Below are 72,089 nucleotides of genomic sequence, written 5' to 3' on the forward strand. Positions count from 1 at the left end.
TATATATTTGGGGAATTTGAGGATTTGCCACATATTTCTTTGCACTTTGAGGATTTGCCCTCATTTTCGACTTCATTAATGGTTTGCCGAAATCTTGATGATTTGCCCCTGACAAGATGGACCCATAGAGAAATGTCGAAAATGCCCCTGCAATCCCCAACCTAATCCCGTCTCTCACCTCTCCCAGGCCCGACGAAATCACGGCGACGACCTGCACCGCTGCACGGGCCGGAGCCCCGATCTCGGCGTTATGTGGAAGCTCTCGACTGTTGTGGTGGTCTCCTTCGCGGGGTAGCCCTGCTGCCTCGGCGGCTCGGCGTGTTGTGGGAGCTCATGGGCGGTGCCACGGGTGTCGACGTTGGCGCTCACGGTGACCACGGCCGGCAAGGCAGTGCTGCTTGGCTACCTCGGTATGTTGTGGAAGCTCGCGGCAGCGCGATGGTTGCCTGACCGCGACAGAAGGAGCACGGCATGGCAGCTTGGGTCCTTGGCCGTTCACCATGCAAGGGGAGGGGTGCAGCACAGCGAGCCGCCGGGGCCGCTGACGAACAGAGATGCGCTGGAACGGAGCTAGTCCATGTGAATCGGTCCAGTTCAACCAATTTTGGTTACATTGATTGAAAGGCATTTCTGTATAATAAGTTCAGTTAAAACATCCATAAGATAGTGCAAACCGGCCAGAAGGGGCAAATCATCAAGATCTCAGCAAACGTGTGACAAATCATCGATGATAACGTAAACAGGGGCAAATCCTCAAAATGCAAAGAAAGGTGCGGCAAATCCTCAAATTCCCCTATATATTTCCATCAGATTGACTAGCAGTGGATAAACCATAACTAACTACAGAAGAAGAGCCTAAATGAGTACGTGTTTTCTTACTATGCATCCTAGTAGTTAGCTGCGAAGCAAGACGAGCTTCTTCATCTCCGGCCACCGCGCCGCCACGTTCTCTCTTGACCACCTGCGCCGCACGCGAATCAGTCCGAGTTTCCACGGCGCGAGAGGACGGGAGGAACCCAAGTGAACCTGGTTTCGACGAGGGCGGTGAGGAGGCGCTTGATCCCGTCGATCTTGTCGGCGCCGAGTCAAGGAGCGCCTGCGGTCGTCGTCGTCGTCGAGGTGCGCGTCCGCCCCGCCACCCAGTGCGTGCCCGTGCGCATCCGCCGCACCACCCGATACCCCCACGCGCCGCTCGCCTGTAGCCGGAACACGCCCAGACCCTCTCCGGCCGCGCGCGCCCTCGCGGATCTCGGCGGCCGCCTCGTGCCGCTTTGGACCGTTGGAGAAGAGGATATGAGAGAGCACGGCACCGTGCGAAGACGTACCCTCGGTTTTCCGCCTTCTGGTGGTCTGCGCTACCTACAATCTGGGCCGGCATTCGAGAGGGCCTGCTGGGCCGCACCGATTAGTTACAGTGCACAGTGCGCCTTACAAGGAGAAGGCCTGCTGGACCGCACCGGTAGTGAATTTGTCTAAAAGAAAGCAGATAGTGAATGATTGATTACAGCATGAGATCCTCAAAAAAAAGATTGATTACAGCACGAAATGTTTAAAACGTAGCCGTGCTATTTCTTGCACATACATTTCAGGAAAAAGGGTGATTTTTTTTCCAAAAAGTCGAACAATGTTTTTAAAACCACGAATTAGGAAAAAAAGTTCATCAAAATTTTTAAAAAGTTTATCAATTTTGAAAAACAATTCATCGAATTTGAAAAAATTCACTAACCTAAAAAAATTTCATCGATTTTAAAAAAATTCCTCAAATTTTATTAAAATAATATAATTTAAAACTTTCATTAATTTAGAAAAAAGGTTCAGGAAATTTGAAAAAATAACTGTGCATTAAAGAAAACAAAAAAGAATGAACAAAAAGGATAAAGAAAATACAAAACGAACTAAAGAACTAAATAAAAGAAAGAAGCCAAGTACGTTTGCACGAGCGGGGCGATGGCCTGATGGTTATAGTGTAGCCAGTGGCGGAGCCAGGATTTCTGACATGGGTATGCATAGTTAAAAATTTCTTAGTGCCAAGCAACACTAAGAGATAAATGTTTACAATCATGAAAACTAAATTTTAATTATTATAATTTTTGCAACAAGGTCTTCAATATTTTGTTTTATATTGCAAGAATATAGCCAGAAACAAAATTTAACGCTACCAAACCCCTTCTCAAAGGGGCAAATGATAGCGCCAATATGTGTAGATCAATCGATGAACTTAGGGATAAATATAGTCCCCTGTATTGAATTGGCAATTTGAAAAATTCAAAATTACAAAACTCACAGTGCATAAAGCCGATTAGCCGAGGGATGATATGCACGCAGCTGTTAACGGTTGATCGCTGCCTATCAAACGACTGACGCCGCTGCCGAGGGCGAGGTCCTATTAGCGATGCAAACTACCCAGACCTAGGCTGCTTTTTTTCTTTTTGAGGATTCCCAAACCTAGGCCCAACACCCCAAGTCAAGGCCCAGTGTAGCCAGCGAGCCCAGGTAAGGAAGCGAGGCGCTGGAGCGCTTCTTTGCCAAATTTTCATGCGTGGTAGGTGTAAAATGAGGCCATGCTTGATATATATGCATATACGGGTATATGTACTGAAAAAAATTAGCAGAAAATGTTGGGTATGCGTTGCATACCCTTGCATTAGGCTAGCTCCGCCCCTAGCCCTCGCAACAAAGGGGTCGCGGGTTCGAACCTCTGGTTAGGTGGACGGTGGTATCTCCAACTCACTAGGGTTCAAGTCCTGTTGCTCGCATTTATCTAGATTTATTTCAAGATTTTCGGCAATGCGCATTTAGTGAGAGGAGACGTTCATGCAGCCACTGTTGGAGAAGGAGCGGGGGGCTCGCACATCGGCGCGTCTACGTAGCTCCCCACACTGGAGGTGAGTGCAGTGACGACGGGCGCGGTGAGTGTGGGAGGGTATGCCAGCCAGCTGCTACTACGGGTGAGATGCATCTTTCTTTTTAGTCCCACATCTTTAGGCGGATTTCGGCTAATTTATAAGCATTTTTCTCGGGGCAGCCATTAGCGAGTAGCAGTAGAGTGCGTAGAGAATGAGTGTATGATATAGTATAGGGTATAGGATGTGGTTAGGGTTCAGGGGCGAGGGCAAGGCAGAGAGGGGAGCTATGCACAGGGGCGGAGGTTGTTTCGAAGAGACGATTCTTCACCAAAGAGACATAAAATTGATCCCACCAAAAAGCTCTGTTAAAATTGATTTTCAACTTAGACAGTTGTTTGAAGAGACTTAATCAATTTTATATTTCTAGCCTTCACCAAATCATGTTTCACGAAAAAAATAGTGTCATCTCCATACTGAAGAATGAAAACCCCATCATCCATAAGATGAGGAATAAGCCCACCCACCTGACCATCCTCTTTGGCCCGACGAATTAGGACTGACAGCATGTCAGCGATGGAGACATTGGCTTTTTGAGGTGAGAACGTCACATAGCAGCGCAGTTTGTGCTCCTTAGGCCCAAAACTTGCATAAATACACTTTAAAAACTACAGAGAAACGATGAGCAATAGCTCGAAGCCCACATAAATGGCCCAGCTGAAGGGACGGCCCATTTCTAGGTCCGTCGCTGGTGATGATCAATCCTATTTGACTAGCATGGTGGCAATATTTTCTAAGCAATCAGCCAATCTCCCAATCAATGAAGAGGGAGTCTCTACCTGAATTCATTCTTTCAGATGAAGATACATTTGGATCACAAACGCCGGCAGATACGACGCATGAGGGTAACATAAGTAGTATTATGTATTTGGGACTCGCAAACATGCTTATGTAGCAGACAATTAAAGAAGAGAGATGATTATAGTAACATAGGTAGATACCGTAACATAATAAATGTGATGCTACTATGTGTCATGCATGGCAATAAATGAAACCACCTATAATGCTAATCTATGATACTATGCACTATAATGCTAATCTATGATACTATGCACTATGTGCCATGCATGTTATTAGTCTAAATTACTCCTCACTATGACCAGCCTTAGCCACTCGTGCTAATTGGACAGGTATGCATCCCATATAAGCGACATGCTGCATTGATTGGCACGGTAAGAAGAAAGCGACCTTCCTCACGACGCGAGCAGCAGCTGATCACATCGACGACGACGAACCAAGCTAAGAGCGTAGCCGCCGCCCGCGGTCGCCAGAGAAGAAATCAAAGAAACATTCAAGGCCGAGAGGGACCGAAGGATTAACTGGAAGGAAAGCTGCAGCTGCAAGCCTCGCCGGAGCCGCCGGAATCTACCTACGTACGGTCGTGCGCTCTGCAAAATATGGACCTTGCCTTGGCTACATAACTTACGCTACTTGGTCCTTGCACTAAAACAATTACGTACTCTAGCTGGCCAGTGGCAGCTTGTAGCTTTGGTTCTCACGTACGGCTGCTACAATGACAGCGCGTTTTTTTATCCTTCTCGAGGTGTCAGATGAGTCGGATGCATCGCGTGTTGTATATTCGTATATGAAGATATATACAACTCTTCTATTGGTTTGTACTACCTCTGTAAACTAAACACTCTTATATTAGTTTACGGAGGAAGTATTTTCTTGTCGTAACGAATTGGACGTCAGCTGTTCTGTTCACCCAACGTCCAGTGGCATGTTATGAACCAAACATGGTGAAGTGTACGTCGGACTTGGCAATGCTTCCTTCTTCTCCCACTACCGTGGCGGCTAGGGAGAAGCTTCATTCCTTCCATGCTCCGCCGGCGAGCCCACAGACTCATCTTATCTCTGTCCGCCCCTCTTGAGGTCGGCGACAGTGAGGGAAGTCCCGGTGCCTCGGCCCTGCTAGTAATTTAGATTAGGTTTTCTTAGTCTGTAGGTGCGGTATTATGGCCAATAGCGGTGCTTCATCTTTGAGCCGGTCTTTCGAATTTCAATCCTCCTCGAGTTTTGTTGGGGTAGAGATGATGGAGCTCTGGCTAAATTCCTGCCGTCTTCTTGGGGTGCTGAGTTTAGGTTTCTGATTGTGTGTGCAAGATGAAGGGATTTGGTGTCACACTCTTCACATCAGTTGGCGACCGCTGCAACTCTTGAGCATTGATCTTTGGGGGCATGCATATTAAGACTTTCTGGATGTCATCGATAAGGTTTGGCCGGTTCTGATAAAGGAGCGGCAACTTCGACGCGCGTCGGTGGCTCATTTTGGCAATGGTAGTGGTGGTTCACTGGTCCATAGATCTCGGTCTGATTCTTATTATGTTTAGGGAGCTTTGTAATTCTGGTGAACCTTTATAATAAATTGGGTCCTTCTCGCAAAAATAGCATCTTAAGTCAGTGTCTTTCACTGCTTGACATTCCTTTGCGATAGAGGAATTTGGTGGCAGTTAGAATGATGGTTGTTATCTTGTATCTTTGGAAAATATGCACAAAAAAAAGGAAATGAGTTGAAGGTTCTTTGTCAGCGATCCAGAAGACGCACAGTGGTTTCAGCCCAAGTGTTCAACATAGCTCATGTGTCTCTTTCCCTGTTACCTCTCATGTGTTTTACATGTGCCGTGTTTTCTACAAGCCACTATGGTATCGTACCGAAATCAGGGGAGAGCCCTTTTAATGAACAAAACAAATAACCCCTGCAAAAAAAAGAACAAAACAAATAAATACTATGTTTCACTTTAACATGTTTTGCAAGAGAAAAGAAAGCTACTCACCCAGGGACGATTAATATGGATCGGAGGGAGTACAACATGCTTTGGTTCCATGGTATATCGTTCAATTTCAAATTTACCTTTCGTTCTTCATAACACGGCTTGATAAGCCTCAGGGTTGCCTGTATTTTTTTTACAAGGAGAATGACCCATCATCTATTCATCGATTGGTGCATATAACCATACACTATTAATTTTTTAAAAGTTGGCAGGAAAATTCATGCATCGATGTTGTGCATTGTCTTAAAAACAAGAAAAATCCAAGCCATGAAACACAACTAATTTAAGTGATCAACCTTCGGGCGAGGAGTGGAGTCGCTGAATCCGACTCCCTTCCTTTTGGTGGGGAAGATGGTGAACACAACGGTGGATAGAAAGGCCATGCCGAGTGGCAGGTTCTTGAGCAGCTCCTGGGCGTTCCTGCTGGCGTCTGGGAAGAAGCAGTTCTGCAGCCCCACGTCACTGAACGCCACCGTGAGGAAAAGCACAGCCGCGAAGGAGTGCACGAAGTCCAGCGGTCGGAGATGGAGACTCCGGAGCTGGTCCCTGCTCCACTCACGGCTCTCGTCCTCCCTGGAGAAGTCGAACACGTTGAAGCCACGCGGCGTGGCTACGCCGTAGTAGAGCTTTCCGTCATGGCCGACGATGCTGTCGGTAAAGGAGAAGAAGAGGCACATGACGGTGAGGATGGCGACCAGCGCCACGGTGAGCCACTGGTTGGAGGTCTCGCACTTGCCGTGGTTGGTGAAGGACGGGCTTAGCGCCTGGTACGCCAGGACCGTGCCAGTCGGCAGGAGCTGCGCAAGGTTTGTCACGCTTGACATGACCCTGTCCATGGTAGGGGTTGGCATTGGCGGTGGTACCGTGTCAGGGGCTGTTATCTCACCGTCGTCGTCAACGTCCTTGGTGGCGGCCGGTGGAGGTATCTGGATCGCCGTGGACGAGGGAGAAGAAGAAGTTGCCATTGTAGGTACAAACCTCCATATGGGCGTGCGCGTGCGTGTTCTAGGTTCCAGCTAGAAATAGTCCAAGCTGATCTACACCTTGTTGTTTTATAGGAAAATTAATCCATTGATGATTCCAAAGTCCAACGCTGGCGCACATGAGCATTGCTTAGTCTAACACTAATTACATGATTTTTTTTTCGGGCAAAACAGAGAGCTTTATTCAACAAAAGTGTTCCGGGGCAATCAGCCAAGAGGCTGGTTACCAAAAAACTAGGGGTCTCCTCAAGCCAACATTCGGTCACATTCAATGTGCATGCACGTTTTGCACATAGATGTGCCGGTAAGTTTGCTGACCTGTTTACATGTTGAATCTCAAAAATAGAAAAATCACAACTAAGCTCTCCTATTTCATCTAGGATAGGAGCCACAATCGAACGTGAATTGTGGCGTCTATGCCAGAGTTGCACTAACTCCTGGCAGTCAGTTTCCATTATCACATGTGATATGCCTCAAAGTTTTGCAAAGAGCGTTCCTTCTCGCACTGATAAGGCTTCCATTATCAGAGGATCAGATATGTCACCGAATGGCTTGCACCAAGCTCCTAGTAGCGCGGATGCGGACCGGGCTATGCCACCCGCTCCTCCTCGACCCTCTGCCACATTGGGTGCTCCATCACAAGATATCTTGGTCATACCTGATTCAGACGGCCTCCATCCATGACCTGGTAACGCAGTCGCTTCATTGCGGGGTAGCTCCAGCAACGCTAGGGCCTCCCGGGTAGATCTAACAGCGGCTGTTGGGTCTCTCCCCTCTTCCCCATGTTTGATCCGGTTGCGGGAATGCCAGATCGTCCACATGATGGTGATGATCTTTGCGCGATCTTCATCCCTGATCCGGTCACCACATAGTATATCTCTGGCCCATGAGCGTGGGTGTAGTCGAGGGAGTCTGAGATCAAACCAAGCACTAGCTTCGCTCTAGAAACGTCGTGCGTGGGAGCATTGTATTAGCGCATGCATAAGATCCTCCTCTCTTGCCATGCACACTTTACAAGTGTCTAGAACTGAGATGTGGCGGTACTTGAGGGTACATTCATCAGGTAGAATCCCCCGCAATACCCTCCACCAAAACACCCGTACCTTTGGGATCACTTTGAGTTTCCACAGTGCTGTCCACATCTGTTTATCATCCGTTGAAGCACCGGTAGCCGTCCCTTCTTCTAGAGCTAAATGCTCGTTTTGAGTCACTACAGCACGGTACGCCGATTTAACAATGTAGTTGCCTGATCGTTCAAAGGCCCAAGCATAAAAATCCTGTCCTCCCCCCCTCCTGATTGGTATATTGAGAATAGCATCAGCATCTGGGGTGATAAAAGTTGTCCTTATGAGATCCTGCCTCCATGACCAGTTTTCTATGTCAATGAGATCCGAAACTGTCTGAAGATTAGTGTTGGGAGGTCTAAACAAAGGTTTCATGGAGATAGTTCCGGGGATCCACTTGTCCGTCCACGCATCAATGGAGCTCCCGTCTCCCACTCTCATGACAAGTCCCGCTTGTATAGCTTTCCTGCCAGCAATGATAGCTCGCCAAGTAGCAGACGCTGATTTGGGAACAGTAGCATGCAAGAAATCTGTGTCAGGAAAATAGCAGCCTTTCATTACCCTTGCGCACAAAGAATTAGGCTTCGTCATAAACCGCCACCCATGCTTCCCGAGTAACGCAATGTTAAACTGATGGGGATCACGAAACCCCATACCACCTTGGCACTTTGGTGTAGCCAAATTCTTCCAGGACACCCAATGTAAAGCATTTTTGTCAATGGAGCTGCTCCAAAAGAATTTGGCCATTGGTGACGTCAAATTCTTGCACACCTTCTTTGTTAATAAGAATGTGCTCATAGAGTACGTTGGAATGGCCTGTACAACTGATTTCAACAATGTCTCCCTACCTGCATATGCGAGTAGTTTTTCAGATCATCCCTGCATCTTCCCGCGAGCTCTCTCCCCGATGTGATCGAAAGTTCTGCTTGTGATGCGGCCAATCGCAGTGGGTACACTAGTAGAAAAAGGGCCTTTAGTCCCGGTTCTGAAACCGGGACTAAAATGTCGGTACTAATGCCTCTCCCTTTAGTCCCGGTTCAATCCAGAACCGGGACTAAAGGGCGCGGCCACGTGGAGCTCCACCTTTAGTCCCGGTTGGTAACACCAACCGGGACTAAAGGAAATTTTATGATTTTTTTTGATTTTTTTTTAATTTTTTAATTTTCAAATTTCTGAATTATTTTAACCTCTAGTCTGTAATCACCACCCCTCATCACTTCTCAATTTATCCTCTAATCACCCCTCATCATTCCAAATCATCTAACTTCCCGAACGGTCACCCATCCTCCCACTCCCCCAGCCTGAGCACGCTTAACTTCCGGGTTCTATTCTCCCTCGTTCCAAGTCTGCACTTGTTGTTTTCCTGACAATACTAAGATGTCAATCCTATTAGCCTTCAGGAATTTTGCTTGAGCATGAAGTGACACATTTCATAGTTTTATTTTGAAACTATTGTTTTAAAAAACAATAATTATTTAGTAACACTAATATTTCTTGAATAATTAGTTTGACCATTGTTTGACCACAGTTTGACCACAGTTTGACCAGATTTGACCAAAATTGAAATAACTGAAATAATTATTTAGTAACACTAATATTCTAGAATAATTAGTTTGACCATTGTTTGACCACAGTTTGCCCACTCTTTGAATTTTTTTCGATTTTTTCACTCTAGATCTTAAAAGCCCCGTAACTTTTTTCTATTAGGTTTTTGAGGATTTTGAAAATGTTTAACGGGGGGTTCCCCCGTTAAATTTGGATGTAACTTTTCGAGTAGATGATTTTTCATATAAAAAACTTTTTCATCCGAGTTAGTATGCAAAAGTTATGCCCATTTTTACAAATTTCAGAGAGATTTTGCAAATAAAGTCAAAATTCACATTTGCAAATTTTCCCAACAACTAGACCACATATCACATGGGAAACTTATTTTCTTTTATTTTTTTGACATTTCCATCATTTTCTTTTTTTTTTAAAACTGAAAAGGCGACCCACACCGGGGGGTATAGTTTGAAAATGGGACCTTTAGTACCGGTTTGTGGCACGAACCGGGACTAAAGGTCTCATCCCCATTAGTCCCGGTTCGTGCCTCAAACCGGGACTAAAGGTCTAATCTTTAGTCCCGGTTTGTGGCACGAACCGGGACCGATGGTTGTGGGCCAGGAGCGAGGCCCATTGGTCCCGGTTCATCCCACCAACCGGGACAAAAAGGTCTAGATGAACCGAGACCAATGACCCACGTGGCCCGGCCGGCCCCCTGGGCTCACGAACCGGGACCAATGCCCCCATTGGTCCCGGTTCTGGACTGAACCGGGACTAATGGGGTTACCCGGCCTGGACCAAAGCCCCCTTTTCTACTAGTGGTAGCCCCAGGTACCGCTCGCTAAAAGCCTCCACATTGATGTTGAGGACCGCTTTAAGCTGCTGCTTGAGCTGGGCCGGTGGGTTAGAGCTGAAGTATACTACACTCTTGGCACGATTGACACACTGACCCGAAGAATCACCATAAACCCTCAGAATATCATTCAGTCTTGCTGCACTTTGGGTGTTTGCACTAATAAAGATCAAACTGTCGTCTGCGAAAAGCAAGTGTGTTACCCAAGGCGATCTGTAGCTTACTCTAATACCTCTATCAATATATCCATGATTATAGTACTTCAACAGAGAGGAGAAGCCCTCCGCACACAGCAGGAAAAGAAAGGGTGAGGCTGGGTCACCCTGTCTCGGCCCACGCGAGGGTGAAAAGAATGGCAATAGCTCACTATTAACTCGGACTGAGAAGCGCACCGACGAAACACACTTCATGATGAGCCTGACAAAATCAATGTTGAAGCCCAACTTAGTGAGAATTGCCTCAAGAAAATGCCACTCTACACGGTCGTATGCTTTCATCATATCGAGTTTGATAGCACAAGCATAGTTTTTCCCCTTCTTCCGCCTTCGCATAGTGTGCACACTTTCGTATGCCACCAAGACATTGTCCGTTATGAGCCGGCCAGGGACAAACGCGCTCTGCTCTTCACTGATAATCTCCTCCATGAATACCCTCAAACGGTTTGTCACACATTTTGAAGCAATCTTATATAGAACCGAACAAAGAGAGATAGGCCTGTAATGTGATATAGACTGAGGATGCCGTACCTTGGGGATCAAAGTAATCGCCGTGTCATTCAAACCCACAGGTAGTTCCCCTCCATTTAAGAAGTCCAAAATTGCCTCGGTTACAGCCTCACCAAGCAAGCTCCAGTGACGCTGATAGAACCCCGCAGTAAAACCATCTACCCCCGGTGCTTTGGAGGGAGCCATTTGGAACAAAGTTGTCCTGACTTCCCCCGCTGTATAGGGTTTCGTTAACTCTACATTCATGTCCTCCGTAACCTTGACTGGAACATGGTCGAGCAGTTCTGTAGAGTCCCTAAAACCTTGAGACTCATACAAGTTATTATAGAACAACTGAACCTCAGTCTTGTCTTCCTCTTCATTTGCACAAAACGAGCCATCTGATCTACATAAACCCCGAATTCTGTTGATACGTTTCCTTTGTGCCGCCTGAGCTTGAAAATACTTAGTATTACGGTCACCTTCTCTCAGCCAGGGAACACGGGATCGCTGCCGTAACCAGATCTCTTCCTGATGCAGGGCCTCGCGCAGCTGTCTTACCACTGTTTTCTCCTCCTCTGTAGGCCCTCGGCCTACTGAACGACATCGAAGGCTATCGAGTCTCTTCTGTAGCTGTCTGACATGGCGAGTTAAACAGCCAAACTCGCTGGTCCCCCAAGGTTCAAGCGTTTCTTTCAGATGATGCAGTGAATCTGCTATACCTTGCAGGCCCGGTCCTCTATTTGCCTCCTGCCACGCATTGGTGACAATACGATCATAGTCCACATGCGATGACCAAACATTTTCATATCTGAACTGTCTCTTTGCACGTGACATGTTATTGATCTTGTCCCTTATCTCCGCTACAACAAAGCAATGATCAGATTCGACAGAAGGAACATGCCTGATTCTGATGTATTGAAAATGTTGCCAGAATTCCTCATTGGCAAAGACCCTGTCTAGTCTTGCCTTAACATTCGCGTCACCCGCTTGATGATTGTCCTAGGTGTACGCAGTGCCTGACCACCCCAAATCTTGGAGAGCCACTTCATCAGTGACTTCTCTGAATGCTCTCATCTGTCTCTTTGGCCTAGCAGCCTGACTAAAATGTTCATTAGAGAAGAGAGTTTCATTAAAATCACCCAAACATATCCATGCAGCATGCGGTATGTTATACAGAGTGCGTAGGAAACGCCAACTATGATGCCTATCTTCAGCTCGGGGCGCCCCATAGAAACCAGTAAACCTCCATTGAAAGGAGTCTTGCTCTTTAAATTTAACAGAAACATCAATGTGACTAGCACTATAATTTTTGAGATCCACAAGAACATTATGCGACCGAAACAACCCAATGCCACCACTTAGACCAACACTATCCACTGCAAAGCACCCGCCGAAGCCTAGATGTCTCTGCAAGTCCTCAACTCTCTTCCCTTTGATTTTTGTTTCCATGACGAAGAGAAGAGTGGGTCCTTCTAGCTTCACAATATTGCGAAGCTCTCAAACCGCCTCGGGGTTCCCAAGCCCCCGGCAGTTCCAAGAGAGCCAACTCATTGGGATGGGCAGGACCGATCAACGGTCTCTGCCGAGTTGTCAGGCGTGGGCCTCTTTTTCTTTGGTTCGCGAACCAGGTCCTCTTCGTCTTCTCCTCCTGCAGTGCTCGTGCTCGGATCAAGTTCTCCAGGGTTTTGTGTCGCCGTCAGAAGCAACTGCTTTGGTTTGTAGACCGCTGTAGGTCCCTCCTTCCTCTTGTAGCGGGTGTTCTCTTTGTTATTAAGGGGCGAGACCACCTCTTCCCCCCTCCCCGTCTTGCTTCGATTTAGTTCTAGAATTCCTTGTCTTTTGCTTGCTTCCATGACCAGACTTCTGTCCCCTGGAGGAGTTGTCGCTGCTGGCTGGATATCTGGTCTCATCAGGAGCTCGCAATGACGGCCCAAACGACAGCTCTCCCTTGTCATCTCGTGAGCCAGGGTTAGAGCAGTAAAGATCCGAGTGGCCCAGCCTTCCACAAGAGAAACAGAAGTATGGAATCTGCTCATATTGTATGTCATAGGGATCCACCTTCTTCCTCCTTGCCGAATCTATGAGCACCCATCTCCTGAGCGGTTTATTGACATCCACCGAAACCCCTGCTCGGAGATAGCCTCCATTGTGGTCGAACTTAGCAATCTGCACCTCCTTATCAATCATCCGTGCTATTGGGAGGCTCCATGCTTCATCTCTCAGGTTGTAGGGTAAATTCAAAACCCTAGCCCAAACTTGTAGTCAATCAAACATGACCTCATCAGGGCGCATGCACTCTTCGAACTCGGCCAGGATGACCGCGTTCTTGTTGATGTGCCAGGGCGATCCCGCCCACACTCTGTCACGATCACGCTGGGCCTCAAATTCAGCAACAGAAGTGTTCGCCCCAGTTGATCGGAATTGCAGTCCTCTAGGGTTTCCCCAAGCCGGTCGCAAAGCGGTGCCAATGGTATGAATATGATACAGGTTTCGGTAGAGGACCTTCCCTGCTAGCAACCACTTCGCCAGAGCACCGTCCTGCCGGTCATCTATCACGAGAGGAGTCGCCTCCTCTTTGGATATATCCAGCTTCCCCAGAGCTTCCTCTAGTTTCTCCCTCGCCGATCTAGGGTTGGTCGAACCAGAGTCCCCTTGCGCCGCCTCCGCCGCCGGTGGTGTAGCCATCACCCCGGCCAAGTCCTCGGGGCGGCCCGCCGATGATCTCCGCGGCCGCCGATCGGTTTCCACTCCAAACCCTAGCGCCACCAGAGAGCCCTAGGTTACTTTCATCACCTTACATGATTTGCTGCGTGCTGGAAGGGCTCTACATCCATTCGTGTACATAGACTTCAACTCTCTACCTCGTTTTGTTTAACCTACTTAGTGCAAGTTATAAATCACATTTTTCTATTTTTTGAAAAGGTGATTTTTTAGATATCAAAAAGAAAGTTGAGACCCGGGCCTTGATATTATTGTGATGCACGCATCTTCTTTTATGTGTTGTGCTACGCATCGACTGGCGGATCTTTTAAAAAGATCCGCCCACTCGACGGTCGTTAGATCTGGGGTTGTCCAACGACCCAGCTCTGTCCTCACTACTGCAACAAAGACGGCGTTGTAGAAGTCTTTGTAACAAAGCTCGTGTTGCAAAAACATTTGTAACAGAGGATTTTTTTTTCTAGCTTCATCTTTTTGCAACAGAGATGATGTTGCGGAAAGAACTTCTGCAACATGGACGATGTTGCAGATTTTTTTTTTGTAATGAAAGGATGTCGCAGCGCACCGTCGTTGTTGCCATCGCCGTTGTTGCAGAAACTCGTCGTGTGTGCGTCCGCATGGCCTGACGGGCATGGGCGGCTTCCGCTATGCGAGGTCGGCCCGATGGTGTCGCAGAAACTTCCGAGACGGGGACCTCCGGTCTGGATCACGCCGCGGCAGAGGTAGCATGGCTCTTACCGTCAACACCTAGGTGGCTTCCATGGCGACCTCTCAGGCCCAGCCGCCCCGCCATGGTCGAGAGGCCACCGCCGGCGGAGGTTGTGTCGTCCTCATTGCCCTCCCTCACGCGGTTCCTTCCTGGTGGGTCTGCAACAGATCGCTTGTTGCGGTCTGCCTTTTGAAACTGGTGCCCAGTTGCAAGAATATAGTATGTGGCTAGTGTTTCAGTGAAGATAAGGATGAGGGAGAGATGCGGTGCATGAGCCCATGATGACGCGTGGAAGACGTAGGACGTGGCGAATGTCAGACAAAAGATCAGTCGGTTGAGCACCAGTTTTTCCCTTCTTTTATTGAAGTTGATGCAAGCCAACTTAGACAAGTGAAAAATAGAGCGCTAATAGCACACTGTAGTGTTTTGAGAAATGCCATCTAAATAATCGGTGTACAACATCTCGGTAATAGCATGTTATAACATGATATAGTATGCTAATAGCATAGTTTTAAACTTCTTGGTACTTTTCTATGTTTGGCATGAGTGGTAAGCTATCTAAAAACCATATATCGTATTACCCTCAAATGTGTAATAAAGTTGCGACGCATGGTGCAGATACGGGCCCCAAGCCCCATGGTCAGACTGTTCACCTATTTTGGTAGAGCTCTTTTATGGTACCCTGCGTCAACTATTGGCCGTCCAATCATGAAATCTAATGGTGGCGATCGTTCAGTACTGCTCCAATTTGCCAAAAGAATGGCAAGCGGTATAGCTTGCGCTCCTTCGCTCAGGTCCTCCAGTATCAAATCCTGATGGCATTTTGGGAAGTAACAGCCCGCCCGTCTCGACCTACGGCCGGGGACTCGACCTCCGCGGCGATGCCGGCTGGGCCGGCAAGGTGCAGCACCTTCGAACCGACGTCTATGCCTTCCGGACTAGCGCACGCTGCTCGCCCGCGATGGCGACTGGCTGCTGGCTGCGGGCTGCCCCGACCTGCCCTCTCGGATCGCGCTGACTGCGGAGGCGGGAGCGGACGAGTAGCAACTGCTGTGCTGCGGCGTGTGCACGGCAGCTGTTGACGCGGGTGTGGACTGTGGAGGCGAACGGGCACGCGTGGCTGGGTGTGTGCATGCGGGACAAGCTCCAGGGGCTCATCAATGGCGGACAGAGGGCACCGGCTTCAGCAAGACGATGCTACGATAGATGAAAACGACGGGAAAGAGGCGCGGAGGAGCGGCAGGTCAGCACAGGCTCGATGGACGCGACGTGATGGCCAGGGACGCAGTGAAGACGGCGAGGGAGCGCGTTGGTGCCGGTGGTGATCCTCGGGTGCGTCGAATAAGACGAGCTCAAGGCGGAGGTCGTGGTCGAGAACGACGGCTCGGGGGGTGCCTCCGTCCAAATACCGGAGCAGGAGGTTGAAGGAGACCGTGGAGGAGTCGTGGGACATGGCGGCGGGGCTTCCCGTCTTGGTTCTCTGTCACCATTATCTGCCGATCCACGACGTCGCTAAAGTTCATTCAGAAATCTATCTCTATTGCTATCCTACCCTCACAAAATATACCGCTCCCTTCCCTGTTAGCAGTATAGGGTACCGTAAAAACTCTCATTTTGGTAAGTGCTTTCCAGTGATATCGCTTTGCACATGATTTAATGGATTGATGGCATCATGGCAATACGCATAGCATGAGAGAAGCTGCTAGAGATTGGCAGTATGTTATATACACAAAGTTTGTGCAAGCGAGCACACATGCACCTGGATGAACAGTAAAATCAAAAAATAATTGTGATAAACACTGATGTGGGTTTCACTTGTGTGTAAAATTTCGTGATCAAATAACGTTCGTGCAGGTCTTGGAAAAAAAACAACACCAATGTCTTCAAATGGAAGCATTTGGAAACATCAAATTTGTTCTGCTGCCCAGGCCTCCATGAATGTCATTTCATCACGAAAATTTACATACATGTTTAACACTCATCAATGTTTGTTGGCAAAAGGTTCAGAATTTTTTTAATTTTTTTAAGTATTTTTTTGATATTACTGTTCACATCATGTGCATGTGAGCTCGTTCACAGAGAGAGAATCTAGCACTTCTATTCAAGGTCGCCGGAGCAGAAAATCGATGAAAGCTTCACTCAATGCATGCATGGACCGACGACGAAGTAAACGGAATGGAACGTGCGCGCATGCGTGCATGGACAACTCTGCAACGTATATACAGACATGGAAGAAATAACACACTAACATATTACAATCAACTTGGAGAAAAGTATTCGCAACGAACCAAGTAGCTAGCTAGCAGCTTCCTTCTCACGGCTGCTAGAGTAACCATCGTTTTTTATCCTTCTCGGAGTCAGAGGAATCTCGGCCCATTACTTCTAGCGATGCCGCAACAGAGGTGACGCGGACACAAACACATTACTTGATGATGAGCATGCTCCGGTTGCACTTCAATGTTGTGGCAATATTGTCGCAACATATCCGCTAATCCGGTATTCCATGCGAGGAATAAGCTGATGCATGCATGGAGGTAGGTTATCATTTTACAAGCTGTGTGGCACAAAGTTTATTGGAAATTTGGTACGTACCCAAAGGTGATATGTTGTGACCGAGGGAGGATGTTAAGATTTAGTTAGTTAAGATGTTGCGAAGTTCGTATAACCAGTACGTCTATAAATCAGAATTTTCTTGGATCTCATTCTTGATTCACACGTTGTAACTGCTTTTTTCTTTGTTGTAAATGCTCTGGCGAGGCTGTTGCAGCCCTTGGTAGCATACTAGAGGGTCTTCTGACCATCCGCGGACCTAAATCAACCAGACGCTTCTGATCTTGCTATGGGAATAGTGGCCCTAGCAACGTCGTCCTAGTCCTTAGTCCATTCTGCGGAGAATGATGATCCACGGCCCATGGGCGAATTGACAAGGGCATCTAACGGCTAGGGATGCCCAAAACAACAAATCCAACGGCAGAAATTGCTAGTGCCCTAAGATGGATGGATTAATGTCCAATTTTAATGTCTCTAAATGTATATATGCGGCCTCCCCACTCCGCTTCTTACACCGCAAGTTTTAGGTTTGTCCACATATTTTTTTAGTGAAGTGGCTCCTATCCGATTGATTTAGGTGTTTATCCAATAAATTCAAGTGTTTATCGTAAACTTCTAGACTAATTTGTTTCATACAAGTATTGTAGTCATTGTAAAATGAATGGAGAATTGAGATAAGAAAGAAGCGTAACGTATGTCTCGCCAAATAGGAGAGACCTTTTGATAAAAAAACAGGATTTAGTTAATGATTTTTTGTACAAAATAAAAACATCGAGCTTGAAGCAAACAAAATGAATGGAGAGCTCTAATAAGCCTGGGAGGCTGGGACGCAGGGCACCTACATAACTGTACACTTGCTTTGGACAGAAAATATTTCCTTGTTTGCCAAAGAACCATGGCACACACACTGAACATATATAATTAAAAAACTTCATGATTTTCTCCAACATGATACAATCAAGCAACTTCTACGCCAGCGAGGAGCGGTGTCGTCAAATCCGATTGAGCATGACTTTCCTGAAGGATTGAATTTTTCTTCAATCAATTTCTGGCAAGTGGCAACTTCAAGTTATGGGAACATACTTAACTAATTTACGGGATGGACGACCTTCTGGGGAGGAGCGGTGTCGCTGAATCCAATGCCCTTCCTTTTGGTGGGGAAGATGATGAACACAAAACTGGAGAGAAACGCCATGCCCATGGGCAGATTCTTGAGCAGTTCCTCGGTGTTCCTGTCGGCGTCCTGAAAGAAACAATTCTGCAGCCCCACGTCGCTGAAAGCTACCGTGAGGAAAACCACCGCCGCGAAGAAGGCGTGCACGAAGTCCAGCGGCCGGAGGCGGAGCCTGCGGAACTGGTCGAGATCGTTCCACTCCTGCCTCTCCTCCTCGCTGGAGAAGTTGAAAACGTTGAAGCCGTGCAGTGTGGCGAAGCCATAGTATAGCTTTCCATCGCGGCGACCAACAACGCTGTCGGTGAAGGAGAAGAAGAGGCACAACATGGCGAGGACGACAACCAGCACCCCTGTGAGCCACTGGTTGGAGGTCTCGCACTTGCCATGGTTGGTGAAGGACGGCGACAACGCCTGGTACGCCAACACCGTGCCAGTCGGCAGGAGCTGAGCTAGGTTCGCGACGCTCGACATGACCGTGGCAGGTGGTGTAGGCCCTGTGCTAGGCATTGGCGCTGCCGTGGTTGCGGTTGTTATCTCCTCGGTTGTCAATGGGTGTATCTGGATCGTCGTGGATGACGGAGAAGAAGAAGAGGCCATTGTAGGCGTACTGTGCGTGATCTGTGTCCTAGCTCAGAAAGGTGCAATGCTCCAAACAGAACTACAAGTTGCTATTTATATAGGCCCATATTGCTGAATGATTCCAAAGTCCAAACTAGGTTTGCCGTGTTGATTAGTCTCGCTCGATATTGCTGCATGCTGAAGGGCTCCACATGCACGCATGAACGTGGACTTCAACTCAGTAGCTAGTTTTGATTACAGTTAGTGTAAGTTGTAATAACTTATAGCCAACTAGTATGACATGACTAGTTTGCCGCCAGCATGGTAATTTATCCGGTGATATATGCTACGTAAGTCTCCTTCCACGAAGGTGAGGAAGGAGAGCTATATATAAGTTTGTGCAGGAGTACGTCATTTTGTACTCACGCTATGTACTAAGAGCAACTCTAGCATAGTTGTTATATTTTCCGTCTCCATAACGTGTACTAAGAACAACTCTAGCATAGTTTCTATGTTGTCCACCTCCATAACACGTATCGAGCATGCTCTATGTGCATATGGAGGATGTTGAGGTAATGCGCAAATTCAGAGTTTTCATATTGGTTATCTCCTATCATGGACCCACTCGTCAATGGGACATCTTTTTTCCTCGACCCCTCTTCCATCCCCACAGCACATGAGGTGGGTACCATGTGAAGAATACTTGCACTAATGAGAAATCAAAGTGCCAAAAAATTGGGGTTTGATCCTCGTGGGTTGTGGGTACAACCACACTCCTAACCATCTAATCACATCTTGGTGGTTGATTCTTACATATGTACTACAAATGGAGGGACACAAAACATATTCAAGTTTTGTTGTTTTACACAATCGAGTATGCTACATGTATTTGCACATACAATTATTTTTGTGTAGCTGCCCCAAATTTAAGTGTTTATCCCATTTAATTTAAGTAGTTATCTTAAAATATTAATTGTACTAATTAATAAATTTTATTCATGTATGTTTTATCATTGTAAAATGAAGTGGGTATGGAAGAAGTGTAAGGTATGTGTTGCAACATGGGAGAGATCTCTTAAGGCAAAATGGATTGATCTTTTTTTAATAAAATTATAACATCAATCGATCTTAAAGCAGACAAAGAGAATGGAGAGTTATGGTTATGGTAATCCTAGGAAACTAGGATGCTTACATACTTGTGGAATTGACTTCTTAGCAGAAAATCTCTTTGTTTATATGATAACAGGGCATACAATATGTATACTTGCAAAACTTCATGTGTTTCTCTGGTGATATACAGCCATGCAAATTTTATTACACATTTCATTATTTCCATTCAATTCATTTTTTCAAACTTGGATACTCCCATTTTTCACTACTTTGACATAATGGAACTATATTGTCATGGTATGCCAAACAAGATGCAAGAAGAAAAGAGTGAATGCACACACTGTCAGGAAACCGATCGTCTACACACGCACACACGCACGTGTGCGCACACACACACTACAGGCGAAATACTGATAGCAGTATAACTACTAAACCCACCAGAACAAAAAAGAAACAATAACAACATCCACCCCATCATATTTACATGCTAGAAGAAAATTTATGAAACACTTAATCAACATGCGTGTCAACTATCTATGCTTTCACTAGTCCTTTGTTCTTCAAATTCAGGGAATCAAACTTTATTCATGGGATGGACAACCTTCTGGGGAGGAGTAGTGTCGTTGAATCCGATGCCCTTCCTTTTAGTGGGGAAGATGATAAACACAAAGCTGGATAGAAACGCCATTCCCAGCGGCAAGTTCTTGAGCAACTCTTGGGTGTTCCCGCCGGCGTCCGGGAAGAAGCAGGTCTGCAGTCCGACGTCGCTAAACGCCACCGTGAGGAAAACCACGGCCGTAAAGAAGGCATGCACAAAGTCCAGTGGCCCGAGGCGTAGCCTCTGAAACTTGTAAATATCGTTCCACTCCTGCCTCTCCTCCTCGTTGGAGAAGTTGAACACTTTGAAGCCGCGTGGTGTGGCGAAGCCGTAATATTGCTTTCCGTCGCGGTGACTGACTATGCTGTCTGTGAAGGAGAAGAAGAGGCACGCGGAGGCGAGGGCGGCAACCAGCACCATGGTGAGCCACCGGTTGGAGGTCTCGCACTTGCCGTGGTTGGTGAAGGACGGGGACAATGCCTGGTATGTGAGCATCGTGCCCGTCGGCAGGAGCTGCGCAAGGTTCGCGACACTCGACATGACCTTGTTCATGGTAGGAGTTGGCACTGCCGTGCCTGTAACTACTATCTCACTATCATCGTTCTTGATTGGTGGAGTTATCTGGATCGCCGTGGACGATGGAGAAGAAGAAGAAGATGCCATGGTATTTATGTACTATGCTCGATTTAATTTGGGTATAGGCAAATTAATCAAAGTCCTGACTAGTTATACATGCATGCATGTACCTGGACTTCAACTCTCTAGCTAGCTCTAGTTGAAAGTTAGTGCAAGCTGTAATTGAATTAGTATGACATGAATAATTAATTAAACCAGCATGTTAGTGCAAGCTGATAATTAATTAAACAAGCTGTAATTGAATTAGTATGACATGAAAGTTATGGATGTCTTCTTCCAGGAAGGTGAGGAAAGAAAACTAGCTAATCATCAGCTTGTGCATAAGTATTTAATTTTTAACTCGCGTCAATTTTCTCTGATCTCCCCAGCCTGCTTGATTCCCCGTGGACATTTCTGAAAACGATGAAGCAGAACCTTCATGCAAGCATGCCAATAGTTACTCTCGTGCTTGCACCAAAAAGACGCGGAGCCTCTTGGGGAAGAGAGTGATTTTTCTACCATGTAAAATGTGTGTTGATCAACCGTTGAATATGTAGGAGCTTCATGCATTCAGATTTTGTTTGTATATGGCGAAGCATTAACATACACCTTGTTCGTATATGGCGCCCCATCAAGATTTTCTTTAAATTAATTTGTCATACATGTTCTTTTTTCTATTTTTCGGTTAATCTATGCATCATAGAAATATTCGGCGTGCCTGATATTGCCTATATCAGTATATCTGTTCCAATTTACCAACTTCCATATTATTATGCTTGTTTTATTATTATTTCATACGCATACTATATGTTGTGCCAATCAATAATATAGCCCTAGTCAGATAACACACTGGCCAAACACTACCGAAACAGGGCTCTAAGCCGACAGCCAAATGTATGCCGACGGCCACCGTCGGCCTAACCGGGCTCTTTTTTTTTTCTTTTTCCCATATAGTATTATTATTATTATTATTATTATTATTATTAAGCATACAGTATGTGTTAATAAGCATACATATAGATTGTGTTAATAAGCATACATATAGTATGTGTTAATAAGCATATAGTATGTGTTAATAAGCATACATATAGTTTTTTTCTTTTTCTTCACTGTTTTCTTTATTATTATTATTTAACTAACTTACATACAGTATGTGTTAATAAGCATACATACATTATTTTTCGGTTCTGTACAGAGCGGTGTGACCCCCCCTCACGAACGGTGCCGCCGCCAGCCGGCAACTGGAATGGGGAACAACCGCATCGGGTCTATACGAAGGGGACTTTGCTCCAAGTGTTCATATATATCGGATGACCTACCACAATCAGATGGTGTTATGCCATGTCCGAAGAGGCGGCACGCATCTCCGGGGTGTGGCCCGTCACGGACGGCGCCGCCGCCGGCACCTGGAGGGGGGGAACGGACGCGTCGGGTCTACATGGAGTGGATGTATCTGTGGGTTTGGCCCGGATGTTGCTCCCGGGTGTCCTTATGGGCGGACCTGACACAACCGGGTGGAGAGGTCCACTGGTCAAATCCCGTCCGTGCAAAGTCAAAGGGCTAGATCCCGTGGTCAAACGCTACAGGGTTAGCCGGGACGGGGGCCCTGGGGGTAGCAATGCCACCGGAGCGTCGTACCGGGCCCTCATACATGCGGGGTGGTGTTGTGGCATGTCCGAAGAGGTGGGGTGGTGCGTGGCCCCCCTCACGGACGGCGCCGCCGCCGGCACCTGGAGGGGGGAAACTACCGCATCGGGTCTACACGGAGTGGATTTAGCTGTGGGTTTGGCCCAGATGTTGCTCCCCGGTGTCCCTCTGGGCCGACCCGACACAACCGGGTGGAGAGGTCCACTAGTCAAAGCCCATCCGTGCAAAGTCAAAGGGCTAGATCCCGTGGTCAACCGCTCCAGGGTTAGGCGGGACGGGGGCCCTGGGGGGAGCAATGCCACCGGAGCGTCGTACCGGGCCCTCATACATGCGGGGTGGTGTTGTGGCATGTCCGAAGAGGCCGCACGCATCTCCGGTGCGTGGCCCCCCTCACGGACGGCGCCGCCGCCGGCACCTGGAGGGGGGAAACTACCGCATCGGGTCTACACGGAGTGGATTTAGCTGTGGGTTTGGCCCAGATGTTGCTCCCCGGTGTCCCTCTGGGCCGACCCGACACAACCGGGTGGAGAGGTCCACTGGTCAAAGCCCATCCGTGCAAAGTCAAAGGGCTAGATCCCGTGGTCAACCGCTCCAGGGTTAGGCGGGACGGGGGCCCTCGGGGTAGCAATGCCACCGGAGCGTCGTACCGGGCCCTCATACATGCGGGGTGGTGTTGTGGCATGTCCGAAGAGGCCGCACGCGTCTCCGGTGCGTGGCCCCCCTCATGGACGGCGCCGCCGCCGGCACCTTGAGGGGGGAAACTACCGCATCGGGTCTACACGGAGTGGATTTAGCTCTGGGTTTGGCCCAGATGTTGCTCCCCGGTGTCCCTCTGGACCGACCTGACACAACCGGGTGGAGAGGTCCACTGGTCAAAGCCCATCCGTGCAAAGTCAAAGGGCTAGATCCCGTGGTCAACCGCTCCAGGGTTAGGCGGGACGGGGGCCCTGAGGGGTAGCAATGCCACCGGAGCGTCGTACCGGGCCCTCATACATGCGGGCTGGTGTTGTGGCATGTCCGAAGAGGCCGCACGCGTCTCCGGTGCATGGCCCCCCTCATGGACGGCGCCGCCGCCGGCACCTAGAGGGGGGAAACTACCGCATCGGGTCTACACGGAGTGGATTTAGCTGTGGGTTTGGCCCAGATGTTGCTCCCCGGTGTCCCTCTGGACCGACCCGACACAACCGGGTGGAGAGGTCCACTGGTCAAAGCCCATCCGTGCAAAGTCAAAGGGCTAGATCCCGTGGTCAACCGCTCCAGGGTTAGGCGGGACGGGGGCCCTGGGGGTAGCAATGCCACCGGAGCGCCGTACCGGGCCCTCATACATGCGGGGTGGTGTTGTGGCATGTCCGAAGAGGCCGCACGCATCTCCGGTGCGTGGCCCCCCTCACGGACGGCGCCGCCGCCGGCACCTGGAGGGGGGAAACTACCGCATCGGGTCTACACGGAGTGGATTTAGCTGTGGGTTTGGCCCAGATGTTGCTCCCCGGTGTCGCTCTGGGCCGACCCGACACAACCGGGTGGAGAGGTCCACTGGTCAAAGCCCATCCGTGCAAAGTCAAAGGGCTAGATCCCGTGGTCAACCGCTCCAGGGTTAGGCGGGACGGGGGCCCTGAGGGGTAGCAATGCCACCGGAGCGTCGTACCGGGCCCTCATACATGCGGGGTGGTGTTGTGGCATGTCCGAAGAGGCCGCACGCGTCTCCGGTGCGTGGCCCCCCTCACGGACGGCGCCGCCGCCGGCACCTGGAGGGGGGAAACTACCGCATCGGGTCTACACGGAGTGGATTTAGCTGTGGGTTTGGCCCAGATGTTGCTCCCCGGTGTCCCTCTGGGCCGACCCGACACAACCGGGTGGAGAGGTCCACTGGTCAAAGCCCATCCGTGCAAAGTCAAAGGGCTAGATCCCGTGGTCAATCGCTCCAGGGTTAGGCGGGACGGGGGCCCTGGGGGGAGCAATGCCACCGGAGCGTCGTACCGGGCCCTCATACATGCGGGGTGGTGTTGTGGCATGTCCGAAGAGGCCGCACGCATCTCCGGTGCGTGGCCCCCCTCACGGACGGCGCCGCCGCCGGCACCTGGAGGGGGGAAACTACCGCATCGGGTCTACACGGAGTGGATTTAGCTGTGGGTTTGGCCCAGATGTTGCTCCCCGGTGTCCCTCTGGGCCGACCCGACACAACCGGGTGGAGAGGTCCACTGGTCAAAGCCCATCCGTGCAAAGTCAAAGGGCTAGATCCCGTGGTCAACCGCTCCAGGGTTAGGCGGGACGGGGGCCCTGAGGTGTAGCAATGCCACCGGAGCGTCGTACCGGGCCCTCATACATGCGGGGTGGTGTTGTGGCATCTCCGAAGAGGCCGCACGCGTCTCCGGTGCGTGGCCCCCCTCATGGACGGCGTCGCCGCCGGCACCTGGAGGGGGGAAACTACCGCATCGGGTCTACACGGAGTGGATTTAGCTGTGGGTTTGGCCCAGATGTTGCTCCCCGGCGTCCCTCTGGGCCGACCCGACACAACCGGGTGGAGAGGTCCACTGGTCAAAGCCCATCCGTGCAAAGTCAAAGGGCTAGATCCCGTGGTCAACCGCTCGAGGGTTAGGCGGGACGGAGGCCGTGAGGGGTAGCAATGCCACCGGAGCGTCGTACCGGGCCCTCATACATGCGGGGTGGTGTTGTGGCATGTCTGAAGAGGCCGCACGCGTCTCCGGTGCGTGGCCCCCCTCACGGACGGCGCCGCCGCCGGCACCTGGAGGGGGGAAACTACCGCATCGGGTCTACACGGAGTGGATTTAGCTGTGGGTTTGGCCCAGATGTTGCTCCCCGGTGTCCCTCTGGGCCGACCCGACACAACCGGGTGGAGAGGTCCACTGGTCAAAGCCCATCCGTGCAAAGTCAAAGGGCTAGATCCCGTGGTCAACCGCTCCAGGGTTAGGCGGGACGGGGGCCCTGGGGGTAGCAATGCCACCGGAGCATCGTACCGGGCCCTCATACATGCGGGGTGGTGTTGTGGCATGTCCGAAGAGGCCGCACGCGTCTCCGGTGCGTGGCCCCCCTCACGGACGGCGCCGCCGCCGGCACCTGGAGGGGGGAAACTACGGCATCGGGTCTACACGGAGTGGATTTAGCTGTGGTTTGGCCCAGATGTTGCTCCCCGGTGTCCCTCTGGGCCGACCCGACACAACCGGGTGGAGAGGTCCACTTGTCAAAGCCCATCCGTGCAAAGTCAAAGGGCTAGATCCCGTGGTCAACCGCTCCAGGGTTAGGCGGGACGGGGGCCCTGGGGGGTAGCAATGCCACCGGAGCGTCGTACCGGGCCCTCATACATGCGGGGTGGTGTTGTGGCCTGTCCGAAGAGGCCGCACGCGTCTCCGGTGCGTGCCCCCCTCACGGACGGCGCCGCCGCCGGCACCTGGAGGGGGGAAACTACCGCATCGGGTCTACACGAAGTGGATTTAGCTGTGGGTTTGGCCCAGATGTTGCTCCCCGGTGTCCCTCTGGGCTGACCCGACACAACCGGGTGGAGAGGTCCACTGGTCAAAGCCCATCCGTGCAAAGTCAAAGGGCTAGATCCCGTGGTCAATCGCTCCAGGGTTAGGCGGGACGGGGGCCCTGGGGGGAGCAATGCCACCGGAGCGTCGTACCGGGCCCTCCTACATGCGGGGTGGTGTTGTGGCATGTCCGAAGAGGCCGCACGCGTCTCCGGTGCGTGGCCCCCCTCACGGACGGCGCCGCCGCCGGCACCTGGAGGGGAGAAACTACCGCATCGGGTCTACACGGAGTGGATTTAGCTGTGGGTTTGGCCCAGATGTTGCTCCCCGGTGTCCCTCTGGGCCGACCCGACACAACCGGGTGGAGAGGTCCACTGGTCAAAGCCCATCCGTGCAAAGTCAAAGGGCTAGATCACGTGGTCAACCGCTCCAGGGTTAGGCGGGACGGGGGCCCTGGGGTAGCAATGCCACCGGTGCGTCGTACCGGGCCCTCATACATGCGGGGTGGTGTTGTGGCATGTGCGAAGAGGCCGCACGCGTCTCCGGTGCGTGGCCCCCCTCACGGACGGCGCCGCCGCCGGCACCTGGAGGGTGGAGAGGTCCACTGGTCAAAGGGCTAGATCCCGTGGTCAACCGCTCCAGGGTTAGGCGGGACGGGGGCCCTGAGGGGTAGCAATGCCACCGGAGCATCGTACCGGGCCCTCATACATGCGGGGTGGTGTTGTGGCATGTCCGAAGAGGCCGACGCGTCTCCGATGCGTGGCCCCCCTCATGGACGGCGCCGCCGCCGGCACCTGGAGGGGGGAAACTACCGCATCGGGTCTACACGGAGTGGATTTAGCTGTGGGTTTGGCCCAGATGTTGCTCCCCGATGTCCCTCTGGGCCGACCCGACACAACCGGGTGGAGAGGTCCACTGGTCAAAGCCCATCCGTGCAAAGTCAAAGGGCTAGATCCCGTGGTCAACCGCTCCAGGGTTAGGCGGGACGGGGGACCTGAGGGGTAGCAATGCCACCGGAGTGTCGTACCGGGCCCTCATACATGCGGGGTGGTGTTGTGGCATGTCCGAAGAGGCCGCACGCGTCTCCGATGCGTGGCCCCCCTCACGGACGGCGCCGCCGCCGGCACCTGGAGGGGGGAAACTACCGCATCGGGTCTACACGGAGTGGATTTAGCTGTGGGTTTGGCCCAGATGTTGCTCCCCGGTGTCCCTCTGGGCCGACCCGACACAACCGGGTGGAGAGGTCCACTGGTCAAAGCCCATCCGTGCAAAGTCAAAGGGCTAGATCCCGTGGTCAACCGCTCCAGGGTTAGGCGGGACGGGGGCCCTGGGGGTAGCAATGCCACCAGAGCGTCGTACCGGGCCCTCATACATGCGGGGTGGTGTTGTGGCATGTCCGAAGAGGCCGCACGCGTCTCCGGTGCGTGGCCCCCCTCACGGACGGCGCCGCCGCCGGCACCTGGAGGGGGAAACTACCGCATCGGGTCTACATGGAGTGGATTTAGCTGTGGGTTTAGCCCAGATGTTGCTCCCCGGTGTCGCTCTGGGCCGACCCGACACAACCGGGTGGAGAGGTCCACTGGTCAAAGCCCATCCGTGCAAAGTCAAAGGGCTAGATCCCGTGGTCAACCGCTCCAGGGTTAGGCGGGACGGGGGCCCTGAGGGGTAGCAATGCCACAGGAGCGTCGTACCGGGCCCTCATACATGCGGGGTGGTGTTGTGGCATGTCCGAAGAGGCCGCACGCGTCTCCGGTGCGTGGCCCCCCTCACGGACGGCGCCGCCGCTGGCACCTGGAGGGGGGAAACTACCGCATCGGGTCTACACGGAGCTGATTTAGCTGTGGGTTTGGCCCAGATGTTGCTCCCAGGTGTCCCTCTGGGCTGACCCGACACAACCGGGTGGAGAGGTCCACTGGTCAAAGCCCATCCGTGCAAAGTCAAAGGGCTAGATCCCGTGGTCAATCGCTCCAGGGTTAGGCGGGACGGGGGCCCTGGGGGTAGCAATGCCACCGGAGCGTCGTACCGGGCCCTCATACATGCGGGGTGGTGTTGTGGCTTGTCCGAAGAGGCCGCACGCGTCTCCGGTGCGTGGCCCCCCTCACGGACGGCGCCGCCGCCGGCACCTGGAGGGGGGAAACTACCGCATCGGGTCTACACGGAGTGGATTTAGCTGTGGGTTTGGCCCAGATGTTGCTCCCCGGTGTCCCTCTGGGCCGACCCGACACAACCGGGTGGAGAGGTCCACTGGTCAAAGCCCATCCGTATAAAGTCAAAGGGCTAGATCCCGTGGTCAACCGCTCCAGGGTTAGGCGGGACAGGGGCCCTGGGGGTAGGAATGCCACCGGAGCGTCGTACCGGGCCCTCATACATGCGGGGTTCTGTTGTGGCATGTCCGAAGAGGCCGCACGCGTCTCCGGTGCGTGGCCCCCCTCACGGACGGCGCCGCCGCAGGCACCTGGAGGGGGGAAACTACCGCATCGGGTCTACACGGAGTGGATTTAGATGTGGGTTTGGCCCAGATGTTGCTCCCCGGTGTCCCTCTGGGCCGACCCGACACAACCGGGTGGAGAGGTCCACTGGTCAAAGCCCATCCGTGCAAAGTCAAAGGGCTAGATCCCGTGGTCAACCGCTCCAGGGTTAGGCGGGACGGGGGCCCTGGGGGGTAGCAATGCCACCGAAGCGTCGTACCGGGCCCTCATACATGCGGGGTGGTGTTGTGGCATGTCCGAAGAGGCCGCACGCGTCTCCGGTGCGTGGCCCCCCCTCACGGACGGCGCCGCCGCCGACACCTCGAGGGGGGAAACTACCGCATCGGGTCTACACGGAGTGGATTTAGCTGTGGGTTTGGCCCAGATGTTGCTCCCCGGTGTCCCTCTGGGCCGACCCGACACAACCGGGTGGAGAGGTCCACTGGTCAAAGCCCATCCGTGCAAAGTCAAAGGGCTAGATCTCGTGGTCAACCGCTCCAGGGTTAGGCGGGACGGGGGCCCTGCGGGTAGCAATGCCACCGGAGCGTCGTACCGGGCCCTCATACATGCGGGGTGGTGTTGTGGCATGTCCGAAGAGGCCGCACGCGTCTCCGGTGCGTGGCCCCCCTCACGGACGGCACCGCCGCCAGCACCTGGAGGGGGAAACTACCGCATCGGGTCTACACGGAGTGGATTTAGCTGTGGGTTTGGCCCAGATGTTGCTCCCCGGTGTCCCTCTGGGCCGACCCGACACAACCGTGTGGAGAGGTCCACTGGTCAAAGCCCATCCGTGCAAAGTCAAAGGGCTAGATCCCGTGGTCAACCGCTCCAGGGTTAGGCGGGACGGGGGCCCTGGGGGGTAGCGATGCCACCGGAGCGTCGTAACGGGCCCTCATACATGCGGGGTGGTGTTGTGGCATGTCCGAAGAGGCCGCACGCGTCTCCGGTGCGTGGCCCCGCTCACGGACGGCGCCGCCGCCGGCACCTAGAGGGGGGAAACTACCGCATCGGGTCTACACAGAGTGGATTTAGCTGTGGTTTGGCCCAGATGATGCTCCCCGGTGTCCCTCTGGGCCGACCCGACACAACCGGGTGGAGAGGTCCACTGGTCAAAGCCCATCCGTGCAAAGTCAAAGGGCTAGATCCCGTGGTCAACCGCTCAAGGGTTAGGCGGGACGGGGGCCCTGGGGGTAGCAATGCCACCAGAGCGTCGTACCGGGCCCTCATACATGCGGGGTGGTGTTGTGGCATGTCCGAAGAGGCCGCACGCGTCTCCGGTGCATGGCCCCCCTCACGGACGGCGCCGCCGCCGGCACCTGGAGGGGGGAAACTACCGTATCGGGTCTAGACGGAGTGGATTTTGCTGTGGGTTTGGCCCAGATGTTGCTCCCCGGTGTCCCTCTGGGCCGACCCGACACAACCGGGTGGAGAGGTCCACTAGTCAAAGCCCATCCGTGCAAAGTCAAAGGGCTAGATCCCGTGGTCAACAGCTCCAGGGTTAGGTGGGACGGGGGCCCTGAGGGGTAGCAATGCCACCGGAGCGTCGTACCGGGCCCTCATACATGCAGGGTGGTGTTGTGGCATGTCCGAAGAGGCCGCACGTGTCTCCGGTGCGTGGCCCCCCTCACGGACGGCGTCGCCGCCGGCACCTGGAGGGGGGAAACTACCGCATCGGGTCTACACGGAGTGGATTTAGCTGTGGGTTTGGCCCAGATGTTGCTCCCCGGTGTCCCTCTGGGCCGACCCGACACAACCGGGTGGAGAGGTCCACTGGTCAAAGCCCATCCATGCAAAGTCAAAGGGCTAGATCCCGTGGTCAACCGCTCTAGGGTTAGGCGGGACGGGGGCCCTCGGGGGTAGCAATGCCACAGGAGCGTCGTACCGGGCCCTCATACATGCGGGGTGGTGTTGTGGCATGTCCGAAGAGGCCGCACGCGTCTCCGGTGCGTGGCCCCCCTCACGGACGGCGCCGCCGCCGGCACCTTGAGGGGGGAAACTACCGCATCGGGTCTACACGGAGTGGATTTAGCTGTCGGTTTGGCCCAGATGTTGCTCCCTGGTGTCCCTCTTGGCCGACCCGACACAACCGGGTGGAGAGGTCCACTGGTCAAAGCCCATCCGTGCAAAGTCAAAGGGCTAGATCCCGTGGTCAACCGCTTCAAGGTTAGGCGGGACGGGGGCCCTGAGGGGTAGCAATGCCACCGGAGCGTCGTACCGGGCCCTCATACATGCGGGGTGGTGTTGTGGCATGTCCGAAGAGGCCGCACGCGTCTCCGGTGCGTGGCCCCCCTCACGGACGCCGCCGCCGCCGGCACCTGGAGGGGGGAAACTACCGCATCGGGTCTACACGGAGCTGATTTAGCTGTGGGTTTGGCCCAGATGTTGCTCCCCGGTGTCCCTCTGGGCCGACCCGACACAACCGGGTGGAGAGGTCCACTGGTCAAAGCCCATCCATGCAAAGTCAAAGGGCTAGATCCCGTGGTCAACCGCTCTAGGGTTAGGCGGGACGGGGGCCCTGAGGGGTAGCAATGCCACAGGAGCGTCGTACCGAGCCCTCATACATGCGGGGTGGTGTTGTGGCATGTCCGAAGAGGCCGCACGCGTCTCCGGTGCGTGGCGCCCCTCACGGACGGCGCCGCCGCCGCACCTTGAGGGGGGAAACTACCGCATCGGGTCTACACGGAGTGGATTTAGCTGTGGGTTTGGCCCAGATGTTGCTCCCCGGTGTCCCTCTTGGCCGACCCAACACAACCGGGTGGAGAGGTCCACTGGTCAAAGCCCATCCGTGCAAAGTCAAAGGGCTAGATCCCGTGGTCAACCGCTTCAAGGTTAGGCGAGACGGGGGCCCTGAGGGGTAGCAATGCCACCGGAGCGTCGTACCGGGCCCTCATACATGCGGGGTGGTGTTGTGGCATGTCCGAAGAGGCCACACGCGTCTCCGGTGCGTGGCCCCCCTCACGGACGGCGCCGCCGCCGGCACCTGGAGGGGGGAAACTACCGCATCGGGTCTACACGGAGCTGATTTAGCTGTGGGTTTGGCCCAGATGTTGCTCCCCGGTGTCCCTCTGGGCCGACCCGACACAACCGGGTGGAGAGGTCCACTGGTCAAAGCCCATCCATGCAAAGTCAAAGGGCTAGATCCCGTGGTCAACTGCTCCAGGGTTAGGCGAGACGGGGGCCCTGAGGGGTAGCAATGCCACCGGAGCGTCGTACCGGGCCCTCATACATGCGGGGTGGTGTTGTGGCATGTCCGGAGAGGCCGCACGCGTCTCCGGTGCGTGGCCCCCCTCACGGACGGCGCCGCCGCCGGCACCTGGAGGGGGGAAACTACCGCATCGGGTCTACACGGAGTGGATTTAGCTGTGGGTTTGGCCCAGATGTTGCTCCCCGGTGTCCCTCTGGGCCGACCCGACACAACCGGGTGGAGAGGTCCACTGGTCAAAGCCCATCCGTGCAAAGTCAAAGGGCTAGATCCCGTGGTCAACTGCTCCAGGGTTAGGCGGGACGGGGGCCCTGGGGGTAGCAATGCCACCGGAGCGTCGTACCGGGCCCTCATACATGCGGGGTGGTGTTGTGGCATGTCCGAAGAGGCCGCACGCGTCTCCGGTGCGTGGCCCCCCTCACGGACGGCGCCGCCGCCGGCACCTGGAGGGGGGAAACTACCGCATCGGGTCTACACGGAGTGGATTTAGATGTGGGTTTGGCCCAGATGTTGCTCCCCGGTGTCCCTCTGGGCCGACCCGACACAACCGGGTGGAGAGGTCCACTGGTCAAAGCCCAGCCGTGCAAAGTCAAAGGGCTAGATCCCGTAGTCAAGCGCTCCAGGGTTAGGCGGGACGGGGGCCCTGGGGGGGAAGCAATGCCACCGGAGCATTGTACCGGGCCCTCATACATGTGGGGTGGTGTTGTGGCATGTCCGGAGAGGCCGCACGCGTCTCCGGTGCGTGGCCCCCCTCACGGACGGCGCTGCCGCCGGCACCTTGAGGGGGGAAACTACCGCATCGGGTCTACACGGAGTGGATTTAGCTGTGGGTTTGGCCCAGATGTTGCTCCCCGGTGTCCCTCTGGGCCGACCCGACACAACCGGGTGGAGAGGTCCACTGGTCAAAGCCCATCCGTGCAAAGTCAAAGGGCTAGATCCCGTGGTCAACCGCTCCAGGGTTAGGCGGGACGGGGGCCCTGAGGTGTAGCAATGCCACCGGAGCGTCGTACCGGGCCCTCATACATGCGGGGTGGTGTTGTGGCATGTCCGAAGAGGCCGCACGCGTCTCCGGTGCGTGGCCCCCCTCATGGACGGCGCCGCCGCCGGCACCTGGAGGGGGGAAACTACCGCATCGGGTCTACACGGAGTGGATTTAGCTGTGGGTTTGGCCCAGATGTTGCTCCCCGGTGTCCCTCTGGGCCGACCCGACACAACCGGGTGGAGAGGTCCACTGGTCAAAGCCCATCCGTGCAAAGTCAAAGGGCTAGATCCCGTGGTCAACCGCTCCAGTGTTAGGCGGGACGGGGGCCCTGGGGGGTAGCAATGCCACCGGAGCATTGTACCGGGCCCTCATACATGCGGGGTGGTGTTGTGGCATGTCCGGAGAGGCCGCACGCGTCTCCGGTGCGTGGCCCCCCTCATGGACGGCGCTGCCGCCGGCACCTGGAGGGGGGAAACTACCGCATCGGGTCTACACGGAGTGGATTTAGCTGTGGGTTTGGCCCAGATGTTGCTCCCCGGTGTCCCTCTGGGCCGACCCGACACAACCGGGTGGAGAGGTCCACTGGTCAAAGCCCATCCGTGCAAAGTCAAAGGGCTAGATCCCGTGGTCAACCGCTCCAGGGTTAGGCGGGACTGGGGCCCTGAGGGGTAGCAATGCCACAGGAGCGTCGTACCGGGCCCTCATACATGCGGGGTGGTGTTGTGGCATGTCCGAAGAGGCCGCACGCGTCTCCGGTGCGTGGCCCCCCTCACGGACGGCGCCGTCGCCGGCACCTTGAGGGGGGAAACTACCGCATCGGGTCTACACGGAGTGGATTTAGCTGTGGGTTTGGCCCAGATGTTGCTCCCCGGTGTCGCTCTGGGCCGACCCGACACAACCGGGTGGAGAGGTCCACTGGTCAAAGCCCATCCGTGCAAAGTCAAAGGGGTAGATCCCGTGGTCAACCGCTCCAGGGTTAGGCGGGATGGGGGCCCTGAGGGGTAGCAATGCCACTGGAGCGTCTTACCGGGCCCTCATACATGCGCGGTGGTGTTGTGGTATGTCCGAAGAGGCCGCACGCGTCTCCGGTGCGTGGCCCCCCTCACGGACGGCGCCGTCGCCGGCACCTGGAGGGGGGAAACTACCGCATCGGGTCTACACGGAGTGGATTTAGCTATGGGTTTGGCTCAGATGTTGCTCCCCGGTGTCCCTCTAGGCCGACCCGACACAACCGGGTGGAGAGGTCCACTGGTCAAAGCCTATCCGTGCAAAGTCAAAGGGCTAGATCCCGTGGTCAACCGCTCCAGGGTTAGGCGGGACGGGGGCCCTGGGGGGTAGCAATGCCACCGGAGCGTCATACCGGGCCCTCATACATGCGGGGTGGTGTTGTGGCATGTCCGAAGAGGCCGCACGCGTCTCCGGTGCGTGGCCCCCCTCACGGACGGCGCCGCCGCCGGCACCTGGAGGGGGAAACTACCGCATCGGGTCTACACGGAGTGGATTTAGGCACTCGCATAGTTACCGGATCAGGCACTCGGTAACGGTACCCCTCAGTCAGTTGCTTTCCTATGTATCACCTTTCACGAGACCATAGAAAAAAATATACGTGATATTTTAGAAAATTGTTGTACAATATAAAAAAAGATCATGTCATTAAAAATAATGTTTCAAATCATTAAAGAAAATGTATGGTACATTTTAAATAATGTTCTGCATGTAAAAAATATGTATAAGAAAACATTAAAATATTTATAAAAAATAAGAAAACATTACAAAATTTATACAAAATAAGAAAAGTAAAAATAAAAATATGCCGACGGCAAAGCCGTCGGCATAGCTGCGGCCATAGGGAAGCTTATACGCGGATCGGTGACGTGGCTAATAAAAAAAAAGTATGCCTACGGCTAAGCCGTCGGCATAGGTGCCACGTGGCGCCCTGAGCTATGCCAACGGCTTAGCCGTCGGCATAGTTGACCTTATCTACTTACGTTCTCCCCCATCCACTCACTTACTCCCCCACACCCCGAGCTGCCGTCGCCGCACCCCCCGACCCCGACCTGCGCCGCCGCCGCACCCCCCTCCCCGACCTGCCGCCGCCGCACCTCGCTCCAGCCGCCCCCGCTCCAGCCGCCCCCGCCCCTCCCTTGCTCCAGCCGCCCCTTCCACCTCGACCCCGGCCCTCCCTGCGTGGACGCCGCCCCGGCCGTCCCACGGCCTAGCCTGGCCGGGCCCCTGCTGGTCCGACCGGCCGGCCCCTCTGGCGACCGCCCCCTGCCGCTCTGGTGGTCGTCCCCTGCCCCGACCGGCCGCCCCCTGCTCTGATGGTCGTCCCCTGCTCCGGTGGTCGCCCCCTCATCCGTAGGTAAGTTTTTTTTTACCTTTTTGTGTAGTAATGTTGTAGATGAATGCATATATATATGTATAGTAATAGATGATTAGATAGATGGATGTTAGATAGATGAATGAAATGAAAGAGAGTATAAATGTGAAAAAAATTAAGTGCACAATGTGAGATAGATAGATAGATGAGATGAATGGATATTTGTGTAGTTTTACTATGTTTTTAGATACATACTCAATATTATAGATATATGTATTGTGAAGATGAGATGAGAGGGAAGAGTAATTTTTTTGTGAAGATAGAGAGACGAAAGTTAAAATTTGGATATGATGAGTGGTTACTTCATCAAGTTGGTCTTGCTAAAACAAGTTTGTGATATGATGTGATGTGTGATGATGCTTTATATGTGATGTGATGACCTAATTATTTCATTTGGTGGAATTTAGAGGATTTCTGGTGTTGCCTCCGGTGGAGTGATCATTGACGTTGGAGCTCTTGGTCTTTGATTGTCCCTTCGCTGATCGACTACATCATCTACATCCGAGGGTGAGCTACAAATCCACCACCTCATATGTTCTTTTAATCATGTCACTAGATTAATTTTTCACATCAAGTCGCGTAACCTAGGTCTCCCATCCGAAAGTGTTGCATCGATAAATATGCATTCAATTGCATATTTATCACCGCAGCTCTTTCGGATTGTCCAGCGCTTTCCACGGACAGCCTGAGGATGTGTAGATTGGATACGTTGTTCATGCTCTACCCCGTTCCGAGACAGGATTTCGGCGGCGCCTCCCTGTTGTTCTCCGGATGCACATTCTCTCAGCATTTTGCCGAGACGTGTATTTGGAGAACAGCGGGGAGGTGCTGCCAAAATTTTGTCTCGGAATGGGGTAGAGCATGGACAATGTACTCAATCTACACATTCTCGGGTGGGATTAGGACCCATCTTTACCTATTAGAGATGTAGGTGGATTAAATGTCGTTTCTCGTCAACCTTGTAAGAAATAAAATATTGATGTGAGTAATTTAAATGAATCCTTAATTTTGTTGTGTGGCTTCCAATAAAGCAGAGATGGCAGATAATCAGTGGATGTATAGTGGGTTTTTCCGTCGGAATCAAGTAACAACAGAGTGGGTCGAGAAAACTGATGTGTTTTTGAAAGAGATATTCCGTAGTCCAATGAGGATGGTGCCAGAATGCCCGTGTACCAGATGTAAGAGGCGTATCCGCAGAGATAAGAGTGAGATGACTAAGCACCTTCGCACGCATGGATTTATGCCCAACTTTAATATGCCGATAAACTTTGCCCAGCGGGACCGTGGTAGAGAGGATGTGATACGACAATGCGTCGCTGGTTATGAGGACGATGGGGTTAGAGAGATGCTAGATGATGTCTTTGCTACACAGCCGACACCTCCGTCACATTCAGGGAATGAACCGGAGGAGCCGGAGGAAACCGCAAAGGCCTTCCTGGAAATCTTGGCCTCGTCAAAGAAACCTCTCTATGAGGGTGCCAAGCTATCTGTGCTGGATGCCATCTCGCAACTGATGGCAGTCAAGGCTGAGTACGGCTGTAGCCGAGGTTGCTTCGAAGCATTTCTGGGAGTATGGGCTAACAGCCCGCCTGAGGGCCATGAACTGCCGAAAACCATGTACGGTACGAAGAAAATCATGAAGGCGCTCTCGATGGACTATGAGAAAATACATGTTTGTCCAAAGAATTGCCTTTTGTTTAGGCATGAGTATGCGGATGACAAGTACTGTAGGATGTGCGGTTCCTCTCGGTATATTGAGGTGGTCGATAAGCATGGTCAGAAGCAGCAGCTAAAAATCCCTGTGAAGGTTCTTCGGTATCTTGATTTTATAAAAAGACTGCAGCGCCTTTTCATCACCGAGGAGTCTGCCAAAATGATGAAGTGGCACAAGGAAGGGAAAAGGTACAATCCAAAAAAAATTGTACATCCATCAGGAGGTGAAGCATGGAAGTCATTCGATATAGAGTACCCGGAGGAAGCAGCCGAGGCTGGGAATGTCAGAATTGCTATAACAGGTGATGGGTTCAATCCATATGGTATGTCGTCTAATCCATACAGCTGTTGGCCCGTATTTGTTATTCCGCTGAATCTCCCTCCCGGCGCCATAATGCAACGCAAGACCATGTTCCTGTCGCTTATAATTCCGAGGCCTGAATATCCGAGGAAGAATTTGAGTGTGTTTATGCAGTCGTTGGTGGATGATTTGCACCATTCTTGGTACTTCCCAAGGTTGACATACGACCGACATCTGCAGAAAAATTTCTTGATGAAAGTTTGGCTACAATATTGCATGCATGACTTTCCCGGTTATGCCTTGTTCTGCGGATGGTGTACAAGTGGAAAGATGCCTTGCCCAGTGTGCATGCAGGCCTTGATTTTCATTTGGCTGAAGAAGGGTGGCAAGTATGTTGCATTTGACCTGCATCGACAGTTCCTCCCTCCAGACCATCCTGATAGGGAAGACAAGAAGAACTTCACAAAAGGCAAAGTTGTCCATGAAGTAAACGAGATTCCAATGTTTTCTGGTGCGGATGTGCTTGCTCAGCTGAAAGCTCTTAAGCCTGCCGGTGAGGGGAAAGGCAACGGCAAAGGCAAAGGCAAAGGCAAAGCCACAGGCGAAGAAGAGGGCGAGGGCAAAGGAAAAAGTAAAGGGAAAATTTTTGAAGGATATGGTGAGACGCACAACTGGACTCACATTACCCCCTTCACACAGCTTCCCTATTTTAAGGACCTCAAACTTCCATACAACATAGACGTGATGCACACCAAAAAGAATGTCGCAGAGTCCCTTTTTCACACGATCCTCAACATTCCAGATAAGACAAAGGATAATGTTAATGCTAGAGTTGATCAACATAATATTTGTGATAGACCACGTCTACACATGCAGCCTCCCACAGGCAGTCGAAAATCTTGGTTCAAGCCAGATGCTGACTTCGTACTTAAAAAGGATCATAAGATGGAGACATTCAAGTGGCTGAAACACGTCGTGAAGTTCACTGATGGTTATGCGTCGAATATAAGTAAGGGGGTCAATCTTTCAACGGGCAGAGTGACCGGGCTCAAGAGTCATGACTATCATGTATGGATTGAGCGGATTATGCCAGTGATGGTTCGGGGCTATGTTCCCGAGCGTGTCTGGCGTGTGCTTGCGGAGTTAAGCCATTTCTTCCGCACGCTTTGTGCTAAAGAAGTATGTCCTGAGAAGATAAAAGAAATGCATAAGAAGGCGCCGGAGTTGATATGCAAGCTAGAGAAGATCTTCCTGCCAGGCTTCTTTACTCCGATGACACATCTCCTTTTGCACCTCCCGAACGAGGTATTGTTGGGGGGCCCTGTGCAGAATCGTTGGCAGTACGGCCCTGAGAGACAGAACAAGCATCTGAGATAGAAATGTGGAAACAAAGCTAAGATTGAAGCTTCCATAGCTGAGGCAGTTATCCTAGAGGAGGTGGCAGACCTCAGGACAGCCTACTATCTGGACCATGTTCCCACGTTGCACAATAAGGTGTCTCGATACAATACAGAAGAACCCAAGTATAAACCCAAGTTGCCTCTATTCATCGGGCAAGGTAGTAGGGCTGGATGCTCGAAATCTTATCTCATGCCACGAGATGAGTGGGAGGATGTCATGTTCTATATCTTGCACAACATCAAGGAAGTTGAGGATGAGTGGATGAGGTAATACCTTTGCACCATTCTTTTAGTCAATTCGTTATGTTCACTTTTCCTAGTTCTTATACCGCTTTTCTTATTGTAGTCGATTCGTTGAAGAAGAATGGACGGGAATGCTGCCTCCTTCTGAAGCGGAGGCACTTGCTCTTCTCCGAAAGGGTGCTGATGGAAGGAAAAATTTCGTTGCGTGGTTCATCGAGAAAGTAATTTTTCACACTTTCAATTAAACTCATGCACCCTATAATTTCAATTAAACTCATGCACCCTATAATTTCAATTAAACTCATGCACCCTATAATTTCAATTAAACTTGTAGGGAAATGATCCGACCGAATCAATGGATGAAGAATTGAGATGGGTTTCCATGGGTTTTGATCCTGTCGTCATGACATGCGAAAAGTATGATGTGAATGGGTATCGCTTCCATACAGAGGAGCACCAGAACAGTTGGCCTGATCCCAAAACCATAAATACCGGAGTCTTCACTGCAGGAGATAATGAAGTAGATTACTACGGAAGGGTAGGAAAAATATACGAGCTTACATTCAAACGTGGCCGCGAACACCTAAGTCTCACTGTGTTCAAATGCCGATGGTTCGACCCCAAAAAGGGTCTGAGACATACGCCTTCTGTTGGTTTAGTTGAAGTTAAACCATCAACCGTCTATGCCGGAGCTGATCTCTTTATCGCCGCTACCCAGGCCACACAAGTATATTATCTGCCTTACCCATGCCAGAAAGAGTACCTAAAGGGTTGGGAAGTTGTGTACAAGGTGTCGCCGCATGGTAAGCTACCGGACCCGAACGATGATGATTACTACAACACAAACCCCATGACATACGAGGGAGTGTTCTATCAAGAGGAACATGATGACGTGGTCCGAAACAACGAGGATGATGACTTGGGTTATGTTGACCTGGACCCAAACGACGACGACGCACGGATTGATGGTGAGGCAGTTGTGAATCAAAGAGACATAATTATGCTTGAAAAGTTAAATGAAGACGCTGACGATGAGGAAGAGCCTCCACCTCCATCAAACAACGAAGAAGATATGCGTGATAGTGATGATGAGACCGGTCCACAAATAGATTACAATAGTGATGATTCATATGGGTTCTAGAAAATGTAAGTTCTTTTAATGATCATTACAATAGTATGCTTAATGTGCTCTTCTGGTATTAATGTTTTTCCTGTATGCTTGTTTAATTGATATCCTTACTAATTGTTTATTCTCTTCTCAATGCAGGTTTAATAATCATGGGCAAGTCCAGCGGCGCTAGTTTCCTCAGTAAATTTAAAGGACTTACTCGGAGTGGACGAGCCCACAAGGTTCCCTCCCGACTACGCGAGGATGACACCTCACAGGGAGGTGGAGGGGTCGGGGGAGGAGACCCTAGAGGAGGAGGCGGTGGGGGGAGAGCCCCTAGAGGAGGAGGAGGTGGGGGGAGAGGCAACCGGGGCAAAAAACTCCGGGCCGTGTCTGAAATAGGAGGGTCTTCTTCGATGCCCTCCTATACAGAGGCACCTTCTGAGTCTGACGAGGAGGAGTATGTTCCTGATGGCGAGGAGGAGGAGGCCGAGGAGGAGGGTGAGGAGGAGGAGGCCGAGGCCGAGGAGGAGGGTGAGGAGGAGGCCGAGGAGGGTGGAGGGGAGGTTGATCCCGCGTTGTGGGGTGACTTGCCACCGGGTTCTTCGCAGGGGTGGCTGCGTGGTAATGCCGGACTACCTACACCACCTTCTATCGAGGAGCACAAGTGGCTCATTGAACCTGTGGGGACAGAGTAAGTGCCTCTCAATCATATTTTCAACACATGACAACATTTTCTTATTGTACACATGGCAATCATTTGATTCTTTTGCAGAAACTGGATCCTTCACGGAAAGGGCCGTAAACCGAACGGCCTTATCACTGTCCTGTTGAAGGAGTTTTGGCCTGGCCTATTTTGCCCGCGGCCAGACAGGGACCCGCAGCAGCGGGTTTTGGCCACGAGCTGGGCCCACTACGAGGCTTGCAGCAACGCGGAGTACGGGACGACCGCTAAGGCCGTGATCACCAAATTTTGGGTAAGTTCTCTTCTAAATCACTTGTCTTCAGTTTCGTTCATAGTTTATCATTGAATCACTCAACTCATGCCTTGTTTGCTTCTGGTTTTTGCATGATTGCAGCAACTCTATAGAGTTCTTGACGAGCACAAGGCCAGAGCCGACGTGGTCTTGCTTGCGGCTGCGAAGAAGAAAGCTCGTCAGTTGCAGTACGAGGTGCGCTGGGTTGCCGTCTCGTAGTACTACCACTACTACCTGCACCAAAAGATGCCCAAAACTCAAGCGCAGAAGCTACGATTTACCTTGAGCAAGGAGCAGTTCATGATGGTAACTATTACTAACTTTTCATTGTTTCAAGCAGTCAACTATATGTTTCGTGCTCACATGTCATGCTTCCAAAATTTGCATAGGTTGTTCCTCGTTGGTGCTATGGAAGGCATGACGGATGGGCGAGTTTGGTGGATAGGTGGCTCGGCGCTGATGCAGAGTTTGCTGCCAAGAGCATCAAGGCCCGGGCTAACCGTGGAGATGACGGGACACACGGCCAAGGAAACAGGAACCACTGGGGCTTCAAGGCCATGAAGGTATATCTATGTGCATGATGCATTTTTGTTCTTCTTTACGTCATGTTCTTATGTATGGCTGACTTCTATTTGACGTTGTAGGAGGACAAGTTGAAGAGGCCGCTCTCAGACATGGAGTCGTGGAAGCTGGCCCGCGAGCAGAGTCATCGCAAGGAGGGAGAGAGCCAGTACTACGGAAAGACCGAGGAGCACCTGGGGTCTTACATTCATCACTATCAGGAGTTGCATCCGGATGTTCCTGTTGCTGAGGTCGCCTAGTCTCAGATCGACGACACGGCGGTGGTGGCCATCCAGGGGAAGAAGAATGGCCGGTATCCGTGTTTCGATGGCTTGATCACTCCTTCGATCTCGTACACACGGCTTCGGGCTAGCAACCCGAGCCAGTTAGAGAGTACGGGGCGTTCACAGACTCCCTTAGCCCGCCAGCATGCTGTAAGTACTTCCTCTTTATCTTTTTCTATCTTGCATTCTCAGTTTATTTTCAGCATTGCTCACTTAGAAACAACCTAAATTATGTAGGCATATAAGGAGTTTGTCGAGCATAGGAATCTCGAGGTGCGGGAGTACTTGAAACGAGTGAAGGCAAACGATGATTACAACCGTCAGATGATGACGGTTAGTTTTGCCCTCTTAAAACCAACCTAAATTTTTGCACTTTCATTCCTTCTGATCTTCTAGTTTGCTTGTTTAACTAACATTCAGGCTATGTTGGCGTCTTGGACTAACCGCACGGATCCACCACAAATGGGACCCCCACCACCACCTGCGGGAGAACCCCCACACGTGCCCACGTTCGATGAATGGGTGGCACTAGGCAGTGATGGTTCGGTTAGTACATTTGACTAACTACTAGCAAACTAGTTCTCGTTCATGAAACACTATCATATCATATTTACCGTTAGAATCTTTTCTGAAACATGTAGGGGACCGGTGGCTCGACTCCTGCTCCGTCGACCCCAGTCACTCCGATCTGGCAGAGTGGTGGTGGTCGCAATGACGGTTTTGGCGGAGGTGGTGGTGGTGGTTTTGGCGGAGGTGGTGCTTTTGGCGGAGGTAGTGGTGGTTATGGCGGAGGTGGTGGTTTTGGCGGGGGTGCTCTTGCTTGATGATTCCGTGCATGTGGCCATCGTGCCATGCCTTTCATATTCCTACTTTTATCATGTTTCATGTCTTGCACTACTTTTATGTTCATGAACTTCCATCGGTGATGATCTTTAGATGATGTGATGAACTTGAGTATGTTTAGATGATGATGGTGAACTTGAGTATGTTTAGATGAACTTGAGTATGTTCACATGATGAATTGTCATATTTCTGCATAATTTCATATTGTTCTATTTTGAAATGCTGTCAAATGAATTGGAAAAGAGAAAACAGGGGAAAAAAACTATGCCTACGGCAAAGCCGTCGGCATATATACGCCCAAGAGTTACCAGGGCTTGCCACGTGGCAAACTATGCCGACGGCTTTGCCGTAGGCATAGCCCTGCTGCCAGGAGAAACCAGGAGTTGCCACGTGGCAGACATATGCCTACGGCAAAGCCGTCGGCATAGATTAGCCGTAGGCATAGCCCTGCCGCCAGGAGAAGCCGGGGGACGACACGTGGCGTGCCGTCGGCATAGATTTCCATCTATGCCGACGGCCAAGCCGTCGGCATACCTGCGCCACGTGTCGTCCCCTGAATCGCCAGCGCTGTTGACGGCGCCGTCCGTTGCCGTCAGACGGAAAACAACGCCGACGGCTAAACTATGCCGACGGCTATCCCACGGCCGTCGGCATATGCACCTATGCCGACGGCTATACTACGCCGACGGTCTGACACATCTACGCTGACGTGATCTACGCCGACGGGGCTATGCCGACGGCAGCCGTAGGCATAGATCTATGCCGACGGCAAAGGACCTATGCCGACGGCCCTGGGCCGTAGGCATAGCCCGCGAGTCCGGTAGTGAAATGACACCAATTCATGGAAGAATGTTAGCTACTGACGCTGATTTCCGATAATCAATTTTGTGTGTTTGTGGTCCAGTGTATTTGGGGTATTATATGCACATAGAGATTAATTTAGAGCATGTAGAAGGGTGTTGTTTTGGGGTATTATGGAGGAAAGTGGTTAGGATAATTTGCAATCAAAATCGTTTCTAAATCATTTTTATAGGATAAGATAAGAGATCTTTTATATCCGAACACAATCCAATCTGAACCTGAGTCCTATTGATAGGATATGGTATTACTAATATACAACACGGTAGGATAATCCATTTTTTCTAGGCGAATAATCCAACCTTTAAATACCAGTATCCTATTTGTCTGTCAAGTTTGAAGTATTAACTAGCAATACATGAATGCTATCTTTGCTTGAGACAAGACATAAGCTTGTTATTTACTTATTTTAGTACTTTATAGTGCTTTATTTGTGCTTAAAGCGTACAAGTATTAATGCTTTCTCAATGTTGATGTATAATTCTGCTTTAAATCATTTTTATATTCCTCGTATATGTATGTGGTATATAACCATTTATGATCCGACTCCATTCTGTTATTGTACGGTGTCTGAATCCGGCATAATTCACTCGAATCCACATATGTCTTGCTTCCCAATCCAAAAAAATTAGGATATGGTACGAGCATTATTGATCCGAATTCGTTCCGGTTCACCCTACAATGAAATATTAAAATATCACCATTTGTGCAATATAGCATGATTTGTCACTACAACTAAAGGTTTATTTATTGCCCTTTCTAGACTTCCGATGATGCTGCCGCTGCCTAGCGCTACCTTTTTCAACAGACATTGGTTCGGTTGTCATTGTTGGCCTTCTGTTTTTGTTGTTGCGGGTATGGATGTATATGTGGGGACTTTGGAAACTGGTTGCTAGGTTAGTTTTGTAGTGCTACCAATTTTCATCCCATGGTGTGCATGCCGACTGCGAGCGAATGCAGTGCCCAGTGGGTTTGCTAATGATGCCTTCAACTCAATCTTCCTCTTTTCTGTACGTTTCCATACTGGTTGATGTAATCTCGAACTATGTATTTTCACTATGTTAAAGCAATGGAAAGACGATAGACAGGTTGATAGCACTGCCACTCTATATGGATGCAATGTTGTAAGAGTACTACTATGTGTTTCTTCAATTTGTTCCGCTACTTTGGTGCCGTGATTGAGGTTTCTAATCAACGCCCGCAATGCCTCTATATATTGACATCACTCTCATCAGCTAGCTAGCCCGCCCTTATATGATCTACCTTTTTTTGAAAAGAGGAAAAAAACTACATCAAGTGATGCACACAACCTATAACTAGGATCTCGTACATGACAAAGACTCCCTGTCAATTTCATCATCAGCCGTCTGATTGTACTGCAGCAACATCGATCGTATATCCATAAAAAACAATGAATATTGACTGGTTGATACAAGATATATATTTCATATTTAAGAGAAGAGAACCTCACCGTAAGCAACTTGGCTCAGCCACTCGTGCTAATTAGACATGCATGGGCATGACAAGAGAGAGATGTATGCATTGACATGGTAAGGAAAGTGACCTCTCAAAATACAAGCGGTTGATCGACGAGGCATCGATATCTTCTATCCATTCAAGGTCGCTGGAGAAGGAAAGAAATGTTCACGGTCCATATCGATATGCATATGCATGGACTGAGGACAAATTAAATTGATGGAAAAGAAATCAGCTGCATGAGGCTCTAAGTATAGTTGAAGCCGGCATATACGACGTGAATAGCTCTACAAGATATATATTTTTTGGAAATGAAGGTGTGCCCCGGCCTCAGCATCAAAATGATGCATGCAATCATCTTATTAAAAATCCACGAAGTATCAAAAAGTCATAAGAGTATTACAGCTCGCAAGCGGAGCGAATCAAACGCAAAAAGAAAAGTACATGCTGACAATCACAACCGATACGATAATATGAAAGACAAGCTCCCTAAACTCCTATCCTGTTATTCGACCGTCATCCGAATCGGTTGAATATAGCCCGTACTACCATCTCCCACTGGTTACACCCAGTAACCAAAGGCTTTCTAGAGTCCATAGGAGTGAGTAAGGATCACGTACGGATCTAAGCGGTAGCTCTGAAGATGACCTGCAGGAAAGTTAAAGTGTGTTGTCTGTTAAAAATCATACCATTCCTACAGTTCCATATAGCCCACAAAAGCACACATATTCCTATCCGAATACGAGCCGCAATAGTCTGTTCAACCTTAGCTAACCACGTCCCAAACAACGACGCAATGTCAACTGGAGGATTAATGTTGAAGGCTATATGAATCATTCTCCAAAGCAATTTGGCGAGTGGGCATTCAAGGAATAAATGTTGTATTGTTTCATCATGATCACAAAAACAACACCGCGAACTACCTACCCATCGCCTCTTGATTAAGTTGTCCTCAGTGAGTATCACTTGCTTGTGGACGAACCACATAAAGATTTTAATACGCAAAGGAACCTTAATCCTCCAAATATGCAACGATCTTGAAATTGGGCCAGAATTGATCAAATTCATATAGAACGATTTCACCGTAAATATCCCATTTTTAGCTAATTTCCATGTTGTCGAATCCAGCTGGTCGGAGAGTTGAACATCAATCAATCTCCAAACCAAATGCATCTAGGCATTCCATTTCTCACCAACTAACGCATGTCGAGACTAAATATTCAATGGAGTTGTTTTGAAAAATTGTGCCTACGTAATCCTCCTTATGTTGCACAATGTTATAAAGGGTGGGACATTGGATGGCCAGGGGCGTCTCTCCTAACCACGTATCATCTCAAAATCTTGTTGACATCCCATTGCCGACCAAGAATTTGACCCTACGAAAGAACAAGTCCTTCGTTCTCATAAGTCCCTTCCAGAATGACGAGTCAGTTGGTCTCATGGTAATCTGGACGAGCGTTTTCGACTGTAAATATTTATTGCGCAGAATTTGTGCCCACATACCCTCCGCCTCTGTCTCTAACCTGTAGAGTCTTTACTCATAAGGCATTTATTCTTAATTTCTAAGTTCTCAATACCGAGACTCCCTTGGTCTTTTGGTCGGCAAAGGATATCCCCGCGCGAGACGGTATTTTCTCTTAGCCTCATCAGAAGAACCGAGCTCTACAAGATATGGACTTGAAGGAAACAAATTTTATTGGGGTTATCACTAACGTGTAATTTTATAGGGTCGTTCGTCCTCACGGCTGCTAGGGTGATGACGACCGGACATCCATCTTTTTTATCCTGCTCGGAGTCACAGTATGTGTGCACTGCATGCTGTATTGCTGTATTATTTTCTACGCAGATATACAACTCTTCCATTGGTTTTTATTGTTGTACCAAAAACAGCATTGGCTGGCCTTTCTGAGAAAATATTCTTCCAATCCAGGGGCGGTCATTGAGTCTGAAAGTTAACTATTCCCACCGGTTGGGTCTATAAGTTGGGCACATATTTTCGAAGTTTTCAATTCTACTAATGAAACATGGGTAATATGTCATAAAAACATATGTTTAGAAACTTCGTTCGACAATGAATGTATAACACATGTTTTGCTATAGTTAAATTGAATACCTAAAAACCTGTCCCCGATTTATAAACCCGATCAGGGAGGAGTCGATTTTGTTCCTCATGTATTAGAGGGACCAGAACGTATGTGTTTGCTCTTCTTGAAGGTGATGCACGCGCTGTTACATCACATATTGGTGCACAAAATCAATATGCCAATAACATAAAACTGAATTATTCAAGAAATAATATACTTTTGCTAACATAAACTCAAATTTATTGACGAAACAAGTCCTCGGCCAACTTTATAGATAAAGTACGAACCAAATTACACGGCCGAACAATACAATATAATGAGAAAACCCTCCTACAAAGTAGATCCGGAATAACCAGACAAAAAAAATCGAAACAACAGCTACGCAACCGAGAAAGCGCATAGGAAGGCGTGAAGACAATCTCACGCCACACGCTAGAACACCAAGGCTCCTCAACAATGTCCTCGGGAGGGAAAACAACGCTAAACATTGCCGCTGTCAAGTCTTTTTAGATCATCAGGGGAGTTTTCGCCCCCCCCGGTTCCATTTAAAAAATGAAACCCAAACAGAAGTCACAGGTGTCTTTTTTCCCCTTTAGTATGCTGCAATGCATGTTCAGGGGAAGCAAAGAAACAGAAAAGGCCTACGGCCAAGGAAAGAGAAAAGGGCATACAGCCAAGTACATGTTTTTTATGATCCCTCCAAGGGGGGAAGATAAAAAGGGAACTCCCATGGTAAGCGAAGAAAAGAAAAGGAACTAAGCAACGCGGCCTTCAAGTGTCCCAGCAGGAACCGAGTTCTCCTCATCACCCAGCATCTTCTTGTCTTCCGCCTCAAGCATCAGGCGGACCTCCTTGATCTGCTCCAGGACCCCCCCCCTCATCTTCTTGAAAGGTTGTGTTGGAGAGCCCGACCAGTCCAGCGGCGAGGCAGGGCTTGAGTTTGTCTGAGTTGACGCCTTCTCTGGGGACTTTTTTGCTTTTGAGTTATCTGCGCTCTTGAAGCCGCATTTGCGAATTCCCAAGGCCAGTTTGGGGAGGAAATGTGTTGGCAAGACACCTTTAGTGTCTCCCAATCCCATTTTCACCCCATATCCAATTGCAGGGGAGCTTTGAGGATGCAGGATATCCACCACAGGATTCTCTGCATTTTCTCCTGCGAATCTTGTGAGTACAGAATTATCCATCTCTTGAGTGTCCTCCAGACCAGCCACCATATCTGTTTAATATCAGACCAAATAGCATTATCAAAAACATGTTTGTTTCTAATTTTCCAAAGGCACCATAGTACACAGGTGCAAAAGGCATTTAGAACTTCATGTTTTTTGTTTGCAGGCCAAAATTTGGCAATAGAAAGATAACTAGACCCTAAATCAATAGAGAAAAAAGAGGAGACCTCCCCCCATATGCTTTTTGCCACTACACAACCAAAAAACAGGTGATCTATTGTTTCTTGGTCAGAGCAGAATAGGCATCCTGGAGTTTTGTCAATCCCTCTCTTAAGCAAGTTGTCTTTAGTCATCAGCTTGTTATGAGCTAGCAGCCAGAGAAAGACCTGAACTCTGGGTGGCACTACAATAGACCAAACTGAAGGAATAAAGATAGGTTTCACCCCTCTGAAGTTAATGATGGCATATAGTGATCTGGAAGAGTAAACCCCTTTGGATTCATACTGCCAGATCATAGCATCATCCTCCCTAGTGAGGGTAGTTTCTTTAATAATTTGCTCAAGATGGTACCACTCTTCCATCATAGAAGAGGTAAAAAACCCTCCTAAATGTAAGTTTGATCATCTCCCCATCCCAAACATCTGAAACTGTCACACATTGTTGATGACAGATAGCATAGGGTGGCCAGAACTGGACAGAGAGGGGGGAGGTGCCAAACCAGATATCCTCCCAGAATCTGGTTTTCCTCCCATTTCCCAGCACCCATCTATAGCCAAATTTGAGAGCCTTAGCAGCCCACATAACCCCCTGCCAAAATTTGAGGAAGCCTGTGGTCTACATGCAAAGATGTTAGGTGAGTCTCTAACATATTTATTATCTATGATCTTTTTCCAGATCTTGCCCTCATCTTGAGCATACCTTTTGACCCAGCTGCCTAACAGACATAGATTGAGGTCCTTAATATTGGGGACCCCAAGCCCACCATGCTCTTTTTTCATGCAGAACAAGTGCCAATTGGCCAAATGGAGTTTTCTATTTCCTTCAAAGTCACTCCATAAGCAAGGAGCAAGCTGGTTATTAATTAAATCTAGAGCCCATTTGGGAAATTTAAAGAAGGACAGTAGATAAACAGGAATACTAGCCAAACAGGCCTTGATCAGAGTTAGTCTGGCTGAGTAGGAAAGTAGTTTTCCTCTCCAACCAGCCATCCTCTTCAAAATTTTATCAATAAGGGGTTGAATATCTTCCCTTCTCAGCTTATCATAATGTAGTGGAATTCCTAGATATTTTATTGGGAACGTACCTATAGTACATCCAAAAACATCAACAAAAGGGGTTAGACTGTCCCCCGCCCCCCCACACCCAAAGGAATAAGTTCACTCTTAGCATAGTTAATCCTCATCCCTGAAACTTTTTCAAAGCAGGTCAGGATCATTTTTAGGTTAGCTGCTTTAGACACATCTTCATCCATGAAGAGGATGGTGTCATCTGCATATTGCAAGCTGACCACCCCTCCAGGGATGAGGTCAGAGCATAGCCCCCTAATCAGATCGTGAGCTGTGGCTTTGATGAGCATCCTAGTTAAGACATCTACTACAATGTTAAAAAGAAGGGGTGATATAGGATCCCCTTGCCTCAGCCCTTTGTTAGTAATAAAGAAGTCACTCTCCACTCCATTGACCTTGACCCCTACAGAGCCCATATGTGTGATTTGGTAAATCCATTTGATCCACACAGGACCAAAGTTCCTTTTGTGGAGGATCTCCAACAAGAAATCAAGATTAATCTTATCAAATGCCTTCTCATAGTCTAGTTTTAGGACTAGTCCTGAATTGTCTGAATGAAAAGTGGAGTGTAACACCTCACGTGCAGTCACTACACTTTCCAGGATATATCTCCCTTTAATAAAGGCTGATTGATTACTAGAGGTGAGAAAATTCATAACTACTGCAAGCCTGTTGGTCAGAACCTTTGTAAAGACTTTAAATATACAGTTCAGCAAGCTAATAGGCCTAAATTTCTTTATGCTGGTAGCATCCTCTTCCTTAGGAATGAGGGAAATCATGGCAAAATTTAATCTATATATATATATATATATCTAGGGAGCCTGCATGGAAGTCAACAAATAGAGCCATGACATCATGTTTGATGACCTCCCAAAATTCTTGTAAGAAGAGGAAAGAGAGGCCATCTGGTCCAGGTGCTCCTTCAGAGTATGAACCAAAGATAGCCTCTTTTACCTCTTTTTCAGTGAATGGAGCTTGAAGTGCCTCATTCCTGTCATCAGCGATTTTTTCCTCAAGAGAGAAAAAATCCTGATTCAGACTAAAACCCTCCCTATATTCTTTTTTGAAAAGCTCTTTATAAAAATCAGAGGCAATTTTCAACATCTCTTTAGTGTCAGAGGTAGGGCCATTAGGCCCATCAAGGAAATGGATAAGAGATTTCCTCCTCCTCTGATTAGCTACTGCATTAAAGTATTTGGTGTTTTTGTCACCTTCTAGAATGTCTCTGTCTCTAGATCTCTGTCTAGCCTTGGTCTCCTTTTTGATCCAGATAAACTGGAGCTCTAATAATATAATTTTCATCCTAGTATTCTCCACATCATAGAGACAAGCTGTTTCAGATTTGATATCAAGCTCATCATATTCCTCTGTGAGGGCATTTTTCTTCTTCCTAATATCTGCTTCTACATTTTTACTCCAGCCTTTGGAAAATTTCCTAAATCTCCTAACTTTTTCCTGCCATATATCTATGGACCTAGTACTTTTGACTGGAGCAGACCAATTCTTAGTGGCCAGCTCTTTGAATTCACTATGCAGCAGCCACCATTTTTCAAACTTGTAACTAGAGGCCCTAGGTCTGTTTCCTAAGCCAGAATCCCAAAGCAAAGGGGTGTGAGCACTCCCAGTTCTAGGAAGAGCTTGAGAGGTACATAGGGGGAAAATAGCCTCCAGTTCAGTGGTGCAGAAGATTCTATCAATAGTAGTCATAATATTATTCTCCTGGTTATTAGCCCAGGTGAATTTTCTACCTGACATCTTAATTTCTAGTAGGCTCCATATCTCCACCCAGGCATTAAATTTGCCTGCCCAGTGGTGATTGATGTTACCATTGCTCTTATCTTGCTGGTATCTAACTAAATTGAAATCCCCTCCTATAAGAGTGGGCATTTGTTCATCCACAAAAAGGCTATGAAGTTCAGAAATGAAATCTTCTTTGCCTTCATCATATGGGGAACCATATACAGCTATGACTCTAAAGCAAACCCCACTAGATTTGACTTTAAGATTGCAGGTGACAGAGAACTTCAAGGAACTCCAAAGGAGAACCTCAAATATATCTGCATCAACACCAACCAACACCCCTCCAGATGTGCCCACAGCAGGGAGGTGATGCCAAAGGAAGTTTTTACTACCACTAATGGATTTAATAAAAGCAGGGGATAACTCTTCTTTTTTGGTCTCTTGAAAAGCAACTATACTAGCATTTGTTCTAGCCAGAGTGTCAATGATACATGTCTTCTTACCTGGGGTAGTAACCCCCCTAATATTCCAGAATAGACAATTCATCTAAACATGGTTTTTCTTGGGGTGCTTGCCCCGCCCATACTTGGAGACTTTAGTCCAAATGACACTCTGATCATCTACTGCATTGGGAATCCCTTTTAACCCTTCAGGTGTAGTAGGGGATCCAATGTCAAAATTTTCACTATCTATCTCAGTAGACTTGTCTAGAGGCTGATTTCTAGTTGTACTATCTCCTTCTAATAAACCAAGATCAGTATTATTGGTAGTAGCTCTATTATTATCTGAATTATTTCCCAGTGGGAGTGGCCCTACAGGCCTTCTAGAAATTCTATTTCTAGAGACCACAGAGGCATAAGTGTCAATGTGATCTTCAATTTCTACTCCAACTATCTTAGCTACAAAAATAAATGCAGGATCTTGAAAATTTTCAAAGGAGTTTTTCTTAATTGTACCTATGTGTGTAGCTTTAGGTTCTTCCAAGTTTTGGACCTTTTTTGAACCCACAGCAATTTCTAGAATAGTTCTTCCACCTATATCAATCCTGGAGCTCTTCCTCTGTGCCTGAACTGGACCCCACTTGTGCTGCTTTAGGGGAGCTGGGGCAACATTAGGTGAGTGATTTGGACTGAACACTATCTCTTCCTAGATTTCACTAGGATTTCCAACCTCAATCTGATCTTCAAGCATACTGATGTTATCTTCATCTTCCTCATCTCCAATTTCCATCTCTTGCAACATTTTGAAGCTTTCCTCCATGGAGATGGGGTCTTGGAGTTGCTGAAGATATGCCAACACATTATGCTTCCCTTGGTGACAGGAGTTGGAAATATGCCCTAGAGGCAATAATAAATTGATTATTATTATATTTCCTTGTTCATGATAACCGTTTATTATCCATGCTAGAATTGTATTGATAGGAAACTCAGATACATGTGTGGATACATAGACAACACCATGTCCCTAGTAAGCCTCTAGTTGACTAGCTCGTTGATCAATAGATGGTTACGGTTTCCTGACCATGGATATTGGATGTCGTTGATAACGGGATCACATCATTAGGAGAATGATGTGATGGACAAGACCCAATCCTAAGCCTAGCACAAGATCATGTAGTTCGTATGCTAAAGCTTTTCTAATGTCAAGTATCATTTCCTTAGACCATGAGATTGTGCAACTCCCGGATACGGTAGGAGTGCTTTGGGTGTGCCAAACGTCACAACGTAACTGGGTGGCTATAAAGGTACACTACAGGTATCTCCGAAAGTGTCTGTTGGGTTAGCACGAATCGAGACTGGGATTTGTCACTCCGTGTGACGGAGAGGTATCTCTGGGCCCACTCAGTAGGACATCATCATAATGTGCACAATGTGATCAAGGATTTGATCACGGGATGATGTGTTACGGAACGAGTAAAGAGACTTGCCGGTAACGAGATTGAACAAGGTATCGGGATACCGACAATCGAATCTCGGGCAAGTACAATACCGCTAGACAAAGGGAATTGAATACGGGATTGATCGAATCCTCGACATCTTGGTTCATCCGATGAGATCATCGTGGAACATGTGGGAACCAACATGGGTATCCAGATCCCGCTGTTTGTTATTGACCGGAGAACGTCTCGGTCATGTCTGCATGGTTCCCGAACCCGTAGGGTCCACACACTTAAGGTTCGGTGACGCTAGGGTTATAGAGATATTAGTATGCGGTAACCCGAAAGTTGTTCGGAGTCTCAGATGAGATCCCAGACGTCACGAGGAGTTCCGGAATGGTCCGGAGGTAAAGATTTATATATGGGAAGTCCTATTTTGGTCACCGGAAAAGTTTCGGGTTTTATCGGTAACGTACCGGGACCACCGGGAGGGTCCCGGGGGTCCACCGGGTGGGGCCACCTGCCCCGGGGGGCCACATGGGCTGTAGGGGGTGCGCCTTGGCCTATATGGGCCAAGGGCACCAGCCCCAAGAGGCCCATGCGCCAAGAGAAGAGGGAAAGGAAGAGTCCTAAAAGGGGAAGGCACCTCCGAGGTGCCTTGGGGAGGAGGGACTCCTCCCTGGCCGCACCCTTCCTTGGAGGAAGGGCCAAAGGATGCGCCCCCCCCTCTCCCTTGGCCCTATATATAGTGGGGGGAAGGGAGGGCAGCAACACCTAAGCCCTGGCGCCTCCCTCTCCCTCCCATGACACATCTCCCTCCTCCCGCAGCGCTTGGCGAAGCCCTGTTGGAATCCCGCTACTTCCACCACCACGCCGTCGTGCTGCTGGATCTCCATCAACCTCTCCTTCCCCCTTGCTGGATCAAGAAGGAGGAGACGTCGCTGCTTCGTACGTGTGTTGAACGCGGAGGTGCCGTCCGTTCGGCGCTAGGATCATCGGTGATTTGGATCACGACGAGTACGACTCCATCAACCCCGTTCTCTTGAACGCTTCCGCGCGCGATCTACAAGGGTATGTAGATCCACTCCTCCCTCGTTGCTAGATGACTCCATAGATAGATCTTGGTGACACGTAGGAAAATTTTGAATTTATGCTACGTTCCCCAACAGTGGCATCATGAGCTAGGTCTATGCGTAGTTTCTATGCACGAGTAGAACACAAAGTAGTTGTGGGCGTTGATTTTGTTCAATATGCTTACCGTTACTAGTCCAATCTTGATTCGGTGGCATTGTGGGATGAAGCGGCCCGGACCGACCTTACACGTACTCTTACGTGAGACTGGTTCCACCGACTGACATGCACTAGTTGCATAAGGTGGCTAGCGGGTGTCTGTCTCTCCCACTTTAGTCGGATCGGATTCGATGAAAAGGGTCCTTATGAAGGGTAAATAGCAATTGGCATATCACGTTGTGGTTTTTGCGTAGGTAAGAAACGTTCTTGCTAGAAACCCATAGAAGCCACGTAAAACATGCAAACAACAATTAGAGGACGACAAACTTGTTTTTGCAGGGTATGCTATGTGATGTGATATGGCCAAAGGATGTGATGAATGATATATGTGATGTATGAGATGATCATGTTCTTGTAATAGGAATCACGACTTGCATGTCGATGAGTATGACAACCGGCAGGAGCCATAGGAGTTGTCTTAATTTATTTAGGACCTGCGTGTCAACATAAACGTCATGTAATTACTTTACTTTATTGCTAACCGTTAGCTATAGTAGTAGAAGTAATAGTTGGCGAGGCAACTTCATGGAGACACGATGATGGAGATCATGATGATGGAGATCATGGTGTCATGCCGATGACGATGATGATCATGGAGCCCCGAAGATGAAGATCAAAAGGAGCAATATGATATTGGCCATATCATGTCACTATTTGATTGCATGTGATGTTTATCATGTTTATACATCTTATTTGCTTAGAACGACGGTAGTAAATAAGATGATCCCTCACTAAAATTTCAAGAAGGTGTTCCCCCTAACTGTGCACCGTTGCGACAGTTCGTTGTTTCGAAGCACCACGTGATGATCGGGTGTGATAGATTCTAACGTTCACATACAACGGGTGTAAGACAGATTTACACACGCGAAACACTTAGGTTGACTTGACGAGCCTAGCATGTACAGACATGGCCTCGGAACACAAGAGACCGAAAGGTCGAGCATGAGTCGTATGGTAGATACGATCAACATGAAGATGTTCACCGATGATGACTAGTCCGTCTCACGTGATGATCGGACACGGCCTAGTTGACTCGGATCATGTAATCACTTAGATGACTAGAGGGATTTCTATCTGAGTGGGAGTTCATAAGATGAACTTAATTATCCTGAACATAGTCAGAAGGTCTTCGCAAATTATGTCGTAGCTCCCGCTTCAGTTCTACTGTTTAGATATGTTCCTAGAGAAAATTTAGTTGAAAGTTGATAGTAGTAATTATGCGGACTAGGTCCGTAAACTGAGGTTTGTCCTCATTGCTTCATAGAAGGCTTATGTCCTTAATGCACCGCTCAGTGTGCTGAACCTCGAACGTTGTCTGTGGATGTTGCAAACATCTGACATACACATTTTGATAACTACGTGATAGTTCAGTTAAACGGTTTAGAGTTGAGGCACCGAAGACGTTTTGAAACGTCGCGAAACATATGAGATGTTTCGAGGGCTGAAATTGGGATTTCAGGCTCGTGCCCACGTCAAGAGGTATAAGACCTCCGACGATTTTTCTAGCCTGCAACTAAGGGAGAAAAGCTCAATTGTTGAGCTTGTGCTCAGATTGTCTAAGTACAACAATCATTTGAATCGAGTGGGAGTTGATCTTCCAGATGAGATAGTGATGTTTCTCCGAAGTCATTACCACCAAGCTGCTTGAGCTTCGTGATGAACTATGATATATCAGGGGCATATATGATGATCCTTGAGATATTCGCGATGTTTGACACCACAAAAGTAGAAATCAAGAAGGAGCATCAATTGTTGATGGTTGGTGAAACCACTAGTTTCAAGAAGGGCAAGGGCACGAAGGGATACTTCATGAAACGGCAATTCAGCTGCTGCTCTAGTGAAGAAACCCAAGGTTGAACCCAAACCCGAGACTAAGTGCTTCTGTAATAAGGGGAACATCCACTGGAGCAGAATTACCCTAGATACTTGGTAGATGAGAAGGCTGTCGATAGAAGTATATTGGATATACATTATGTTAATGTGTACTTTACTAGTACTCCTAGTAGCACCAGGGTATTAGATACCGGTTCGGTTGCTAAGTGTTAGTAACTCGAAATAAAAGCTACGGAATAAACGGAGACTAGCTAAAGGTGAGATGACGATATGTGTTGGAAGTATTTCCAAGGTTGATCAAATATTGTACGCTCCCTCTACCATCGAGATTGGTATTAAAACCTAAATAATTGTTATTTGGTGTTTGCGTTGAGCATAGACATGACTGGATTATGTCTATTGCGATACGGCTATTCATTTAAGGAGAATAATGGTTACTCTGTTTATTTGAATAATACCTTCAATGGTCTTGCACCTAAAATGAATGGTTCATTGAATCTCGATCATAGTGATACACATGTTCATGCCAAAAGATATAAGATAGTAATGATAGTACCACCTACTTGTGGCACTGCCACTTAAGTCATATCGGTATAAAATGCATGAAGAAGCTCCATGTTGATGGATCTTTGGACTCACTCATTTTTGAAAGGATTGAGACATGCGAACCATGTTTGTTGGTATATATGCATGAAGAAACTCCATGAAAATGGACCGTTTGGACTCACTTGATTTTGAATCACTTGAGACATGCAAATCATACCACATGGGCAAGATGACTGAAAGCCTCGTTTTCAGTAAAATGGAACTAGAAAGCAACTTGTTGGAAGTAATACATTTTGATGTGTGCAGTCCAATGAGTGCTGAGGCGTGTAGTGGATATCGTTATGTTCTTACTGTTGGGGAACGTTGTAGAAAACAAAAATTTTCCTACGGTTTCACCAAGATCCATCTATGAGTTCATCTAGCAACGAGTGATCGGGTGCATCTACATACCTTTGTAGATCGCGAGCGGAAGCGTTCAAAGAACGGGGTTGAGGTAGTCGAACACGACGTGATCCAAATCACCGGAGATCCTAGCACCGAACGGACGGCACCTCCGCGTTCAACACACGTACAGTCAGCGTAACGTCTCCTTCTTCTTGATCCAGCAAGAGGGAAGGAGAGGTTGAGGAAGATGGCTCCAGCAGCAGCACGACAGCATGGTGGTGATGGAGCTGCAGTACTCCGTCAGGGCTTCGCCAAGCACTATGGAGGAGGAGGAGGTGTTGGAGAGGGAGAAGGAGGCAACCAAAGGCGTGTCTGAAAAGCCCTCCTTCCCCCACTATATATAGGAGGGCCAAGCAGGGGCGCCGGCCCTAGGAGATCCAATCTCCTAGGGGGGCGGCTGCCAAGGGAGGTTTCCCTCCCCCCCCCCCAAGGCAGCTAGGAGGTGCCTTCCACTAGTGGGACTCTTCCCTTTTGTGAACCCTAGGCGCATGGGCCTCTGGGGGCTGGTGCCCTTGGCCCATGTAGGCCAAGGCGCACCCCCTACAGCCCATGTGGCCCCCGGGGCAGGTGGACCCACCCGGTGGACCCCCGGGACCCTTCCGATGGTCCCGGTACAATACCGATAACCCCGAAACTTGTCCCGATGGCCGAAATAGCACTTCCTATATATAATTCTTTACCTCCGGACCATTCCGGAACTCCTCGTGACGTCCGGGATCTCATCCGGGACTCCGAACAACATTCGGGTTACTGCATATACATATCCCTACAACCCAAGCGTCACCGAACCTTAAGTGTGTAGACCCTACGGGTTCGGGAGACATGCAAACATGACCGAGACGACTCTCCGGTCAATAACCAACAGCGGGATCTGGATACCCATGTTGGCTCCCACATGCTCCTCGATGATCTCATCGGATGAACCACGATGTCGAGGATTCAAGCAACCCCGTATACAATTCCCTTTGTCAATCGGTATGTTACTTGCCCGAGATCCGATCGTCGGTATCCCAATACCTCGTTCAATCTCGTTGCCGGCATGTCACTTTACTCGTACTGTAATGCATGATCCCGTGACCAGACACTTGGTCACTTTGAGCTCATTATGATGATGCATTACCGAGTGGGCCCAGTGATACCTCTCCGTCGTACGGAGTGACAAATCCCAGTCTTGATCCGTGTCAACCCAACAGACACTTTCGGAGATACCCGTAGTCTACCTTTATAGTCACCCAGTTACGGTGTGACGTTTGGTATACCCAAAGCACTCCTACGGTATCCGGGAGTTACACGATCTCATGGGCTAAGGAAAAGATACTTTGACATTGGAAAAACTCTAGCAAACGAACTATACGATCTTTAAGCTATGTTTAGGATTGGGTCTTGTCCATCACATCATTCTCCTAATGATGTGATCTCGTTATCAATGACATCCAATGTCCATAGTCAGGAAACCATGACTATCTGTTGATCAACGAGCTAGTCAACTAGAGGCTTACTAGGGACATGTTGGTGTCTGTTATTCACACATGTATTACGATTTCCGGATAACACAATTATAGCATGAATAAAGACAATTATCATGAACAAGGAAATATAATAATAGTGCATTTATTATTGCCTATAGGGCATATTTCCATCAGTCTCCCACTTGCACTAGAGTCAATAATCTAGTTACATTGTGATGAATCGAACACCCATGGAATTCTGGTGTTGATCATGTTTTGCCCTAGGGAGAGGTTTAGTCAACGGATCTGCTACATTCAGGTCCGTATGCACTTTACAAATATCTATGTCTCCATCTTGAACATTTTCACGAATGGAGTTGAAGCGACGCTTGATGTGCCTTGTCTTCTTGTGAAACCTGGGCTCCTTGGCAAGTGCAATAGCTCCAGTGTTGTCACAGAAGAGTTTGATTGGCCCCGACGCATTGGGTATGAATCCTAGGTCGGTGATGAACTCCTTCACCCATATTGCTTCATGTGCTGCCTCCGAGGCTGCCATGTACTCCGCTTCACATGTAGATCCCGCCACGACGCTCTGCTTGCAACTGCACCAGCTTACTGCCCCACCATTCAAAATATACACGTATCCGGTCTGTGACTTAGAGTCATCCAGATCTGTGTCGAAGCTAGCGTCGACGTAACCCTTTACGACGAGCTCTTCGTCACCTCCATAAACGAGAAACATTTCCTTAGTCCTTTTCAGGTACTTCAGGATATTCTTGACCGCTGTCCAGTGTTCCTTGCCGGGATTACTTTGGTACCTTCCTACCAAACTTACGGCAAGGTTTACATCAGGTCTGGTACACAGCATGGCATACATAATAGAACCTATGGCTGAGGCATAGGGGATGACACTCATCTCTTCTATATCTTCTGCCGTGGTCGGACATTGAGCTGAGCTCAATTTCACACCTTGCAACACAGGCAAGAACCCCTTCTTAGACTGATCCATATTGAACTTCTTCAATATCTTATCAAGGTATGTGCTTTGCGAAAGACCTATGAGGCGTCTTGATCTGTCTCTATAGATCTTGATGCCTAATATATAAGCAGCTTCTCCAAGGTCCTTCATTGAAAAACTCTTATTCAAGTAGGCCTTAATGTTGTCCAAGAGTTCTATATCATTTCCCATCAAAAGTATGTCATCTACATATAATATGAGAAATGCTACAGAGCTCCCACTCACTTTCTTGTAAACGCAGGCTTCTCCATAAGTCTGCGTAAACCCAAACGCTTTGATCATCTCATCAAAGCGAATGTTCCAACTCCGAGATGCTTGCACCAGCCCATAAATCGAGCGTTGGAGCTTGCACACCTTGTCAGCATTCTTAGGATCGACAAAACCTTCTGGCTGCATCATATACAATTCTTCCTTAAGGAAACCATTAAGGAATGCCGTTTTGACGTCCATTTGCCATATCTCATAATCGTAGAATGCGACAATTGCTAACATGATTTGGACGGACTTTAGCTTCGCTACCGGTGAGAAAGTCTCATCGTAGTCAACCCCTTGAACTTGTCGATAACCCTTAGCGACAAGCCTAGCTTTATAGATGGTCACATTACCATCCGCGTCTGTCTTCCTCTTAAAGATCCATTTATTTTCTATGGCTCGCCATTCAACGGGCAAGTCAGTCAAAGTCCATACTTCGTTTTCATACATGGATCCTATCTCGGATTTCATGGCTTCTAGCCATTTGTCGGAATCCGGGCCCGCCATCGCTTCTTCATAGTTCGAAGGTTCACCGTTGTCCAACAACATGATTTCCAAGACAGGGTTGCCGTACCACTTTGGTGCGGAACGTGTCCTTGTGGACCTTCGAATTTCAGTAGGAGCTTGATCAGAAGTATCTTGATCATCATCAATAACTTCCTCTCTAGTTGGTGCAGGCACCTCAGGAACATTTTCTTGAGTTGTGCCATTTTCCGGTTCAAGAGGTAACACTTCATCAAGTTCTACTTTCCTCCCACTTACTTCTTTCGAGAGAAACTCTTTCTCTAGAAAGAATCCATTCTTGGCAACAAAGATCTTGCCTTCGGATCTGAGGTAGAAGGTATACCCAACAGTTTCTTTAGGGTATCCTATGAAGACGCATTTTTCCGACTTGGGTTCGAGCTTTTCAGGTTGAAGTTTCTTGACATAAGCATCGCACCCCCAAACTTTTAGAAACGACAGCTTAGGTTTCTTCCCAAACCATAATTCAAACGGTGTCGTCTCAACGGATTTCGACGGAGCCCTATTTAAAGTGAATGCGGCAGTCTCTAAAGCATAGCCCCAAAAAGATAGCGGTAAATTGGTAAGAGACATCATAGATCGTACCATATCTAATAGAGTGCGATTACGACGTTCGGACACACCATTACGCTGAGGTGTTCCAGGCGGCGTGAGTTGTGAAACTATTCCACATTTTCTTAAGTGTGTGCCAAATTCGTGACTCAAGTATTCTCCTCCACGATCTGATCGTAGAAACTTGATTTTCCTGTCACGTTGATTCTCAACCTCACTCTGAAATTCCTTGAACTTTTCAAAGGTTTCAGACTTGTGTTTCATTAAGTAGATATATCCATATCTACTCAAATCATCAGTGAGGGTGAGAACATAACGATAGCCACCGCGAGCCTCAACACTCATTGGACCGCACACATCAGTATGTATGATTTCCAATAAGTTGGTTGCTCGCTCCATTGTTCCTGAGAACGGAGTCTTGGTCATCTTACCCATGAGTCATGGTTCGCACGTGTCAAATGATTCGTAATCAAGAGACTCTAAAAGTCCATCTGCATGGAGCTTCTTCATTCGTTTGACACCTATGTGACCAAGGCGGCAGTGCCACAAGTATGTGGGACTATCATTATCAACTTTACATCTTTTGGTACTCACATTATGAATATGTGTAGCATTACGCTCGAGGAAGAATAAACCATTCACCATCGGAGCATGACCATAAAACATATCTCTCATATAAATAGAACAACCATTATTCTCGGATTTAAATGAGTAGCCATCTCGAATTAAACGAGATCCCGATACAATGTTCATGCTCAAAGCTGGCACTAAATAACAATTATTGAGGTTTAAAACTAATCCCGTAGGTAAATGTAGAGGTAGCGTGCCGACGGCGATCACATTGACCTTGGAACCATTCCCGACGCGCATCGTCACCTCGTCCTTTGCCAGTCTCCGCTTATTCCGCAGCTCCTGCTTTGAGTTAGAAATGTGAGCAACTGCACCGGTATCAAATACCCAGGAGCTACTACGGGTACTAGTAAGGTACACATCAATTACATGTATATCATATATACCTTTTGTTTTGCCGGCCTTCTTGTCCGCTAAGTATTTGGGGCAGTTCCGCTTCCAGTGACCACTTCCCTTGCAATAAAAGCACTCAGTCTCGGGCTTGGGTCCATTCTTTGGCTTCTTCCCAGCAGCTTGCTTGCCGGGCGCGGCAACTCCTTTGCCGTTCTTCTTGAAGTTCCTTTTACCCTTGCCCTTCTTGAACTTAGTGGTTTTATTCACCATCAACACTTGATGTTCCTTCTTGACTTCTACCTCTGCTGATTTCAGCATAGCAAATACTTCAGGAATGGTCTTTTCCATCCCCTGCATATTGAAGTTCATCACAAAGCTCTTGTAGCTCGGTGGAAGCGACTGGAGGATTCTGTCAATGACCGCGTCATCCGGGAGATTAACTCCCAGCTGAGTCAAGCGGTTATGTAACCCATACATAGTGAGTATGCGCTCACTGACAGAACTATTTTCCTCCATCTTACAGCTGAAGAACTTGTCGGAGACCTCATATCTCTCGATTCGGGCATGAGCTTGAAAAACCATTTTCAGCTCTTCGAACATCTCATATGCTCCATGTCTCTCAAAAAGCTTTTGGAGCCCCGGCTCTAAGCTGTAAAGCATGCCGCACCGAACGAGGGAGTAGTCATCAGCACGTGTCTGCCAAGCGTTCATAACGTCTTGATTCTGTGGGACGGGTGGATCACCTAGCGGTGCTTGTAGGACATAATCTTTCTTGGCAGCTATGAGGATGATCCTCAGGTTCCGGACCCAGTCCGTATAGTTGCTGCCATCGTCTTTCAGCTTGGTTTTCTCTAGGAACGCGTTGAAGTTGAGGACTACGTTGCCATTTGATCTACAAGACATATTGCAAAGATTTTTAGACTAAGTTCATGATAATAAAGTTCATCTAATCAAATTATTCAATGAACTCCCACTTAGATAGACATCCCTCTGCTAGTCATCTAAGTATAACATGATCCGAGTCAACTAGGCCGTGTCCGATCATCACGTGAGACGGACTAGTCAACGTCGGTGAACATCTTCATGTTGATCGTATCTTCTATATGACTCATGCTCGACCTTTCGGTCTTCTGTGTTCCGAGGCCATGTCTATACACATGCTAGGCTCGTCAAGTCAACCTAAGTGTTTTGCATGTGTAAATCTGTCTTACACCCGTTGTATGTGAACGTTAGAATCAAACACCCGATCATCACGTGGTGCATTGAAACAACGAACTGTCGCAACGGTGCACAGTTAGGGGGAACACTTTCTTGAAATTATTATGAGGGATCATCTTATTTACTACCGTCGTTCTAAGTAAACAAGATGCAAAACATGATAAACATCAAATGCAATGAAATAATAATAGTGACATGATATGGCCAATATCACATAGCTCCTTTGATCTCCATCTTGGGGCTCCATGATCATCTTGTCACCGGCATGACACCATGATCTCCATCATCATGATCTCCATCATTGTGTCTCCATGAAGTTGCTCGCCAACTATTACTTCTACTACTATGGCTAACGCGTTTAGCAATAAAGTAAAGTAATTTACATGGCGTTTCTCAATGACACGCAGGTCATATAAAAATAAAGACAACTCCTATGGCTCCTGCCGGTTGTCATACTCATTGACATGCAAGTCGTGATTCCTATTACAATAGCATGAACATCTCATACATCACATATAGATCATTCATCATTCATCACAACTTTGGCCATATCATATCACAAAGCACTTGCTGCAAAAACAAGTTAGACGTCCTCTAATTGTTGTTGCAAGTTTTACGTGGCTGCAATAGGGTTCTAGCAAGAACGTTTTCTTACCTACTTGAAAGCCACAACATGATTTGTCAACTACTATTTACCCTTCATAAGGACCCTTTTCATCGAATCCTCTCCAACTAAAGTAGGAGAGACAGACACCCGCCAGCCACCTTATGCAACTAGTGCATGTTAGTCGGTGGAACCGGTCTCACGTAAGCGTACGTGTAAGGTTGGTCCGGGCCGCTTCATCCCACAATACCGTTGAATCAAGATAAGACTAGTAACGGCAAGAAAGTTGACAACATCTACGCCCACAACAAATTGTGTTCTACTCGCGCAAGAAGAACTACCATAGACCTAGCTCATGATGCCACTGTTGGGGAACGTTGTAGAAAACAAAAAATTTCCTACGGTTTCACCAAGATCCATCTATGAGTTCATCTAGCAACGAGTGATCGGATGCATCTACATACCTTTGTAGATCGCGAGCGGAAGTGTTCAAAGAACGGGGTTGAGGTAGTCGAACACGACGTGATCCAAATCACCGGAGATCCTAGCACCGAACGGACGGCACCTCCGCGTTCAACACACGTACGGTCAGCGTAACGTCTCCTTCTTCTTGATCCAGCAAGAGGGAAGGAGAGGTTGAGGAAGATGGCTCCAGCAGCAGCACGACGGCGTGGTGGTGATGGAGCTGCAGTACTCCGTCAAGGCTTCGCCAAGAACTATGGAGGAGGAGGAGGTGTTGGAGAGGGAGAAGGAGGCAACCAAAGGCGTGTCTGAAAAGCCCTCCTTCCCCCACTATATATAGGAGGGCCAAGGGGGGGAGCCGGCCCTAGGAGATCCAATCTCCTAGGGGGGGGGGGCGGCCAAGGGAGGTTTCCCTCCCCCCAAGGCACCTAGGAGGTGCCTTCCACTAGTGGGACTCTTCCCTTTTGTGAACCCTAGGCGCATGGGCCTCTTGGGGCTGGTGCCCTTGGCCCATGTAGGCCAAGGCGCACCCCCTACAGCCCATGTGGCCCCCGGGGCAGGTGGACCCACCCGGTGGACCCCCGGGACCCTTCCGGTGGTCCCGGTACAATACCGATAACCCCGAAACTTGTCCCGATGGCCGAAATAGCACTTCCTATATATAATTATTTACCTCTGGACCATTCCGGAACTCCTCGTGACATCCGGGATCTCATCCGGGACTCCGACAACATTCGGGTTACTGCATATACATATCCCTACAACCCAAGCGTCACCGAACCTTAAGTGTGTAGACCCTACGGGTTCGGGAGACATGCAGACATGACCGAGACGACTCTCCGGTCAATAACCAACAGCGGGATCTGGATACCCATGTTGGATCCCACATGCTCCTCGATGATCTCATCGGATGAACCACGATGTCGAGGATTCAAGCAACCCCGTATACAATTTCCTTTGTCAATCGGTATGTTACTTGCCCGAGATCCGATCGTCGGTATCCCAATACCTCGTTCAATCTCGTTACCGGCAAGTCACTTTACTCGTATCGTAATGCATGATCCCGTGACCAGACACTTGGTCACTTTGAGCTCATTATGATGATGCATTACCGAGTGGGCCCAGTGATACCTCTCCGTCATACGGAGTGACAAATCCCAGTCTTGATCCGTGTCAACCCAACAGACACTTTCGGAGATACCCGTAGTCTACCTTTATAGTCAACCAGTTACGTTGTGACGTTTGGTATACCCAAAGCACTCCTACGGTATCTGGGAGTTACACGATCTCATGGTCTAAGGAGAAGATACTTTGACATTGGAAAAACTCTAGCAAACGAACTATACGATCTTTAAGCTATGTTTAGGATTGGGTCTTGTCCATCACATCATTCTCCTAATGATGTGATCTCGTTATCAATGACATCCAATGTCCATAGTTAGGAAACCATGACTATCTGTTGATCAACGAGCTAGTCAACTAGAGGCTTACTAGGGACATGTTGGTGTCTGTTATCACACATGTATTACGATTTCCGGATAACACAATTATAGCATGAATAAAGACAATTATCATGAACAAGGAAATATAATAATAATAATGCATTTATTATTGCCTCTAGGGCATATTTCCAACACTTACTTCACAGATGATTTGAGTAGATGTTGAGTATATTTACTTGATGAATCACGAGTCTGAATTATTGAAAGGTTCAAGCAATTTCAGGGTGAAGTTGAAAGATCGTCGTGACAAGAGGATAAAAGATCTATGATATGATCATAGAGATGAATATCTGAATTACGAGTTTGGCACAGAATTAAGACATTGTGGAAATTGTTTCACAACTAATACAGCCTGGAACACCATAGTGTGATGGTGTGTCCGAACATCATAACTGCACCCTATTGGATATGATGCATACCATGATGTCTCTTATCGAATTACCATGATAGTTTATGGGTTAGGCATTAAAGACAACCACATTCACTTTAAATAGGGCACCACGTAATTCCGATGAGATGACACCATATGAACTATGGTTTAGAGAAACCTAAGCTGTCATTTCTTAAAAGTTTGGGGCTGCGACGCTTATGTGAAAAAGTTTCAGGCTGATAAGCTCGAACCCAAAGCGGATAAATGCATCTTCATAGGACACCCAAAATAGTTGGGTATACCTCCTGTCTCAGATCCGAAAGCAATAAGGGATTGTTTCTAGAATCGGGTCCTTTCTCGAGGAAAAGTTTCTCTCGAAAGAATTGAGTGGGAGGATGGTGGAGACTTGATGAGGTTATTGAACCGTCTCTTCAACTAGTGTGTGGCAGAGCACAGGGAGTTGTTCCTGTGGGACCTACACCAATTGAAGTGGAAGCTTATGATAGTGGTCATGAAACTTCAGATCAAGTCACTACCAAACCTCGTGGGATGACAAGGATGCGTACTACTTCAGAGTGGTACGTAATCCTGTCTTGGAAGTCATGTTGCTAGACAACAATGAACCTACGAGCTATGGAGAAGCGATGGTGGGCCTGGATTCCAAAATGGCTCGAGGCCATATAATCCGAGGGAGGATCCATATATGAAAACAAAGTGTAGACTTTGGGAGAACTACTTGATGGTCGTAAGGCTGTTAGGTGCAGATGGATTTTAAAAGGAAGACGGACAATGATGGTAAATGTCACCATTAAGAAAGCTCGACTTGTCGTTAAGATGTTTTCTGACAAGTTCAAGGAGTTGACTACGATGAGACTTTCTCACTCGTAGCGATGCTAAGAGTCTGTTGGAATTATATTAGCGATTACTGCATTATTTATGAAATCTTGCAGATAGGATGTCAAAACATTGTTTCCTCGACGTTTTTTGAGGAAAGGTTGTATGTGATACAAACCGGAAGGTTTTGTCAATCCTGAAAGATGCTAATAAGTATGCAAAGCTCCAGCAATCCTTCTAGGGACTGGAGTAAGCATCTCGGAGTTGGAATGTATGCTTTGATGATGATCAAAGATTTTGGGTTTATACAAAGTTTATGAGAAACTTGTATTTCCAAAGAAGTGAGTGGGAGCACTATAGAATTTCTGATGAATATATGTTGTTGACATATTGTTGATCAGAAATGACGTAGAATTTCTGGAAAGCATATAGGGTTATTTGGAAAGTATTTTTCAATGGAAAGCCTGGATTAAGCTACTTGAACATTGAGCATCAAGATCTATAAGGATAGATCAAAACGCTTAATGGTACTTTCAAATGAGCACATACCTTGACGTGATCTTGAAGGTGTTCAAGATGGATCAGTCAAAGAAGGAGTTCTTGCCTGAGTTGTAAGGTATGAAGTTAAGACTTAAAGCTCGACCACGGCAGAATAGAGAGAAAGGACGAAGGTCGTCCCCTATGCTTAAGACATAGGCCCTACAGTATGCTATGCTGTGTACCGCACCTGAAATGTGCCTTGCCATGAGTCAGTCAAGGGGTACAAGAGTGATCCAAGAATGGATCACAAGACAGCGGTCAAAGTTATCCTTAGTAACTAGTGGACTAAGGAATTTTCTCGATTATGGAGGTGGTAAAAGAGTTCGTCGTAAAGGGTTACGCCGATGCAAACTTTGACACTAATCCAGATTATTCTGAGTAGTAAACTGGATTCGTATAGTAGAACAGTTATTTGGAATAGCTCCAAATATAGCATAGTAGCTCCATCTACAAGATGACATAGAGATTTGCGAAGTACATACGGATCTGAAAGATTCAGACCCGTTGACTATAACATCTCTCACAAGCATAACATGATCAAACCCAGAACTCATCGAGTGTTGATCACATGTCAATGTGAACTAGATTATTGATTCTAGTAAACTCTTTGGGTGTTAGTCACATGGGGATGTGACCTTGAGTGTTAATCACATATCGATGTGAACTGGATTATTGACTCTAGTGCAAGTGGGAGACTGTTGGAAATATGCCCTAGAGGCAATAATAAATTGATTATTATTATATTTCCTTGTTCATGATAATCGTTTATTATCCATGCTAGAATTGTATTGATAGGAAACTCAGATACATGTGTGGATACATAGACAACACCATGTCCCTAGTAAGCCTCTAGTTGACTAGCTCGTTGATCAATAGATGGTTACGGTTTCCTGACCATGGACATTGGATGTCGTTGATAACGGGATCACATCATTAGGAGAATGATGTGATGGACAAGACCCAATCCTAAGCCTAGCACAAGATCATGTAGTTTGTATGCTAAAGCTTTTCTAATGTCAAGTATCATTTCCTTAGACCATGAGATTGTGCAACTCCCGGATACCGTAGGAGTGCTTTGGGTGTGCCAAACGTCACAACGTAACTGGGTGGCTATAAAGGTACACTACAGGTATCTCCGAAAGTGTCTGTTGGGTTGGCACGAATCGAGACTGGGATTTGTCACTCCGTGTGACGGAGAGGTATCTCTGGGCCCACTCGGTAGGACATCATCATAATGTGCACAATGTGATCAAGGAGTTGATCATGGGATGATGTGTTACGGAACGAGTAAAGAGACTTGCCGGTAACGAGATTGAACAAGGTATCGGGATACCGACAATCGAATCTCGGGCAAGTACAATACCGCTAGACAAAGGGAATTGAATACGGGATTGATCGAATCCTCGACATCTTGGTTCATCCGATGAGATCATCGTGGAACATGTGGGAACCAACATGGGTATCCAGATCCCGCTGTTTGTTATTGACCGGAGAACGTCTCGGTCATGTCTGCATGGTTCCCGAACCCGTAGGGTCCACACACTTAAGGTTCGGTGACGCTAGGGTTATAGAGATATTAGTATGCGGTAACCCGAAAGTTGTTCGGAGTCCCGGATGAGATCCCAGACGTCACGAGGAGTTCCGGAATGGTCCGGAGGTAAAGATTTATATATGGGAAGTCCTATTTTGGTCACCGGAAAAGTTTCGGGTTTTATCGGTAACGTATCGGGACCACCGGAGGGTCCCGGGGGTCCACCGGGTGGGGCCACCTACCCCGGGGGGCCACATGGGCTGTAGGGGGTGCACCTTGGCCTATATGGGCCAAGGGCACCAGCCCCAAGAGGCCCATGCGCCAAGAGAAGAGGGAAAGGAAGAGTCCTAAAAGGGGAAGGCACCTCCGAGGTGCCTTGGGGAGGAGGGACTCCTCCCTGGCCGCACCCTTCCTTGGAGGAAGGGCCAAAGGATGCGCCCCCCCCTCTCCCTTGGCCCTATATATAGTGGGGGGAAGGGAGGGCAGCAACACCTAAGCCCTGGCGCCTCCCTCTCCCTCCCATGACACATCTCCCTCCTCCCGCAGCGCTTGGCGAAGCCCTGTTGGAATCCCGCTACTTCCACCACTATGCCGTCGTGCTGCTGGATCTCCATCAACCTCTCCTTCCCCCTTGCTGGATCAAGAAGGAGGAGACGTCGCTGCTCCGTACGTGTGTTGAACGCGGAGGTGCCGTCCGTTCGACGCTAGGATCATCGGTGATTTGGATCACGACGAGTACGACTCCATCAACCCCGTTCTCTTGAACGCTTCCGCGCGCGATCTACAAGGGTATGTAGATCCACTCCTCCCTCGTTGCTAGATGACTCCATAGATAGTTCTTGGTGACACGTAGGAAAATTTTGAATTTATGCTACGTTCCCCAACAAGAGGACCCAGGTGTAGAGCCACTGCCACCAGACTGGGAGGATGGAGCATTCACAGTACCATGAGAGCCTCTAGCTCCATTGTCACTAGTGATTTTTTGCTGTCCCTCTTTCTCTTTGCTTTTTTCTGTCTCTTCATCCAGCAGATCATCCTGATCAAGATCTTCCACTCGTGGCTCCACAACTATTTTAATCTTATAGAGCTTATCTCCTATTCCAAAAATCCTTTCAGATGGGATTTTGGTAAAGTCCTTACATCTGATTTTGATCCTGACTACTTCAAAGAAGTTTTTGAAATTTCTTTGCCAATCTACATCTATCAAAGTACCTAAGACAGAGGCAAGCTGTTCCAACACTGACCATTCTGCCCACTTTGGTGCCACACCTCTCAGCTGAAGCCAAACAGTTTGAAGCTCTGCATGATATTCCGTCTCCCCTTTCCACACTTCCACATTGACTGATACACCATCAATCTCAGGTAAACCAAAATTTGGATAACCAGCCACTGTTTCTACCGGAATGTGTGGAGGGAATTTGACCAAGAAGGTCCAATTGTCTAACATCCTAATATGCCATGGCCAGTTAGTCTTGTAGATAACAGAAAAGTTGTGACCCAATTCTTCCTTAGTAACTTGCCCAGCTTCAATGTAAACTATTCCAACATTCTTTGCATTTCCCACATGTTGCTCATTGACATCAGGGACATCTATTTTGAAGTAGCCCAGACCAGAAGCAGCACTGCCCACATATTTAGCACAGTTCCTTGGTTGTTTCCTAATGGGGCAGTCATCCACCTTGTGTGTCACCATTTTGCAGATGAAGCAGGATGGAGGTTTGGGGCACTGAGCCTTGTGGTGTCATGGTTCTCCACAAGTGTAGCAAGTAACATCACTATAATCTGTTCCTAAGGCATCCTTAGCCTTGTTGGCATTCTTGTTTTTGCTTTGTGATTGTTTCTTCTTCTGTTGCTGCACTGGATTGCTATCCTTGTTCCCCTCCCCTCCTGACTGCACTGGTATGCTCTGCCCTTGATTCCCTTGGAGCTGTGACTGTGCAGGCATCTGCCCCTGATACCCCTGAGCACTCTGCTGCTGTTGCTGATTCATCATTTGATTCTGCATCTGCATCTGATTCTGATTTGCCCCCCAGTTACCAGGGCCCCTCCCCATTGATTCAGCATCGGAGGCGGTTGCAGGAAGGGCCCCTGATACCATGGGGGAGGAGGAGCACCTTGGAAACCAAAGCCGAAGGGGAACTGCTGCGGTAGGGGGCCAAATTGCTGGGGCGCCCACTGATTCTGTCCACTCCCTCCACGATCAGCTTGTTCCAGATGCCCTTCACCTCCTCCACGATTTCTGTTGGGGTCGCGTCGGCCTCGGCCGCGCCCGCGGCCCTGAGCATCGGCCATGGCAGCTTGCTCCGGGGACCTGGGACGCTCGTCGCAGCACTCTCTCACAGATTTCAGCAGATGGTGTTGGTTAGGGTCCCAGATCGGGAGGCCGGCGGCGGCGGGGAGTTGCCGGATATTGGGCGGACCTTAGAGGGGATTAGGTTTTGTAGGCTCACCTCCCCCCCACAGCTGGCCGTAGTGCGTTCTGATGGCATCATCTTCATCCTCACGTGGCTTCTCCACCTCAGCAAGCTCCTCCACGCAAGCACGCAGCCCAATTTTCCCCGGCCGCGTCTCTCTGACCGGTGGGACCTGGATCCGATCTTCTCTGGCAAAGCAGAGGATTCTGCCCACCATAGTCACCGGAGATTTCTCCGGCAAGGTGCAGCTCTGCCTGTCACTGCCCATGCGTCGCAGACGACCAGTCTCCCTTTCCACCACTTGTATCACCGAGTCTGTCGCTCTCCGAAGGGGGGGACCGAGATCTGAGGCAGCTTGATGGAGGCAGAGGGGATTCGAGACCTCACCAGCAAAATTCAGGGGAGTGGAGGTTGGAGAGACCAGAATGCTCTCCATCTGGCTCTGCTCGCTGACGAGGAAGAGATCACCTCTGCACGCGCCCATGCAATTACTTCCTCCGGCGAGATCTCCTCTCCTTGTCTCACCATCCGCCTCATCTCTTCCTCCGACGCCTCCGTACAGATCCTGGTGACCAATTTGACCATCGAATCTTCCCTGATTGGGAGTCGCATCGTCCTCCGCATACGTGCTCGATGCATCTCCTCCGCCATTTCCCCTCCGTTGTAGCACATCCCTCTCCCCCTCCCTTCCATGAAAGGGCAGGAAGCGGGGAGGGGAGGAGGTAGATGGAGGTGGGGCGGTCGATAGGGGCGCTGCGGCGGTCCGGCGTGTGAGGCTCGTCGGCGGGAGTCGCTGGATCTGGTGGCT

General features: G+C 49.2%; 1 protein-coding gene, 3 long non-coding RNA genes and 2 pseudogenes across 4 annotated transcripts; 3 read left to right on the plus strand and 3 right to left on the minus strand.

Moving 5' to 3' along the window:
* Nucleotides 1–5,926: 5,926 nt before the first annotated feature.
* Nucleotides 5,927–6,642, minus strand: LOC125517027 (protein DMP10-like). The gene has a single exon (XM_048682254.2). The coding sequence runs from the start codon at nt 6,640–6,642 to the stop codon at nt 5,956–5,958; it is 687 nt and encodes a 228-aa protein (XP_048538211.1). The 3' UTR covers nt 5,927–5,955.
* An 11,000-nt stretch (nt 6,643–17,642) lies between these two features.
* LOC125513014 (protein DMP10 pseudogene) lies at nt 17,643–18,607 on the minus strand (annotated as a pseudogene).
* A 1,612-nt stretch (nt 18,608–20,219) lies between these two features.
* On the minus strand, nt 20,220–20,906 carry LOC125517028 (protein DMP10 pseudogene; annotated as a pseudogene).
* Nucleotides 20,907–34,966: 14,060 nt separating this feature from the next.
* Nucleotides 34,967–40,227, plus strand: LOC125513015 (uncharacterized). The gene is made up of 3 exons (XR_007285639.2): nt 34,967–35,004; nt 35,430–35,529; nt 39,947–40,227. It is a non-coding gene; the product is annotated as an uncharacterized LOC125513015 (long non-coding RNA).
* Nucleotides 40,228–40,315: 88 nt separating this feature from the next.
* On the plus strand, nt 40,316–41,002 carry LOC125513016 (uncharacterized). Its single transcript, XR_007285640.2, has 3 exons — nt 40,316–40,481; nt 40,563–40,764; nt 40,867–41,002. It is a non-coding gene; the product is annotated as an uncharacterized LOC125513016 (long non-coding RNA).
* Nucleotides 41,003–41,592: 590 nt separating this feature from the next.
* Nucleotides 41,593–42,344, plus strand: LOC125513018 (uncharacterized). The gene is made up of 4 exons (XR_015607839.1): nt 41,593–41,759; nt 41,847–41,942; nt 42,030–42,155; nt 42,251–42,344. It is a non-coding gene; the product is annotated as an uncharacterized LOC125513018 (long non-coding RNA).
* The last annotated feature ends 29,745 nt before the right edge of the window (nt 42,345–72,089 follow it).

This window comes from Triticum urartu, chromosome 6A, assembly GCF_056163025.1.
Source record: "Triticum urartu cultivar PI428250 chromosome 6A, HENAU_Tu73, whole genome shotgun sequence".
In the NCBI taxonomy this organism is placed as follows: domain Eukaryota; kingdom Viridiplantae; phylum Streptophyta; class Magnoliopsida; order Poales; family Poaceae; genus Triticum; species Triticum urartu.

What these genes read in the sequence shown, in the direction of transcription:
- LOC125517027 (XM_048682254.2), bottom strand. Translation starts at nt 6,642, where the DNA reads ATGGCAACTTCTTCTTCTCCCTCGTCCACGGCGATCCAGATACCTCCA.